Genomic DNA, 72,089 nt, shown 5'->3' on the forward strand with positions numbered 1-72,089 from the left:
TGCAGCCTCAGTCAGTTGCCGAAGAAGTCAAATGGGGCAGTTCTGTGCCCTGCACTGCAAGAAGGACCTGGAGGGGCTGGAGGGTGTCCAGGGAAGGGAGCGGAGCTGGGGAAGGGGCTGGAGCCCCAGGAGAGGCTGAGGGAGCTGGGAAGGGGCTCAGCCTGGAGAAAAGGAGGCTCAGGGGGGACCTTGTGGCTCTGCACAGCTCCTGACAGGAGGGGACAGCCGGGGGGTCGGGCTGTGCTCCAGGGAACAGGGACAGGAGCAGAGGGAACGGCCTCAGGCTGGGCCAGGGTGGACATCAGCAGGAATTTCCTCATGGAAAGGGGTTGGACATCAGCAGGAATTTCCTTATGAAAAGGGTGGTCAGGACTTGGAAGGGGCTACCCAGGGAGGTTTGGAGTCCCCAGTCCTGGAAGTGTCCAAGGAAGGCACTCCGTGCTCTGGGCTGGTGACAAGGAGGGGATCAGACACAGCTTGGACTCGATGGTCCTGGAGGTCTTTTCCCACCTCAGTGATTGTGGGATTCTCTGTCAATTAGCAAAGGTACCTGGTTTGACTAACTAAAGGTGCTGTAGGCAGCAGTGCTCTGTCTGCAGTGTGGAGCTGCTTCTGTGGATGCAGCTGCAAGAGGTGGCTGGAATGAAAAAATGACTGCGAATGTAAACCTGATGCTGAAAGCAGCTGTAAAAAATCCTGGTAACAGAGGAACAGTTGTTTTATATCACTATTTTGGAGCCTAGAAGCCCACGGTACATTCCTGGCTGTGGTTCTGCTCACTGTGTGACTTAAACCAGGATAATTATGACTTTTATGTCTTCCAGTTGCTTCAGCAGGGAAATAGAGGGAAGGATATCTTCTGGTGCCTATTTGTCACCACTTCATTTGACCTGTGCAAGCCTAGACAAATTCTGAAATCTTGCAGCTCAACTTCACAGTTAAGGGGAGCTTGGGGATATTTCATTAGGATTAGGCTTTGAATGGCAGCACTATCTTTTAGCTAGGCTAGGCCTGGATCAACCCAGCGTAACTTACTTGGGAGAAAATCCAAGCAATGAATTAATCAGTCAATCCTTGCAAATGCAAACATCAGTTATTTCATGACATTGTATGTATGAGCTTTGCCTTCTCATTTCCTTTGGTTCTCCTGTTGCTGCAATGTGTTGCTGAATCTGGAAGTAAAGCTGATAATATTGACCTCAAATTTTGGATTGGATCCGTGTCTGTGCTGTTGCCTTCCCTTCTATTTGCTATGATTTCCAGCTTGTGTACTGTATGTGTGTTTGGGTGCCCACACTGTGCTTCTGCCATTTGTTTGCAAAATATCTCATCGGTTGAAGCTACTGTGGTGGAAATCATTAATGACCCCAATGCGTGCAATGCCTAATTAGACCTGGAACCCATGCCTTATCTTCTCACAGGCAGCCAAAAAATCTCCAAGGGGCTTGAATCATGATGGTTGTGATGCATTTTGAGAAAACTTCCAAATTCGGTCCATATTAGAGAGTTCCTGCTTTATAAGCAGCTGCTCATTCTTGATTCCCTCCATTTTTGACATTCTTGTAAATTTAAATTCATTTGTTGCACAGGGGTTTGAAAGAACAGCACATTGAACTGTTTGCTCCATTGCTCTGTTACAATGTTTTCCCATAACAAGAGGGCATGAAAACATCCAGCTATGTGCTGGAAAATGGACTAATTATTTTTCTGAGTGGTGAAAGGTCACAGCGACAAAGCAAGGGAAAGACAAGCAAGATCCACATAGTTCTGCATTGGAATTACACCTGGGGGGGGGGGAATTATAGTTATTAATACAGCCTATAGAAGCAATTGTAAAGTTTTTCTAAAACCATGTTGTCAAACAAGAAGTTTAAGACTTACTTTGTGTCAAGACCAGGAAGAACTGCTCACAGAAACAGAGTTATGGGACTAGCAAAGAATAGGAACATTTTATTTTCAAATTCATACAGCAAACTTTGATCATTGTGCAGGAAATACCCCAGACTTGAGAAATCCTGCCACTGACCTCGGAGGTAGAATAAAACTAAGGGAAAAGGGGAAATAACTCACCCATTTTTTAATTAGTATTATGCCAAGACTTTTAAGAGTTTGAATTCCAAACGTGTTCTAAGAAAGGAAAACATTTTCTTTCATTGAACAGCCCTGGGGGTTCACTATTCTTCCCCTAAACCCTCCTTGAGAGGTGTTCTTATTTCTTGTCTCTTGCATGTATGTGTAAAAATACAAAGTCATTTGTAAGGAGTTCACTTAATTCCTCACTCTTAGCTCACATTCGTTACACATTTTGTTTGGCAGAAGGGAAGGGAAGAGTGTTCTCCAGCCAGGGAATGCTGCTGTCCACTGAAAAATGTGTTTGGATGGAGGAGCTCTTTTTCATGGATGGATTGTGGCTTTTGGCAGCAGAGGTGGCAGGAAGCAGTTGCCATAACTACTATACCATTAAAAAAAAAAAAAAAAAAAGGTTTTAAGAAAAGAGCTTTTTTTGAAATGATGGTTTTACTACCAATCCTGGTAGAATCCATCAGTTCAATATGATGGGTGGCAGGATCCTGAATGTGGTCTCCTGAGTGTATGCTCAGGATGTGCTTTTAGGGCTAAATTCAGGCTTTGGCTTGTAAGGTACATAGGAGAGGAAAATACACAGACAGCCAGAGAGCTGAACATAATCTGCCTTGCGTGGGATTTCAGGTTTTGGCTGGAGCCACTCTCTGGTGTTAAATAGCAGAGTGAAAAAAGGGTATGTTTTTCAAAACCTTTAAGGATGGGATTTACAAATTCACTGGAATGATTCAGAAATAAAAGTTACATTTTTAAGTGTAAATCTAATTGTAGACATAATTTAATATTTATCTCTATTCAAGGGATGGATACTACCCAGATAAAAAGCCCAGATATAGTTGATAAACCCTGCAAACAACTGGAGTAGAACCCAGGGATGGTTTATACTGGGTCAAACCCAGCTGAAGGCTTTTCATCCTCAGCATTACACCACACGTTATTGTCACTGGCAAATTACTCTGGCACTATTTGCGTGCTCTTGGAATCCAAAAACATTTCACACTGCTAAAATAACCTCTGTCTGTTGCCATATAGACACCAATGTAGTTTTTGTGGTACTCCAGCTACTTCCCTGCAGTGCTTTGAGCTGTGTCCCAAATGATTTACTCACAGGACCAAGTCAGGTGAATTGGCCTCACAGCCCTGCTCAAGGATTGGCTCCCAGGCAGGATTTATCCCTTCATCCTCACACATTTCTGGGGGCAGCACAGAAATCGTCCCTCAAGGAGCCTTTGCAACCCTTGGTCATGATGCCCCTCCAGCGGGGAGCCTCACCCTGGTGCCAGGCTTTTTCTTTTAACCCTTGGGGTTGATCTTGTTAATCAGGCTGATGCCTGCATCCTGTGTACATCTTCCTGGCCTGAGCAGGTCTACAAAGAAATTTAATTTTCCCTGCTAACGCTTTGCTCTGAAAGGCAGTGTTACATTGAGAGGTACATCAGGAGTGACTGACTCACTCCCACCCCTTCAGGGGCTGTAATGTGTATAGCAGCTACCATTGCTTCCATATAGGAGTAGGAGCCTCCTGGAATATCTAATTAAATAAATGGACTAAGCTTTAAAAAGGCTTAAAATGTTAGACCCGTCTGAGCTGCAGTTTTTTAGTAACAATATCCACGTTCTCATAAAAAATGGGCTATGAATTTTTCAGCTACTGCTTCTAATGGAAATCCACATTTATCCTTCTGGAATAAAATTTTTTTCCTTATCTGTTACATTTAACTTTGTATGAAATTATCTTAAACCATCTGGGCTCCCTTCTTAGTTAATTTTCCCTCCTTGCTGTATCTAATTGAAAATGAAAGTATTTTTTCCTCTGTTGCTGCTCTATTCTCTTATTTTAGCTGTTCTGCTTTATATTTTAAAGCTTAGCCCAAGATATTGAGTTCTGTGAGATCTAAATTAACTCCCTGCGTTTTCCAAAGTTTTTGGACACTGCCTGGTTATGGCTTACATCCAGATTCAAGAGAGAAGAGATACAGTTCATAGATACTGTTCCTTCTTGGAGCTTTCCCCTTCTTTTTCTCTTTTGTAGTTGTAAATGAGAAGTAACTACACCTCCTAATTTCTTTTTTTTTTTTTTTTTCTGATGTGGTTTCTTTCCCCTAATCTACTTGGTATTAGACATCCTCTTTTCCATATTTCTAGAAACCTGACCAGCTCTGAAAGCAAACCAGGTGATGATTTAAATACCCATTATGAATGCAGCCAAAGGAAATGGCTCCGGGGGTAGAAGATATGGGCTCTGGGAAAGAGGAGCTTGAGTCTGGGGCCATACTGGGAAAGCCTTGAGCAGGCTGAGGCAGGCAGAGACCTTCTGTAGGCAAAGCTGTTCCACACCAACATCACAACTTGCCTTAGGTTCTGGCTTCATCTCCACCTGGGCTATTTTGGGGGGAAAAATAGCCAAAAATGCACAACAAACTCATCCCAAAATACAAAATATTCTGATGGAGAGGGAAGCAAAGCATCCTTTGCTTCTTTCTTCTGTTCTTTGAAGGAAAAGTTCTTCATGTAGAATTCTTCAGAGTTTGATTTGATCCTGACAAAGGGGTGGGGTTGTGATGGAGATTTTTTATTCCCTGTGTGAATATAGATGCTGAAGTTTCCACAGCCAGGTCCTGCCGCTTCCCTTCTCCCTTTGAAACCAAGCTGAGGAGCATTACAGCGTGCCTGTGCAGCCAAGTCTGCCTGTGTATTTTGGCATCTGAATGCCAGACTGGTTGGTAATTTCCCCTTAAATCCTTTCATAGCTCAAATTCCTGTCGAAACAACCTCTATCTCTGCTTGGCCATACTTGAGCCCGTCTCGGCTCTGCCGCTCCCATCACCCCTCACAAGCAACGCCATTGCACGTTGCTTTCCTTCCTCCGTGTGCAGCGTGTATTTAAAATGAAATATTGGCCCCAAACCCCCCCTCTGGATGGCTGTCAGATCTTAGCATGCCACATAAATATCAGTGAGAAAACATTCCTCCCAGCCCACACAGAATGCGCCCAGCGCTGTTTGTTCTGGACTAAACCCGGCCTAGCGCAGCGAGGCCTTCGGCAAAGGCCCGCTTCCAGCGGGCAGGGCCCGGCCTCAAATCGACCACTTTAAAGTGCTCTCGGAAAGTTTCCAGTGTAATTTCTGTCCCCCTTTAGTTACAGACCACCTTTAGTAGGTAACTGGGCCTGTTTGTTGGGCAGCTGCCATCTCGGCCCTCGCGTGGGTGGCCTGCTGCCAGCTCTCAACTGTTTCAAGATGTGAGCTCCCTCATGCTCTGGGGCACGACGGGACCGTCCTGGGGATGCCTCGAGAGGCTGCCTGGAACAGAGGCTGGACAGCGTTAAAGGAATAAAGCAGATATTTATTAAAAGGCCTTAAAGGATGCACCTTGGGCAGTAGAAGAGCCTGGTTGTGGCTCTACCCAAGAGGGACCCCAAGTCATGGGTTTTCACACTTTTATAAGTTTTGGTCCATTTCCATATTGGGGTTCATTGTCCAGTTCCAGCTCCAGGTGATGCAGTCCCATCCTTTCAGATTTGCTCTCCTCAATTCTCTGTTTGCACTTTTTGGGCTGAAGCTGCAGCGGTGTCCTTGGTTCTGGGGCTGGAAAAGGATTGTTTTGTCTGACTGAGCTGTGAGGAGAGCTTGCTAACACTTTATATGAAGTTCAGAGTTATATACTAATGCAGTACAGAATCTGGAAAATATGAAGGCTAAAACTTAAGGCATCGCTGGTGCTCACTGTGATGTTCCTCTCTGGTACCTCCATGGCTTTTCAGGGCTGCTTCCCCATGGGCCTCCCTGCTGCATTGCCAGTCAGGTGCAATTTGCACATTTTCCCCCTCCCCAAATGTAGTTTATGTGCACTAATAGGCGAGTATGGCCCTTATGTGGTTACGAGGGCAGAATTCACATCGGCAAACCTCACCAGGGCATTTGGCCTTTGATCATAAGCAAAATGTTCCACAGACATAGGAGGCATCCCACTGAAAGGATGCAGCACCTGCTACCCAGCAGCTTAAAGCTCAGGAGTAAGGGTTCTTCACCCTTCTTTCTCCCACACCTACGTGTTCCAGAATTTCGTCCAACTTCCTTGTCTCACTGTATTTCTTTAGCAACACTTGGAGCAGTCACTACGGTGCCAATGGCCAAAATGGCTGTGTTAATAAGCTCAGCCTTAGATTGCTACAACAAAGCCTTCTTGAGCAGCTGCTTAAGAAAACATCTGTGACTTTTCACTTAGATGTGGGTTTTTTCCCCAGAATAATCAAAGGAAAGCAAAGAGATTGCCGCCCTGGCCCTCCCAAGCATGGAAAAGAGTCTTTTTTCCTTGGCTTTGTTAAATTATTTTTCCCATGCTCTTGCTCTTCAACCCTGTCCTTGGGTCAGCTTAGAATGGTGAGTGGTCTAAGTATGATGGATTTATTGCTTTAAACTTCACAGAGTACTGGAGAATGAGGTAACAGCATAAGCAATGTGGAAAGACTTGTACATTTTTTAGTTTGATTACTGGATGTACTTGGAGGTTTCCAAAATGGATTTTTTTTTTCTTAAAAAAAAAAAAAAAAGGATTGGTTTGAATACTGAAATTGGATCAAATCCATCTTGCATCCCCACCTAAGACTGAGATTTGGATCTACAAGTTGAGAATCTTGAGAATAAAGATCTCCCTCCTCACATGTAATTACAGATAGTTTCTGAGGAGGTGAAATGTCACATGATGAGATGGAAAGTGCATTAAGAGAGAATGAGTTCATCTTCCTGATACAGAACAGTCCCTGCACAGTAATTGGATTATGGCAGCGCTGGACATTTGGGAAAGTCTGTAATGCTGTGTCTGCTCCATTTGATTTGTACACCAATGGATTTCCCTTGCCAGTAATGGCTTTTTCTGAGCTACTGCAAACTCTGAAGTGGGAAATGAAAATTGAATTTTGGGGAGACAGGAGCTGCCATGATCACGGTGACATTGCAGCTTGTTATGCAAAGCTGTGGAGGAGGCACTGATGCATCCCTGTGGTGTAAAGACTTTTATGGAAAGAGCTTGGGCCCCTCTGTAGGTACTGACAGCTCTGTAAAGCTGCACTGCCATTGTTTAACAGCCTAGGAAGAAAAGATGTTCCTGAGCATATATAAACTGTTTCTGTAAATAAAAACCAATTTCATTCACAATTTGTAAAACACAAGAAAGCAAAATCCAAAATTCGTAACAATGGGAGCAATCAATAGATTAGACACACACACGGGGTAAGATTTAGACAGGATGAGTTTGCTTTTACTTTTGGGAATATACTTTTGGAAAGCACCATTTTTGGGAACAAGAAAAGCTCCCAGCGTAGTGTTGTGGAATGTGAAAGGATAAGCGAGAAATCAGCATGGAAAATTAATTATAAGGTTCTATTAGAAAAGTAAATCTTTGTAATAGTGCCTCTGAAGAGCCACACGTCAACTGGAGTATCTGCAGCTCTGTCTCCCCAAAAAACCTCTCACCTTTCTGTGCCACCACCTCAGCATGCAAAGTGCACCAACACCATCCCTTCTGGCAGGTCTTTATTGCTTTGAGATTGCTTTAGATGGATAATAATGAATCTTATAACAAACGCCACCTTCTGCACTTTCCTGCTGTTTCACAACTCCCCAAAACACTTTAGAACTCCACCCCACCACAACTAAAATGCAGTGTGCACATATAGAATATATTGATGTCTTAAATTTATGCTCAAGATCTTTATGCTCATCTGCCTGCAGTGGGGCACAAAGAGCAAACAGAGGCCCCCAGATACACCATATAAACAAATCCTTTGGACCTATGATACAGTTTGTATTTATTACTTTTACTGAAATCACAGAGTCAAGTGTTTTGAGATTACAACTGGTAAATTATACATATATAATGGTTTACAAAACAAAATATTGGCCTTCTGTGTGTCATTGTACAGTGTAGACCTTGCACAGTTCACTTCAAAGGTATTTGTATTTTGTGTAACATATTTTTATGATGTAAACCTGCTGACACAGTGGTGCTCTAAAAATATTAACTCCCTCTGATTAGACAAAGACTAGGATGAAAAGTAGGTTTTGTGACACATCTTGGTTTCTGAAGGGGTACTGGTATTTCAGCCAGGTGACAAAGTGACTTCCCACAATATGCTGACACCAACAGTGCACAAAGAGGCACGGGAAACAAAGAAAACCCAAACTTTGAGCTTTCCCCTTAGTCTTGCCTGCAATACCTTGTTCATTTTCTCTTATCTGATGCTAAGCAGATGACCTGGCAATAGAAGTTAAATTTATTGCTCTACAGAATTATACCCTGTCTCCAACTTACTTAATTCAGCATATTTCCTGTATCTGATGGGATTTTAACAATGCCTGTATGCCTGTCACTATGTTTCATAAGACAACCTATTTGCAGATTTCACAGTTCACATGATAAATTGTGTAAACCAGCTACTATAAATAACGAAAAAACGATGCTGTCACAGTGGTGCAAGTCTGAAGCACCTCCAGCAAAGCCAAATGATGCCATGAAGTAACTCTAAATTTATGTAGGCATTACTAAACCCAGTGTAACTTTTTTTCCCGTGGGAGTGGGAGTTATGGACACCCAAATACTCACATACAAGCACACACACAAAATATGCACCTGCACTCAGCCACGGGTGTCTGAACATGGTCTGTGCCAGGCTGATGTTTGTGCAGAGGATTTTACTGTCCTTACACTGGCTCTGAGCCTCCACAGACAACTTCCAGGGCAAAAGACGCTGTGAGTTTTGTCCTGTGACTCGGAGAGTGCAGAGCAGTGGGGTGGTGTTGGGGTGCTTGGTGTGGTGTGGGGAGGAGCTCTTACACCACTCACCTGTGTTTAGGGCTTTTCAGATTTTATCACTGAAAACTTGTGCTTGTGGTTAATCCTTCTAAGCCCCAAAACCCCTTTTGGGGTGCCAGCTGAGGACCCAATAATCTCTCTTGCATTAAGAGACATTGCTGGTGCATGTAATAAACCAGAAATAGCTGCATTTGCATTGTTCTTCGAAGCAAGAATTAACTAATTAAGTTAATACAAGGGCACCCATAGGAAAAAAGCCCTTGAAAATGTTGAACATGGGAAGTATGAATGCAGTGAGGCACTCTGGCAGCTCTATAAAAATCAAATCACTTCACAAAAAAAGGGAAAAAATTCTCCAAACCACGTTAATTTTTTTTTTTTTCCCCGGAAAGTTCCAGCCTATACCCAGAGAATCCAACTTCGCCTCTTGTTATAGGCTTCACTTCCTCAGTGACAACAGCATGGCATGAGGAGAAACATTCACCTGAACTTACTGCTGAAAGCCCACAATTAATGATAAACCCTGTTCAAAGCCTGTCCTTAAGATCATCAAAGCTCAGCCTTGTATTCCCTGGCATTTTGGATTGAGCCTTGAGAGGAAGCATCACCCACTGGCCATCCATAATTCCTCTAAAGCCCCGTGGCTTGGGCAGTGCCTGGGTGGCAGAAAAGAGCTGGAATTTAGCTCAGGTGGGCACTGGGGAGCAAGGTGACTTCAGCAGTGTGGAACTGTTTGTGTGCAGGCTGTGGTACTGCCCTCGCAGAGCCACTTGTGTCGGTCACTGAACTGACTGCAGAAAAGCTGGAGGTTTGTCCATATCACATTTTTCCCCTCATACTGCACCCTATTCTAGTTCCCTTGAGGTCTGCACTAGCTGAACTGGAAGAAAAGTGGAAGCAAACAGGTATTATTCTCATGGAAACATGCTTTGCTGGGTTTTTTAAAATCTAATTTTGCCCGATGTGGTGCAAAGAGCTGAAATACAATTAAGTAAAACACTTCAAAGCCTTCCAAGTCGGGCTTTTGACTTTTTATAGCCACATATACATATTTATATATGTATATAAACAGTGGTAACATAGAAAAAAACCAGCTTTTTTAATGGTTCAGTCCTCATAAACCAAATCATATGTTTATCAAGCTATTTTACAGAGACACCCAGGAGCTTTCTCTTTAGTGTTGTCACTTAAACATAAGAAGCTGCATGAGAGAAGAGTGCTGGCAGCTCAGGGGAACTTCACTCCCATGGAGAGGACTCCAGTTACTGAAATTCTGCTACAATTTAAGCAAGGGGTAGGATCAGCTTTGGGGGTCAATCACTGAGGCCTCCAGCATGAACTGCACGTGCCTTTGAGACACCAATCTGTTTTCTGAATTCTTCAGGAGCCACTACAGGGCTTTTTTGGCCCGCAGACCTTTGGGACTTGCTTGTTGAGAGCTTCTTGAAGTGTACCAAGGAGCTTGGAGCATGAGGTGTCATCAAACTAAAAAGCTACAACTTCTCGAAGGAAAAGGTGGCATCAGAAAAAGAATATACATCTACACATGTGTGTATACACATACATGCAGAAAGTCTTCTAAATAAAATCATACAGAAAATGACCAGTGCCATATATTATGTAAACTCACAAGGTGTACTTTCAACACAAACCCGAAGCATAAATTAAAAGAGAGCCAGAAAGAGAGACAGAGACGACAGCAAAACATTTTAAATATAGAATTTGCACAATTGGTATTTTGTTAAATAAGAATAAATAAATTCATTACATCCGTTCACATACCAGTTGTAAAAACAATAAATTATTTTATTTTTTTCAGTGCTGTGTTGCTTTTTTTTTTTTTTTTAAACAGTTGTTATTAATCCACAAGATTATTCCCTCTTCCCCTTGTGATAAAACTGTTTCCACAGGAGGGCAGCTGAACTTAATTTCTCGTACACAGTCAAACCAAAGATGCCAGGCTTTTTCCTAATGAGAATATCCTACTTGCAAAGCAGATGCTGTAAACCCCACTGATGCTCTGGGCTCCAAATTCACCTAAGGGAGCGTGTCTCAGAGTGAATTTAACACTGAGATGGTTCCTGGCTGTGCCAAGAGCACAATTCCAGGTTTCCATCCCCTTGGTGCATTTCATGAATCCAGCTGTGCAACACTGGGCAGAAATGTAAACAATGATGTCACAGTGTGAGTGACACGGGATTCAGCTGAGAGCAGACCTTGCACCAATTCTTCACTCATCAGGTACGTGGGACAGCCTTGCCACAGGCAAGGTTTGGAACTGCACTCTGATTTGGGAACACCTGAAAAAGCAAGTGTTGGCTTACCCTCTACCTGACATTTTTCAGGTCCTGCCTTGGTCTGTCCCCTTTCCCTCCTCACATCTTTGCCATGTGAATTTGCTTCGTTGCTACACTGGTGAAAATCACTGCAGTGGTTTGTTCTCGGATTTATTTCTAAGTAAACTCTTTCATTTTTAGAAGATATTCGTGATCTAAAGAAGCTCTGAATTTATACCCGCATATGGCATGCCTAGATAGCATCCAAAAGCTTTACTCAGCCTGCTGAATATACAATAAATTATTACCATGATGCAAACACAAATACTTGCACGTTCTGTCTCCACAATGACAGAACACAAACACCACTTAATGCAGCAGCTGTATGCTGAGACAAATGTTGTCTATGCTGAGACACATGCAATCTCCTGATATTTTTTCCTCTCACGATGGTTTCTATCTGTTATGGATGTTTTGGAGAGGTCCTAGGACATGTGTAATACACATATAAGCATCAAAATTAGATTACTTGGAAGGAAAAATAAGGCATTTCGAAGTGATCTTATTTTAACAGGCAGAGGAGGCATAAATGTTTACTTTCCATCACTGTGCAAATCATCTGAGCCTTGATACCAGTTCTTACAATTGGGATCAAGAATAAATGGGGAGTATTCCTCAAGATGCACAGTTTTGCACAGGATCTTCTCCTGAACAGAAGGCCACACCATTTTTGAAAGCTGATTAATAACATTTGCTGGCAATCCATTTAACAGAGGAGGAGGCCCTGCCCTTGGTACTGTTTATTTAAAACAGGGTAAAAAACCAGATCCTTCTCCAGATTTCACAGTTGGAGATGTAGCAACTCTACGCTGTTTTGAAATCATCACATGATTTTTGAGAGTTCACACAAACATGCCACAGTTGCAAAAACATGTTTGTGTCAGCCTGGAGTCAGACCTGCCCTTCTTGCTCCACACTCCAGCGAGTTTTCCCTGCTGATTTCATGCCTGGGATTTTCAGAAGAGCCTGAGGTGTTTCAGTGCTCAAGTACCACTGACTTAGAGCTGAGGCTTGTCTGAAAATCCTCCTGCAGTCTCCTGCTCTCCTGTGTGGATGAACAAAGGAGTAAAAGATGGGGTCTATTTCATCAGTGGGTTTTTTTACCCTTTATTTTGGCACCTGTTATCTTAGGGTCTAATTCAAAGCCTATTATTAAAGAGATATTAAAGAGAGCAATTTTACCAGGGCTGCTCTCAGGCCTCCACCTGCACAAGGTGAAATGCCCAGCCTCAGTCACAGAACTTCCACAAGACAATAACAGGATTCAGGAATTGCTGCCAAGGAAAACTGTTACCAGCTACTGCCTGTGCTGTGGAAACAGTCTTATTGATATTGGACAAGTCCTCCACATCCTGATGTGGTTTGACTTCCTAGTGACCCCTCTTCCTCCCAAATGTGGTAGATATACAAAATATGAATGCCTTCTAGAGCTTTAAAAAAAAACCCCAAAACACACACAAAACAATTAAAAATAAAAAGACAAATAGTTACAAACTTTTGCTGGTAAGATGAATACCAGAGTTAGACACGATGGACATAACAGTGATAAAATATTAACTGCTTGCTGTGTTTTTTTGACCTTGAGAGCCTCTTGAAAAGATGTAGGTACATTACACATTGTTAAATTCAAGGCAGAAGCCATAGAGAAAACACCAGAGAAAGCAGCTGAACACAGCCTCAGAATATCTGAGTTAGAAAACACTTGATTACCTCACCTGTAAGTTTTGGTTCTCTAACTAGTTTTCTACAAAGCACAGGATGCCTTTGTTTCATGGAGAGGAGCAGCTCGAGCAGCTCTTGCTCGGTGACAACAAGGAGCCCAGGCTGTGACACAGCTGGAACAGGCAGGTTTACAAGCACAGCGTACACAAACCCCTCCTGCAGCCAGCTCCTCCTCGGGTGCATGCCTGACACACACACACGAGGAGGAGCTGCTGATGCTCCTGCTGTTGGGGGAATGGGGGCTTCCCTGCTCTGCAAGGCTCCTCCTGAGAATTCTGGGGTGGAAACACAGGATTTGTCAGACATTAATGATACACTGTCAGGAAATTCCTACCGCGAAAACGTATTTCCTTTTGTCAAAACCAAAAGGTATCACTTTTTAAAACCAGCAGCAAGCTCTTCATTTTCCAGTAAAACATCTGTGGCCCTTTACGAAGGATGGACCAAGTCCACAAGGGCTGCAGATATACTTTGGTCAATCATTTTGCTTATGTAATTTGTCTTTTGATTTCTTTAATAGAAGGAAGTGATATAAAGTGATATACCAACTGAAACATATTTACAAAACAGTATAAAATAAGCTACTGTGGGATCATGGGGACATGTGACGTTTCCTAAGGACATAACTGTAGCAGAGGTAGGTGAAAAAGGGGAGATGATTCTGTAACCTTCAAATATCCCAGGATCCTCCATTCACTAGTTTTTTCTTCTTTTGCATTATTTTATTTTACGTTTTTGCAGACACAGAGGGCTTATAACAACTTTAACGCTTACTTTCTTTGACGTATTAAGACCACCCTACCGTTATTTAAAGCAGTGCACATCTTCATTTGGTCCAAACAGGCAGATTCTGCCCATAATTAGAGACTGAACACAAGTACTTTGAAGCCTTTGCTTCTGTCTGTGTGGGCAGACCTGCCACCAGCACGCCAACAGCGGCTTACTCAAACCTCTCCGAAAGCAGCTCCCCGCCACCGGTTAGCACTTCTTCAGCAAGCACTGTTTGAACGCTGAGGGTCTCTGGGAGAGCAGACATCCCTTGGCCAGTTTCCCGTGCCCGTCCTTGCACTGCACAGTCCTGGTGTGCCAGCCCGTGTCGCACGTTCGAGAGCAGGAGAGCCACGGCCCCGTCACCCAGCGGGGCTGCGCGGCCGGCGCCGTCACTTTGCCGCCGCCGCCGGGGACGGCGTTCGCCAGCTGGCCCTGTTTCTTTGGCACGAAGAAGCTGTAGCGCACGTCCACGGGCTGCGTGGGGTCGGTGGCCAGGATCTGCACGATCAGGATCTCCTTGGTGGCCGAGTGGCCCATGGCGTGCAGGAAGTCGTCCTTGTGGCTCCAGCCGCTGTAGTTCATGACGGTGCCGTTGATGTCGATGATGGTTTCCGAGGTGGAGATCATGTACTTGCCGTTGACCAGGTACTCCCCGTTCTTCTTCTTCAGGGCCAGGTAGGCCGTGAACCTGCTCTGGTCCTTGCTCTTGAACTGCCGCACCTTGATGTGGGTCGCCCCTTCCGGGATCTTCACCACGTCCGTGTAGCCCTTGCTGGAGGAAGGGAAAGAAGGAAGAGTGTCACTGCAATGCCTCACAAAGTCACTGGCATGACACAGAATCACAGGACCCAGCAGGCTGGAACAGATCTTTCAGTCCAACCTATGGACAACAACAACTTGCTTCATTTCAGTTCAGCCCACCTGGATTTTCCCTAAGATTAATTAAACCAGGTTCCGCTCTTGGCCTGCTGTGCCGTTCTTCATGTTCCCCAAGCAGTTTCTACTGCACTTCTTGCAGATTGCTTAATCTTTAGCTTTAGGGACAGTTTGACGTGGGTCAGATACCAGAGGAATGAAAAATAACAGATAGCTTATAGATTTCAGCAAAGGGTGGGAGATATGAAATACGATGCACGCGCTGCCTGCCAAGGAAAAGATAATGAGATATGCATTGGTTACAGCTGTTTCTTGCTGTCTTTGCTATAATGATGATTAAGGAAAGCATGAGCAGAGGAACAGCTGGGTAGAGGTACCTTGGGAACATTTAAAAATAGTCTTGATCACCGAGAAAAAATTTGTTTACTTTGAAATTTATAAAGCCAAAGATTAATCGTCAAGTGCCTAATAAGAGGGGCACCCAAAGGCTTCATGTGTGCCACTAGTTATGAACTATCTTAACTGGGATTTAGAAAAAGAGATTGAACTCTTTTACCAAAAGTGACAAGCATTCAAAACCTGCAAGCGTGCTGGAATTTATCACTATCTCAAGTATGTTATTTTAACTTTACTGATATATAGAAAACAATTTAAAAGCTTTACATAGCTGCAAGCTACCAGCTGGACACTGGAGATGTGTTTTCATTCCTAAACCTGTGACAAAGCCATCCTCAAAGCACCTCATATCTGAATGGCTTAATGAGAAAATACATGAAAAATACATAAAAGTGATGGCGTCTCCTTTGGGATTGTTTAAAGAACAGACTGCTAATTTTGAGAATTTTTGGCTGCACAAGTAGAGACTGCACATATTACAAATGAAACATTTGTGCTGATCCCCTGCTATTTCCAGCAGTTATGGGACAATGACTTAAGACTCCATTGACTTAGCACCTCCATAAAGCTGGAGCAATGTGGTGTGAATCCCAGGCTGGGGACTCTGCTCTACAGCACTGCACAAATATTTTTACATGAGAGTTGCCAGAATAACTCAGTTCAAACATGTCATTAAAGTTACAAAATCATTTGTTCAAAACCTACAAGCAGTCCTGGAAAATTCAAATTGTCTGCACGAAGAGCTGTAATGCTCCATGTGCACAGAGAAGCATGTGCAGATTAATTCCCCTCTTTCCCAACTTCTGATAATTTGGCTTTACAGCTTTTTAAACAAAAACCCTAGGAAGCAGATTTCCCAGGAGATTCTGTTTTGCCTGCTTTAAAAGAAAAAAAAAAAAAAAGCACAAACAAATGTTGTCATGGCAATTGTCTGCAATGGGAAGTATTAGTTTTGCCTTGTACATTTAAATTGCTCTGTACAGATTGTTGAAGTTTATAGTGGACAGCAACAAGGGAGCTGCCATTTTTCAGTGGAGGAAAGATGATTTTCCTACCAGCACTGCCCTTTCAAACAAAACTGTACAAACAGTTTACAGACAATTAAGATTTCACTATTTTAATCAGGGGTTTATTTTAACGTCAATTACTCCCAGAGAAGAATTGCCCCAAACAATTTTTCCAGTAAAAATAAATCAGCAGTCCCAAGTCCAATCAAAATCATATTAGAACATAAATTTACCCTCTGGCCAGTCTCATGACACTTAAAGGCATGATTTGAGGAGTAAGATGGTAACTTCACGGGGATAATTATAATAAATCTCTCCATTTCCAAGTGTATCTATGGTACAAATCTGGCCTCCCTGAAATTCATGGAGCCCCTCTAACATTTTTTCCTGGAGCTTGATTATTGCCAAATCACATGAAATACATCTCCCACTGTCAACTTCACTCAGACATTCCCAGACATCCCAGTATTTACAAATTGGAAAAGATTCGGTTTATGTAATTACTAATTTGGTTGGAAAGCAACTCTTTTTGGCAGAGGTGTTTTGGCATCATTAGGTGAGCAATCATTGGTTTACCAAGAAGAAGATTAGTTATGTTTATTTTTAAAATAAATTCACTCTCCAAGCCATTTTTGACTGCTATTAATCAGTCTGTTGAAATGTATAGAAATAAAAGATCATTTCAGGAGTCAGATTTCAACTTCTGGTAGCTTTCAACATGCTATGTAAGAATTTGGAAGTTATAAAATCAAGTTCATATATAAAAGATGCTTAACACAGTCACTGATTCTGAGTAAAAACTGTCAACTAAAAGTTTCTATGTGTAAATCAGTCCTTTGAGATCTTGGTATCTGTATAAATGATGAATAAAAATCCCAATTTTTCTGTGATCTTAAGAATTGAAGAGGGAAAAAAATTAGTTGACAGAAAGGACTTAGTTGAGGTTGGCCTATCAGTACTGCTCCCAGTGTGGTGAGGGAAAACCATGGCAGGAGTTAATTTATTTTACTTGTATTAAGTTTTATTACAGTTAGAATGTGAACTCTGAGAGAAAAATGGCTCATGGATAAATGCTATAAATATTTTGACTTTAAAAAATCCATCTGGAGATTGATATTATGCCAGTGGACATGAAGGGATATGAAAAGATATAGTCATGAGTAAGCTTATGGCATTTCTGATATCTCATCTATTTATCTGAACTCCACACCTACTCAGCAGTGGGAAAAGGCAATTTTTGGTATAATCTCTCTCAGCTGTTAAGGAAGGTGTTTACAGCTGTCTGCTCCTTTGCACTTCTAATACAAGGAATGTTTGTCACAAGATCAGGTGGGAAGTCCTCAGTGCCACTCAAACAGATGAGATGAAAAAGCACTCTCAGGGTGTAACTTGCTACTGCAGCAACAAGTGGGAAATGCGAAATTTCAGACAGATGCAGATAATTCTGATCCCAACAACTTTCTGATTCACCTCTCTCTTCCTTTTCCTCTGTCCTCTAGGAACCACAATCCATCTGATGCAGCAAGGTTTGCAAATGGCATGACTTGCTATTCCTGTTGGTGCTCACCTGCTTCACTGGCACTTTGTGTCAGAAATGAGCTGGGTGCAATGTTTTGCCAGTTGATGCTTTGCCAATTTCAGGGTAATGCTAGGAGCCAGCTGTGCACATCTGGAAACTGCAATAAGCTACAGGCAGTGTGTTTTTTCCCCCATGTGAAAGCAAATTGCATTTAGAGACAGAAAGCAAGCAGAGTAACTATTTACACAACAAGGTGCACTTTGCTGTTGAGATCAGTACCTCTTTTTGGTGAAGGTTCCCATGACTTTCGTGCAGCTGGAGTTGTCTCCTCCACACACCCCACACTTGTCATACTGGAGCTTGGACCCGATGATGCCATCGCAGCCCGTTCGGATGCACTTCCCTCGCACGCAGACTGAGTTGCTGTAGGGTCGACACTCCGTGCCATCAGTGACCTGGGCAAGCAAATAAAACTTGGTTCAGACTGCCACAGAGATTTGTGGGTTTGGATCCACCTGGCAAAACCCAGTTCCTTATTTAAGTCACCAACTCGGAGCAGGTCGCCTCCCCTGACAGATCACACTGAGCTTCTCTAAAATTGATGGTAAAAAAGAAGATGAAATGTAGCGAAAGGACAAAAGCAAGGACAGCTAACTTTCAGTTTGGATTGCATCTGATAGAACAAATTGACCACAAGTCATGTCTGTACCACTAACTATCCTATACTAATTGGTTCTTTAGGAATTACTTTGGACTCCTTAAACATAGCTCAGGGTTAGACTTACTCTTTTCTCCTCATACTCTTTTTCCTCCAGAAAACCCCATAATGACAGAAAACTCCAGGCAGAAAGCCCTTTAGCCACTACTGAAAACAACCTAGTAGAGAGAGGCCCATAATTTTCATGCATTCACATACTGAGATATGGAAAAACTTATCTCATTTTCTGGCCCTAAGGTACAACCACTGGATCAAAACCTTATATCTGATCACAGTTAAATATTTGCATCACATGATTCTTTTCCCTGGTTGCAGGGAAAGATTTCTAAAATATGGGACACTTCTAAGCTGACTGAAATCCTGACTGGAGCTGCCATTACCTTCTGAGAAAATACCACATAATAACCGGTTCCTTTGGCTCGGCAGGTGAGCTTGCAGACGTCTCCAGGCAGTACTCCAGCATACTTGGGGACCCATTCCACAAAAGTCTTGACCCCCTTTGCATCAGACTGATAGCCATTCCTTGCTTCACACTGCTCTTGTCGGAAGGATTTGGCTGTGGAATTATTCACATCATTAGTGGCTATTTCAGACCACGCTGCAAATATCATTATGTCCATCTATTATTCCAATTTCTTTCCTACATCATTTTTAAGTTATGTCACACCACTTCTTTACTTAGAACTGGCCTTCCAATCCCTCTACTGTTTTAGCTTGGAAATCTCCCAATGGCATAACAAGCACTAAAGGCCTAAAGTTTGCATGATGTTTCATTTTAGAGGACTGAATTTTTTCACTTTCTCTAAGGCATCCAGGGCGAGGTGTGGGTGAGGAATTAGGATATTGTACTAACGCTGAACGTCCTGCCTTGATAAATACAACCTGGGGAGGCCACAGTGAGCCTTTGCTGTGTGGTTTCCGGGCAGATAATCAGTGTTCAGTGCCTGTGGAGGGAGGGAGGGAGGGCTGGAGCAGGAGGGCACTCACCGCTGGCGGGGCAGGGGGTGACGTTGCAGGAGCGGTAGATGGCCCGCTTGCCCGTGCAGTATCTCCCGTTGTTCCTGGGGGCTGGGTTGTTGCAGTGGCGATAGGCAAACTGAACTCCCCCTCCGCAGGTACGGGAGCACTGTCCCCAGGGGCCCCAGGATCCCCAGTTGCCATGGCTTGAAGCCTGAAAAATACATGGAACGGCAGGAGGTGAGTTCGTCATCCAAGCATCAATGGAGCTGTTACCTCAAAGTCACCGCTGATGTTTTCCTCAGGTGAAGGCAATTCCTTCAGTTGGCTATTCAGGGATAACAGGTCTTAGGTACCTTCCTTCTCCCAGCAAAGTTAATTTCTATCTTTTATCTGCACGCTGATGATGTCTCATTTGCACTGTGGGTGCAAAGCCAACGCTGGGCCTTGCTCCACCTTCAGCCTCTTCACAGAACACACCCACAGTTTCATGGGCTGCTCTCTTAATTTTTGCTATTCCTACCAAAAAGGCCCCTTAAACTTGCTGCAAGGGGTTCAACTCCCAGAATATACCCCTACTGCTAATCTGAGATTAATTAAATCCAGATATTGTGATGTGTAGGTATTGCCTGGAATTACTGGCAAGAGATGGAGTTGTCAGCTCTACACTGTCTATAGTATTCCAATATCATGTAGAAGCATAGAAATCCATATAAAAGGGTACAGAAATCCATTTAAAAATGCTGTTAGAAAGGCTGTATCTTGATTTGAATGGCTCCCATAGTTTGGAAATATTTTCACAAAGCTCTGCAAGTCCACATCTCTTCTGTGGGTGCAACAGAAGGGGCTACTGTCTACCCAGAGAATTTAGAAGTATCTGAACTGTGCAGCTGACAGCTCTCATGGGGCTGGGGATTCTTCAGATATATAAAGTACACGGGTTCTTTGTCACTGGAAGCACAAATTTTTCTGATCCAGAAGTTATATTCTGGATTAATTTCATCTGTCCTTTTCTTCATTAGAATGAGGGCCTTGGGGCCTTTCAGATGAGAGCTGTAAGTTAAATGTGGAGATGAGATTTATCTTGCTTTCCGTGCCAGGTCAGAAAGCCATGTCCTGTTAAGTGCCACTTACTGAATGGGAAAATCGCTTTGTCTAGTTTTCCAGGAATGAAGGCTTTCCTTAAGGAAGAAAATACACTTCCTGAACCTCACCAACAACACCCCAATTATGAGCTAAAAAACCAAGGCAGCTTTCCATCTGACTCCCACAAAAACCAGCCCCGCTCCGAGGGATCACCTTTTCCAATCCCCGTGGGGTAACTTACCGAGTAGTACTTCTTCTTGGTTTTGTCCACGCATTTCCCTTGGAGGCAGATCCTCCCTTTGCCACAGGGGGTTCCCTCCACGGCGGGCAGCTTCTTGGTGAGGCAGACCATCTGTCCCTGGCGCACCACGGCGCACCAGAGGCGCGAGCACACGTCCATGCCGGGGCACACCGTGTACTCGGCGCCGAACGCCAGCTTGCACTGCCGGATGGCGTCGTACGTCTGCCCCGGCAGCTCCTCGGGGCCCACCATGTGCTTCCTGGGCTGGTCCAGCAGGCAGTTCCCTACAAGAGCAAGACAAGGGGTTGTTCGCTCGGGTTTTTGCTGTTCTTTTCCCGGCGGCGCCGCGAAGTCGTTCGGGCGACAGCGAGCCTCCTTCGAGGGATGGTGATGTGAAGATTCTGGTGGCATCAGGTTTTCACAAGGTCAGACTGCTGCCACTGTGTTCTGACCCTGCTGCTGAGCTGCCTATTCCCAGCCTGAGGTGTAAATGAGTTTACCCAGTTTACCCTCTTGGCCTTTCAATCCTTTACACAAGACTAGGAACACATTCCATGCTATTTATCCGTTTGTGATTTAAGCAGCGAGCTGGACTCATGTAAGCAAGACTCAAAGCGAGCACAGTTGTAATTTGAGTTTTAAATCTGGATGTCAGAAATAGTAAAGCTTCTAAAGGGATGCCAGAAAAATCAAAAAGCACAGACTTGTAGCCAATGAGGCCAAAAAACCCAAACAAAACAGATCGAAAAATCAAAATTTCTACCAGGCTAAAGGAAAAATAGCAAAATTATTAGTATCAAAACTAATGTTGCCACTGAAGCTGGACTGCACTTTTCTTCTAAGGAGTGATACTTGGCTGCTTATGGAGCCAGTCTGAAAAGGATTATCCATTTTATACAAAAACTCATAAATAACAGGAAGAAAAAACTGCATGAATGTAAAGATTTGTATTTGTGTTTTAAGGTCTGCAGTGGTCAAGATTTGTCTGGCACACTCTAAAAATGAGAATTCAAATTTATGTTCTAGGTATCTTCTGATAGCTGGGTTTTTTCACTATTGAAAACCTCACTTGTTGACATGCAGAACTATTTATTCAGTGTAACCTCTTTTACACTTCATGAAAGGGATATGTGGTCTGGGCAAGCTTCACTCATCCTCGGCCAAAATAACTCACCACAATTTACCTCAATTTGGAACCCACACCAGTGCTCTTCACTTGCATCATGGCTGAAAAAAGCCTATCTATAAAACCCTCACTATTTACACAAAATGGAATAGAATTTCAAGCAATGGCAGGGAGTTTAAGCAAACCAAATACCCCATTTCTCAATAGCTTGAGTCTTCCTTCCAAAACACACACTTACTGCAACTTCTGCTCTGCTAAAGACTAATGCCAATTAGCCCAAAATTCCTTCTGTGTGATGACTTGCAACCAAAAACTGTCTTGTTAAACCTGTTCCATTTGCTGACCCTGATTTACCCTAGTCTTGTATTTCATCTGGATCATGCTGAATTTTTAATGCAGACAAGGTGTGCCAGTGCTAGCTGTCATGAGATAAATTAAAAATGCCCTGGGTTGTTGTAGTGTAAAATATTAGAGATGTGATGAGGAGCAAGGTTTTCCCTGGAGCTTCTGGACATACTTTGCATATATTTGGGCAAAAATACACTTTGTAAAAGTAAACAGCAGTGGAAATCCTCTTGTGAGAAGGGAGGAAGCCACTGAAATGTGAGGGCAGTGATGGGAAGGCTGTAGCATGTCAATATTCAGTATTATACACTGCTTTTGTACCTATGCCTAAGTTTATCAAATTCCCAAGCAGAGTTGTTTTTCAGTATTTTAAAACACCATAATAACACTTCATTTCAACTGGAAATACAAATTTAGAGAAAAAGGAAAGAAAAGTCTCACCCTTGCATAAACTCATCTGTCAATCATTTCAGTTTCACAAGCTCACATAGCAAATATAGCTTTTCTTCCCCTCCAGAACACAGGAGAATGAGATCCAAACTTCTCCTTAACTGAGAGAAGTTGTGCAATCCCTACAAAGCCAGGTGCTCCAGAGGATCTCACAGGATAAATTCAAAACTGAAGATAGGGAAGGCCCCTAAGGATTTCCCACAGGAAAAAAAAAAGTCTTTCCATGGGTAGACTGTAGCAGTGTCTGTGTTTGGACAGGGTGCAGTGAATTGCAGGTGTTTTTACCACCAGCTGGTCCAGCCTCCTGCTTGGAGGGCAGAGAGGGCTTCAATTCTGCATTACATTTCAACATCCAGAGCATATACATACTGCTATTCCCTTTTTTTTTCTTTTTAATGGTCCTGGGCACTAAAGAACATCTTTGTGCCCTGGAATAGAGCAACATTGTTGGCTGTTGACAGTGCTAATTAAGCCATCTCATTATCTCTCTCAATGCCATGTGTAATATATCTTGGGGGAAAAAATAAAAAGAAGGCGGAACAAGATCTGTGCAGGAAGCAGATAAGCAGGATATAAATTAATTAAAATACAAACAGTCCTTGTTCCAGGTTGCACAGAGCACTGGGACTGAACACACCAAGTCCCAAGCAACCATCCCACAGCCTGGTGGTTGGCATGACAATAAAGGCAATTAGTACCTATGGAAAGGCTTTGCTAAAAGCAGATGGATAAATGTCACTCTCCTCTGGACAAGAACCGAGCCTTTTCTTCCTAAATGTCAAACTGTCGTCTGGGGTCATCTTGTGAGCATTAAAAAAATGGTGATACCATGACAGAGCTGTTTATTGTTCTGAGAGCAGGCCCCAGGAGACAGGGAAGCAGCACCTTCATCCTCCTCAGCCCCCTGGCTGACCTTGGAGGAGACATTTCCATTGGGATTTACTCAGCTGAGTCTCAAAATCTCAAAATTCATGCAATGCTGGTGTCTGCAGTGCACTCAGCTGTCAGGTGTTCCACTGCTGAGCAAAATCAGTTTATGGTGTCATTCAGCACCATTCTGCCCCCAGTGCTGCTGAGGCCATTGATTGTCAGATCAAGTTTTCATATTGAAGTCAAATTATTGACTTCCACTTCAACTTAATGGAAGTTTGTATTCTGTTAGGACAGATCTGTGATTAAAAAAAAACAACTGGGAAATTATAAATTTCTATAGAAGACTTTTACTTAGAAAAGGTCTCTGAATGGCTGATCCATCAAGAAAAGATTCCTTAAATATGCATTTGAACTCACACCAACAGCATTAGCAATACAATTAATTCCCAGAGGACTACAGACCTACATGATGAGAGTTCAAATTTGCTATGAATAACTTCATCATATCAATAACTCTTGAAGACCACACACCTAAATGATAGCTACTCATGAACTGAGGAGAAACCAGTTCCTTACACTCTCTGAGAGGTCATTCATGGGTGGTGGGAGAGTTACCTCAGTAACTCAAAAGGGAAAATTCTCTTCATTTGTGGAAATTAATTTGCTAATATTAAATCAATGCCAGAGCAATATGGACCATAAAACAGGATAGTACTGATTAATGGATCTAATAAAATTGAGAGAAAAAATTAAGTCAGTCAGAGAAAAATATTTCAGGGAGCACTGAAATCAGCCAACAAAATATTTAAAAGCAAATCTTTACATTCAGCAGACACACCATACATTTACCCATAAGCATTTTGGTTACCATAACAACTTGATCCATTCCCTCAATTATGTCATTTTTATCTCAGCATTTTGGAATTTGAGTGGTTTGTTTAATAACTCCAGTTGCTTTGGGAGCACAGTGAAGACTTTAAAATTCATTACAGAGTGAAGCTGAAGACTATGCTTTTTCATTTCTACTTTTGGAAAACAAAATTTTTGTCCTTATTCCCCGAGGAGTAAACGTCATATTTAGCAAATAAGCTGCCATAAAATGTTCTCATTAAAAAGAGAGATTGACAGTAAGCAGTACCATGTAGCTGCCACGGTGTGAGTGATAACACGTACCATGGCCATCATCAAAGAACTCTGTGATAGTTGCTGAAGTGCACTTGGACCAGGGTTTTGAAGCATCAATGCTGGTCAGAATGGAGGACATCAGGCGCTTGTCTTCCATGGAGCCAAAGTTCTCCTCACAGAACTTGGAGTCGTCATGGGAAAGCCCGAGCAAGTGCCCTGTGGAAATGAAACAAATTAATTAAATTATATGACTATCCAGAGTTTACCAGCTGGAGCTCACAATCGTGTGAGGGAAGGGAGCTGTACTCATTTATATTTATCAACAATTGACTTCTTACTGTTTCTCCAATTCACCTTCAGCAAGAAAAACTTTGTGAAAATGCTCTGCAACTGTCTAGAAAGGTGCTACATCTTTTTAAACAGCTAAAAATAAAAGTATTTAAGATGCAACTAAACAAAGGGTAGAAGAATGAATGGGAATAAAGCAGCAGAGAGCTGAACTTAATGCTCCAAATGTTCAGCTTCAGCCAAAAGTTGATTAATAAGATATGCAGGGCTAAACCAAGAGTGCTTTAACAATAAGGACAAAGCCACTGCAAGAAAAAAAAGCCTGATGCCCTGAAAGGGACACATTCTGCAAGACTTGGCCTTTTCTTTTTTCAGGTAAGTAAAGCCATTTTTGTTTGGCAATACTTCCTATATAAGGACAGATAAAGCTGTTTTTGTGCCGCACTGAGACACTGAATATCAGGAGGTACATGTCAAGTTTCAATCTGATACTGCACTACACACAAAGACTTGCTCTGAAGAGATGACAACAGCTTTGTTTCATTCCAGACGAATGCTGGTGTTGAGCAAAACAATTCCCTGCTAAGATTATTATTTCAAACTGACAGATTCCTCTGACAGAGTAACCAAATAATCAGTGCACCACTTCTAACCTACAGAGCAAATTCTCTAAAAGTGTCTGAGCATTTAATACACTGTATATGTAAGACTGCTCACAGTTGTAGAAATTACCTCACTGCAGAATGTTTGTGAAATAAGGCAATGAGGGTGTCTCAGTGGAAAAGGACTTTAATTTTTAAGTCTTTACCTTGGAACTAAACAGCCCTAGGTGAATAAAAAAAGCTGGAGCATTGATCCAAAGAGTTTGGCTGAGTAACATCCCATGGCATTCAGCACTGGTTCAGCGTGGGATATCAGTGATAGCTGGGTGCACAGCAGCAGCTCCAGGATGTAATTTTTCAGAGTGCTCAGCACTTTACAGCATCATTCAGAACTCTCCAGAGCTCTGTGACATGGAGCTTTCAGTCCTGCAGGGCAGAACTGCACTTTGTCACAGCCTCTGGTACCACTCTATCAATTAGGTCTTTTTCTGACCTGGAGATGGGAAACTGAGAGGTGTTTTAAAAACTTTTACTCCATTTTCAGTCTCATGAGAAGGGTGAGACAATACAGATGTTATAATAAACACCATTACAATCAGAAGTGAACTATTTCCTCATTACAAAACACTATGAGTGTTTCTTGGCCTATCAGTTTTTGTCACACCATGCTGTAAATGCCTTAAAGCCAATTATCTAAAATTACCCCTCGTGGGTCCTACTACAGTGCATCTTTCATAGTTCTGTTTCTCTAAAGTATCTAGTCTCACTTGTAAGGCCACCCTTTGAAACTTGTTTGTAGTTCCATTTCCATCTTCTATCAGAAGGCAGTTTCCATCATCTGTCAGACTTTAAAAATTCTCTACAAGTTCATTTCCCACACCACTCTGCAGCACTTCACCCATCTAAGATGCAGTTTTGTTCTCCAGACAAATCCCTTTATTGAAGAACTGCACTTCACTCTTCAGAACTGTTCATTTTCTGCTCAGGACAGCCCATGGAAGTTCATAATTAAACAATACAGAGCACATATTCACAGCCTGTTAATGCTCCTGCAGCTTGGGCTGCTCTTGAGTTTCTCTTTCTTTTTTTCTCTTTCATAGAGACAAATAAAAAAATATCCTTTGGATATGAGGAAGCTTGCAGGTAAATGTCAAGCTCCTCACTTTGAGCAGAGACATTGAGGATTTCTTTAGAACACTGCTGCAATTTAGCCTCCCTCCTCAGAAAAAGGCTGGACAGCCTCTGTGGAGAATTTCAGAGTAAATAAATAAAATTAAATGCTTCTCAGGCCACTATTCAGCACAGAACATTTCATCCCAAATACTTTGGCAAAAGCAGAGGAATCTGAAACAGGGTCATCTCCTGGAAAGTGTCAGGCTAATGGATTCACCTTCAATGAGAGAGCAGGGTAACTTCTCTGCTTTACAGTGATAAATGGGGTGAGCTGAGGACACACCTCATTAGCAGCATCTACTTTGTCATATTAAATCAGGCCATTGTTCCACTGCCTGACAAAAACCAAGTCACTTACTTGGCAGACTTCAGCCTCTTGGAGGAGAAGCTTCCCAGAGTATTTGTGAGTCTCCCTTGTTATGTTTAAAATTTTCAAAAATAATTGAAAAAACCCATCATGATAAGGAAAGAAGCAGTAAGTAGTGAATAATTTCCAAAATACATAATTCTGATTGTCAGTGTCTGGGCTTCTAAATTAGCCCCCAGTGATGTTAATGAGGATAATAGCATTAAATATATGGATTTTAGCTCTCCATACTGATGAATTTTGTATGCACATCTCCTGGGGTGACAAACACATTCACAAACACTGTGAATGCAACTCTCGAAGGATTTAATGGAGTTAAAATTCCTAATTCTTACCACAATCTAAATTTCTCCCTGTTCTAACTTTGCCTTTTAAGGTACTCTGACCAGACTCAGAAGTGACTAAAGCATATGACAAACTCCCAATGATGCTGCAATCTGCTTTCGCATTTCATTAAAAAGAATCAAAATTCAAAATATCACAGGGCTGTGTAATCTCTAAATACTGCCTGGCTACGTTTTGCTCTTTTTGGCACAGAAATGAGAACAGCAAAGTCTTTTTAACACCTGTACCCTTCATTCTTTTGCATCCAAAAATTAAGGGAGGGACACTTCCCTTCCTACTTCAAGAAGTCTCTCCTCACCTCCACACGCATGAAACCCTGCTGATGTTATTACAAGACATGAGGGTGGTTTCTGGCATTTTCTGGTGGGGTTCTTCCCTTCCAAATTGGAAAGGCTGATCCTTCAAGTGACCCTGCATGGAAGCAGAGCTCTGGAGAAAGCTCTGGACAGAAGAGAAGACTCGAGGAATACAGATCTTACACAGAAGGCTTTTGAAAACAAAGCCAATTTTAGCCCCACCCCATTTTGTACGAGTACGAACGTCAAACTGGGCTATTGAAGGAAAAGAAAAGGCTCCCAGCAGCTGTGTAAAATGATGACTGATTGAGAATGGGTTTGTAGATTATCTGCTGTTTTCTACTTAATGAAGCATCTTACTGGTGCTGACAGTTCCCACTGAGTGAAAATGACATAATACAATTTCACCAGCAGGATGGTGTTTGGTTAAGTTATGCTGTAGGAATGCACGAAATGGTGAAGGAAACAGATGGAGGGGAGGCAGGGTTTGCCCTCTTGTAGCCAAGGAGGAGGTGGCCTGCTTGTAAATTCATCTCCAACTCCAAAAAGACCCAAATGGAGTGGCACCCTCTCCTCACAGCTTTCCCTGCTGAAGGCCAACACCTGCAATGGGTTCAAAAATGATCCCTACACCTTGCAGCAATGGGAGGTATATCCCTAATACAAGGTGGGAATACTTCAGAGAAATTATGCCAAGTCAGTTAAAACCTTGATCCTCTCTAAGGATCAGGACACAAGAGCCCTGCAGGGAAAGCAGGAGTGCAGCAGAGCTGTGCTGGATGTGTGGTGAAGCAGCTCTCTTACTCTCAGGAACACTGGGAAGCAAACCACAATCACAGAATATCCTGAGCTGGAAGGAACACACAAGGATGATCCAAGTCCAGCTCCTGGCCCTGCTGGACAGCCCCAAGAATCCCACCCTGTGTATGAGAGCACTGTTCAAACACTTCTTGGAGTCTGGATATTTCTGGTTTTTCTTAATATACAGTTCCAGGCTATCTGCAGAGGTTCTCTGAGTGAACGTGAACAGCACACAAAATTACTGTCATACATTTCCCACTGGCATTTCAAGCATTAGAAACAAAGCAGAAAATACCCACAACATAGAGCAAGCCGACTCCAGGCTTTGCTAAAGCACACACCAAGGTGGGTCTCCTGGACAAGACCTTGGACAGCATGCCAAAGAGCTGCTCTTGCACTCCCTCTGACCACAGGGGACATGCAAGGTGACACAGCAGGCTGAAAGTGCTGCAGGCACTGTGATTTGTTTTCTCAGAGGAGCCCAGCTCGGATGGAGCACGTGTTTGCCAGTGAGGTCATGCCTTTCACCTCCTTTCCAGCTGGGACAACTGGGGAGCAAAAGAAGGTCAAGAGATTTGTCCCAGGTTCCCCCGTGAGTCAGTGGCTCTCGTGGGATCGGGGTTCAGGAAGCTCCTGGCTCGACATTCCTTGGGCTAATAATCACTTGTGCATCAGCCTCCTGCTCTCCCTTGGCTAAACAAAGATTGCACGTGGGAACTGTGTCAAAATAAAACCACTTCTTCTGGCATGGGCTGTTTTTCTAACTCCTGTGAGTTTCTGACTCCTTCTGAAGAACTTCATGCTGCTATCACTCAGGAATCCTCTTGAAGTCATGATGGACCTAAGCAATAACAATTAACAAAGCTGGTGGTTTTTTAATAAACAGTAGTGATTTGAATTACACAAGCTTACAAAAAAGTTGCATAGAATATAAAACTAGCCATTCCTTTTTTTTTATTCTTGACTTTTACTTCCAGTTTTTTTTTCTTTGACTGCTATCAGCCACTTATGAAAGAAAAAGGATTAAAAAAAAAAATCACTCTCTCTTTTAAATCTCCAGCCCAGAGGCAGTTTTTAATATTTCTGGCTTAGAAGAGTTCTTCAGACTCAATGAAACAATAGTCTGGAGTGCAGCTTCTTCTCAGGAGCAGACATTAAAAAAAAAAAATCCAATCAGACATTTACCCACCAGTGCTGCAGACTTTACACAAAACAAACCTGTGCTGAGCTGGCTTGTTGTAACAGACTTGTGGGAGATCACAGTCACATCAGCCCTGTCAGACAGGCAATTCCCAGGCAAGGTTCTGCCCAGGCAATCAGAGACCACTGTGTCCACACAGAATTAAATAATCTTTAAAAAGATGTGGCCTTGGAGGTCCACGCTGCACTAATTAATGGGGCATGTAGAAGAGAAATATTCATTTGAATGAAGAAGCAGGAGATGGTGACACACCTATTTCACACCTGTTCAACTCAGAGGAGTTTGGAAAGGACACAATTCACAGCAGCTCGTGGTAAATGAATGAACTCTGTGGGAATGTAAAAATCGCATTGTCTGCTGCACCAGAAGTCTGCCCCCCACAAAAATTACATTATTGGATTGGTATTATCTCCCTGCCAAGGAGGAAAGCAATCCCTGCTTTACCCTGCAAGGCTGGAGGCCAGGCTGAACACTGAACTTCTTTTTGGATCATAAAATCAGAGATCACTCAGGTTGGTTGGAAAAAACCATTGAGCACAACCATAAACCTAACGCTGCCAAATCCACCACTAAACCACGTCCATAACATATTTTTTGATAATGACTGCTGTGAAATATTAGGCAAAACACAGAATTTTACAGTTTGCTTTAAGCACCATGTCTGCTGCAGGTGGAGCAATGATGTATTTTATATAACATTACAAGGTAATAAAAATATTGCTGGGCAAGCCAAGAATTTTTATTCAAAATTTTAACCAGCAACCTTTTAGACAGCTGATGTTTGCTTTTTGTGGCATCAGCTTAATTTTCTGCCCCACCTTCAGCTTCTTTGTCTGCCCACCTTTCCTCTTAATCAAATGTTCATGAAGGCTTAATTTGAGAGCTTTTGCAAGCAGAAATTAAGATAGAACTTTGAAAAAAAAAGGTTCAAAGAGGAGGAATCAAGCAATTTTCCTGATGTATGTCAGCAGAGAAGACTTGGATGAGTGTACTCTCTGGTTTTTTTTGTTGTTTTAAGAAAGCAAATCTGCCTAATTACGATTACCTGGATATTTGCCTAAACTTCATCTGTCACGAAGGAAACCTAATATGAGAGTCACAACCTCCACTGTTTTTCTCATGTGGCTGTGAGACTCTGTGCCCTTGGCAATGCATCCCCCTTGAAATGAAAGGCTCCAGGAGATTTGTAGCTGTCAGGTCTGAAGCCTGTCTTTATCTGCTTTATCTTGACAGCCTGGAAATCAAAGGGCTGCGTGTTCAGCAGAACATGGCAAAGGCAAGATTGCTGTCTTTGGTTACTTTTGAGTGTACACAAAATGAGCACATGCGGCAAAACAAGGAGTGGGAGGATTTTTTGACTCTTCTACGGACATCAAAAGACCCCTTTAAGTATCACACACGTTGTTCTCAGTTTCATTTGTTACTGAAGGAGTCAGAAGCAGAGTTTGCTGTAAGTTGGACAGGGTATTCCTTCCTCATGGCCTGCAGCTCAAACACAGCTCAAGCTCTGAATGAACTGCTCCAACCCACTCAGAGCTCATGGCATCCTGATGTATTTCAGTGGAGAGATGCCAGGAGCAATACCTCACTTCTAAAATGCCTTTTTTACAGAAAATTATGCTCTCTAATACATTCTGCTGGCAGCGCTCATGATACTTTTGTCCTCAGTGGTGACAGAGGCCACAGAAAGACACCATGCTGGAAAAGATTTGGTATCAAACTTGTTACTTAAAATATGAAGAAAATTCTTGGCTGTGAGGGCAGTGAGGCCCAGGCACAGAAAAGCTGTGGCTGCCCCGTCCCTGCAAGTGTCCAAAGCCAGCCTGAAGCAACCTGGAATAGCAGAAGGTGTCCCTGCCCACAGCAGGGGGTGGAACTGGACCATTCTAAGGCCCCTTCCAACCCAAACCATTCCATGATTTTTGAGCTGTAGTTTCTGTGCAGTCCCCTGGTTTCAGGCATTACACAGCCCAGCTGTGGAGGATGTTGTGATAACTCCTCATAACCACAGAAGATGATGCTGAGCAGAGACCTTGAAGGGGCATCCTGTGCATCCCTCTGCCCTGGGGCAGGATCAGCATCCCCTGAGCCACAGCTGCTTCAGCCAGATGGCTCCTGTGACCCCCCAGAATCAGAGCCTCCCCAGGCACTTCACTCCTGCCCTCAACTCTCCTGCCCAGATGATTTTGGCTAATGCTTAAAGCAAATCTCCCCTGCTGCAATTTCAGGCCATTACCCCTTGTGCTGTCCCAGGTGGACGTGGGGAGTGATTTATTATGCAAATTTTTGCAGCAATTTTTAAAATGTATTTGAAGGCTGCTTTTATCCCACCCTTTGGCCTTGCCTCCCCAAAAGTCACATGTGAAAGATAAAAGGCAACTAATGAACAAAGGTTTAATTAGTTCCACGCAGCAATGCTAAAGCTATAGCCTAAAAATAAAATACTTGGAAAGAACATCAGTAAACCATATTACTCAGGAGGACAGAAGGAGTAACTGCATGCCAGAGTGTTTGTGTAACAGAGGAGTAGGAACATTGCAAAAGGTCAAATGAACATTATCACTGAGAAAAAAAGGCTGTATTCCCTCTTTTTAAAAGAGTAAGTTTCTTAAGATTGATGGAAAGAACAAAGATAAATATAATTTAAAATGTTAGAGCCACGTAACTCCCACAGAGCTGAACTGGAGCTTTGCCTGCTTGAAGGCTGAAGGAAGGCTGCTTTTGTACTTAAGGACCAGATCAAAACTCAGGAGACTCTAGATCAAAAATCAGGTTTAATTCTTGGCTTTCCCTGGGATTCCCTTTGTGATTTGGGGAAATTTCCTATTGACAAAACAAGCAGTAGCTCCTCTTAGATCCCCGTGAACTCTCCTCGTTTTGCTTTTGTAGATGGCAAACTGTTTAGGGTGGTGGTATGGTTGTGCCAAAGCACAGTGGGACTTCAGCACAAACTTCTGACCATGACTACACCTCAAAACACAGCACCAGGCTGCAAAACATGGAAACATCCCATCACAGAATATGTCAAATGTAATTCCAACTGATTAATTTGCCTGCTGCTGATGCTGGATCATGCTGATCTTCACTTGTTTATAATTCAGCAATGCCAAAGTAACAAATCTCTGATCCAAAGGTCCAGAGTATTAGAGGGCAAATCTGATTGTTTTTGCTTCCTGATGGTCATTTGAATAAGGGACACATGGAGAAGCAATGTAGTGCTGCCCTATGAAAAACATTAAATAAATGTTGAGATTATGAGCAATCTCAGGTTCTTTACTGCTCTCCTCCACATGTCCCCAAGAGGCAGGGAAGTGCATGAAGCAACGAAACATCATTTTTTTTTCACAGACAACAGGCTGCTGATAACAAAAGCTTGGAGAATTCCTACATACTGTGCCTAAACTCAGTTCTGCAGAGCTGTGGAGGTGTAGTTGAAGGAGCCGCTAGAAGTAAAAAAAAAAAAGCATCCATATGCCACAACATGGTGATGATTTCAGGCAAGAATCCAGGGGTTATTTTTGGGAAAATGAAGCTACTGCTGTCCCAACTGACAGCAGCATGCCCCCTGCTAGAAAATAACCAGATATGGATTTACTGACGGCGGCTGGATGTCTTGGCAGGCTGTGATTTCAAAATAACATTGATGGTATTAGCACCACTCCCCTGTATTCTGAAGAAAAACTGGATTACCAATTCAAAGTTACAAGGTTTCTTCCCAGTTTTTTGTTACATTGTCCTCTTTTTTTTCCCATTTGACATTGGAGACAAGGTATTACTGATTTTTCCTACATACAAGTAGGACAAGATTTAGGTCCTACCTTATGAAACTTTATATAAAGATTTCCACCTTTTATTGCCAGCTAATCATTTATACCAAGAATTTGCATCTATTCCTTCCTGTGCTCTCCTTTACAGGCCTGTGGAGGTTTTGCCTGTTGCTGCTCATTCGTTCTCTCCCCCTCAAAAACCACTGGCCAAAATCCACCTATTTTATCTGGAAGAAATAAAGCAAACATCTCCCACGTGATGTGGCAGAAACCCTGGCAAGAGAAGCAGCAGGTTTGCTCTGCAGCAAACTTTTTGGCTTCCAACCTGAGCCAATCCAACCTGAGCCCCCGGGCTGTGCATCCTCCTGTCGGGTTGAGCTGCAGTTCAATTTACTTTGGTTGCCTTCCAGAGAAAGAATCTGAGTCTGGAAAATGCTCTTGGATCCTTCGGGGGGGCAAGAAAGAGCATTCAGAGCCCCTGGAAGTCACAGTGAGGACACTCTGAGGATCAAGTCCTTGCAAAGATGCTGCATCTGCTCCCCGTGCACAAAAACCACTGAGAGTGACTCTGCTTCAGCCAGTGGCTCACCTTGACCTTCCAAGTGAAAGAAAATAACATTTCAGGCTCACAGCATCCCCTCTGACTGAGGAACTGAGCCACTGTAAAATTAAAGCTACACCCTGCCCACAGGACAGGGGGAACTTGGAGATTTCTGCATTGCAGGAAGAAATCTGGTCTCCAAATAAAATACAGCAAGGTTTTCCCCAAAGTGCTTAACTAAAGGGTATCCATGCCACACTTTTATTTTTCATCCTTTTTTGACCTTTGATTTAAGTACTCAAGCAATTTTAGCTGTGTTTTCTTCTCAGCTTCTCCCACTTCAGGCCACACACACAAAGATCATTCTGTGACTTGACACCCCTCCTTTCTTAAAAACTTCTGGTGAAGAGGAAAAAAAAAGAGGATGTTATTTTAAACAGCCTCAAACTAGAGGTTTTATGTCCATTAGGGTTCTTATTTATTCATTTCAATTCATGCCTTTTTTACATTGAAAATTATAGTTTTTAGAGATTCCTGTAAATGCTTAGGTATGTAAATGGCCTTTCTCCAAAATGTGCTTCTAGATCACTAAAAATAATTCACTTTTGCTTATATTTTCTCTGTATGGAACTCAAGGTAACAATGTGAACGTTTGCTGCTCATCCCTATCCTTACTGATCTGTGTTCTTTCATTTTTAATCTACCTAAAAATCTATTTATTGCTGATAAAATGGCAGGAAAGGCAACGCTCTCCTCTTCACACACCAGAACCACCAGCAAGAGGGCTCCTCACCCAACCCTATCCATGACCCTCACTAGAGACACCACTTCTGGGTGCAAGGGACACGAGCAGTGTCCCCAGCACTGGGGCTGTGAATGACAGGCCAAGTTTGCCATTTAACCCATCCCAGATTTGTGATGGCTCACTCACAACATCCACATCCCACGTGAATTTGTCTTTCTACACTGCTGTAGCTCTCTCTAAATGCACTGAATAAGTGAAGCCAGAGGACTTTTTCTTTTGTTGTGATATTATCGCTTACTAAAATAAAATTTCTGCTTTGGGGACTCATCCTGCCACAGTATTTCGTGTTTCATGCAACGCCTGATGCCTCCTCCAGCCACCACTGATGCAATTCCTTTGCAGAGCTATAAGAGGAGCAAGGTTAGGATCACTTGTCACTGAAGAGCCAGGTCATTTTCCATCCTTGGTGACCTCTGTTTCCTCAGCCATATGTACAAGGCACTCAGATCTCAGGCTCTACCTGCAAGCTCCTTGAAAATGGAACCACTGCAATGATACTCCCAAAGCAAACTTTACTTTGGTTTGGCACAAGGTGCAAGGCAATTCAGCAGCTGGCTCTCTGTGAAAGCTCTCCTTTCCTTGTTATTTCCTTCCAAAACTATTTTTTTTTTTAAGAAAAAAAAAAAATAACATTCTTCACTTTCAAACTGCTGTTCACTCCCCAAGGTGAACAGCCCTTATAGCAAACGTATTTCCAGTGAACACAGTTCACAAAACATCAGTAAATTAAACATTGTCAAGATGGCAGCATCTCTCTTGAAGGGTTATATCATGACAGAAGTAATATCCCAGAAGACAAACCTTCTTCTGTCATTAATTCTATCTTAAACCTTTCTGAAAGGTACATGCAAAGCTCCTTACTTAACTGCTGTCCACTGAGGTGGAAACTGAAACAAAGCTAAACAGGTTTTGTGACCAAACCTTTATCACCTAAATAATAACATTTCACTTATTACAGGATTTAAAATGAATTTCTGTACGCTTACAAAGACACTGGAATTATGTTGGGTTTTTGCCACAAAAGCTTTCCTCTGCAGGGAACAGAAGGAAAAAAGCTTCCTAACAACAGCGCATGCAACAAGTTGAAAAACGCGACTTATTTTCCGACAGATAAGTGCATGAAAATGACAACAGATGGGCCAAAAGCTTCCTCAGGAGGGCCATGCATTGACATCTCTGGGCAGTAGCAGCAGCTTTTGAATTTTCACTTCAACTGCTGCTCAGAAAGGCCACTGTCAGGGAGGAAACACCTACTGTGCGCCTTCCCCTGCCTTCTGATCCCTTATTAGTTAACCCTGAAGTGCATATGTACACAGCCCTAATCCCCAGGCGGGGCTCCGGGCCGGGGGAAATCTGGAATTAATTGCGGGGTATTTTGGTTCCTAATGCAGCTGTTGGGAGTGTTTGGCTTGGCAGGGGAACAGAAAAGGCACTGCATACCAATTTCGTGAGCCACCGTAAAGGCTGCGTGGAGGCCGTCGTCTTCAATCACCGCGCAGCTGCGCTCGGGGGAGCAGATGGTCCCAACGTCTGCCATTCCCAGGGTATCACAGGAATGATGCCCACATAAATCCTGCCCAGGAAAAGGAAAAGAAAAGAAAAAAGAAATGGTTACAATGAGTTTTTACACCCAGCGGTAACGACCGGTTAAAGGCGCCTTTGCCAACGGCAGGTCCCGGATGAAAATATCAGTGCGAAGTTCCAGGTAAAAAAGTTAAAAGCACAGGAAGGCAATCCCTGGTAAGGTCAGTGGGAGTATTTCCATGGACTTTAATGGGTTTTGGATACGTTCTGCAGCTAATTGTTGTTAGTTGTTGCAGCTAATTGTTGTTAGTTAAATTTGTATTTCTGCTATGCTCACACTTGCATTGAGGTAGGCACTGAAAATATGCTGTGGAAGCATTTCCTCATTGACAATAAAACCAGAAAATTCTCCTTATTTACAGAAGGTAACCAAGGCCCAGAGAAAGCTTCAGCTTCCTGATCACTACTCAAACCAGAGATCACCTTTCTTTTCTGAAACCAATCCTATACTCCCACTTAACTGAAATGAGATTGCTACACGTGAAACCTCATTCCACATCTGCCAAGCAGTACAATTACTAGTGTCTTACCCAATAATATACCACGTATTTAGCAATTCTCAGAGATTGCTGGGAGTCAGTGATATGAGAGAGTGCAAAATCCCAACAACTTAACCACTTCTCCCACATGTAGATATGGGGTGTGTCCGAAAACCATGCAGGTAGCATCAAGTTTTATCTTTCAGCTTTGGTCAGGCATTGTGGTTTTATCACCAGCAGCAATTTCTCCATGCTGCTGTTGAAGCAGAGGGAAGAATAACAGTGTGCATGTGCATATATACACATTTTTTGGAAGAGGAGAAGTAGGGGCCATGCTATTTGGAACACTTCAACATTTCGCTGTGGTTGAATGAAATTGTCACTTTCAAGGCATGACAAATGTTATTATCAAAATGATCAAAGAGCACTTTTTCCCCTTCGTTTTCAAGATTCTCTTCTTCCCTTCAGATCTGTTTCTACAAGGACTTCCTTTCATGAAGCCTTTCATAATTAATCCACCTGAATAACAGACACCTTCTAGGAGGCTTCAGAGCAGCAGTGTTCACTGATTATGACAGGTTAGGCAAACCTGGAAAAGCACAGGATTCAAAACCTACTGAAGTCAAAGAAAACCACACCTAGTGCCCAGATACTGTGACAGACCATCTCTTTACAAACACACAAACAAACAAACAAACAAACAAAAAAAAAAAAAAAAAAAAAAACTGCCTCCCCCCACATGGACACAGGCAGGCACTGTGAGCACTGGGATGATTCACCTCAACCGCGGCTCCTGGGGAAATAGCAGGGAATGAGGGAACTGGAGGAGTTGGAGCACAAATCCTGTGAGGAGCAGCTGAGAGAGATGGGAAAGGGGCTCAGCCTGGAGAAAAGGAGGCTCGAGGGGCCCTTCTAGCTCTGCACAACTCCTGATGCAGGAGGGGACAGCTGGGGGGATCTGGCTGTTCTCCCAGGGAACAGGGACAGGAGGAGAGGGCACAGCCTTAATCTGCACCAGGGGAGATTTCGGATGGACATTAGGAAAAAAAATCTTCCCAGAAAGGGTGACTGGGCATTGGAAAGAGCTGCCCAGGGAGGTGTTGGAGTCCCCATCCCTGGAGGTGTCTAAGGAAAGACTGGATGTGGCACTCAGTGCCATGGTCTAGCACAAGGGGGTTGGACTCAGTGATCTCAGAGGTCATTTCCAACACGATTGACCCTGTCATTCTGTGATGGAGCAATATGACCTGAACCCACACAAGCAGCTGAACTGAAATTCTTACACAAGTACCAAAAAGCACATAAATCAGACAGAAAGCAGCTTACTGGAGGAGGGCTAGACAGGTTGAGAGTGCCAAAATAGTATAAACTGCATTAATTCAGGCTTTGTCTCTGCATGCAGATTCTATGTCACTCAGTCTTTTCTGGTGTTTGGGTGGCATCATTACACAGGTACTGACATCAGTGCTGCTCCCAGCGTGGCACAATGGTTCAGCACCCAGATGCCTCATGCCACTCAGGATTTACTCCCATTTGCACACAAGAAGCAGCTACACTGGGAATCTACACCAGCAGCCAAAGCCAGACTTCACAATGATTCACCACGTTTGATGACATAAATGTAACTAAAAAAAAAAATATAATTTTTCCAAGCAGGCAATCTTGTTAACTTCCACAGAGCTAATTCTGACGGGATGTGTGGAGCATGGAATATTAGGGCAGAGATGTCAGCATAATCTCACCTCAGCATTTCAAAATCTGCGCTCAGGATTGCGTTACCATGTCCTCGCAGGGCTGGTCCTAGAAAATCCCACAGCAGGAGGGATTTGCAATCTGCTGCTGTGCCAGGTCACCTAGCCCCTCCAACTCCCCACGGACAGCTGGCAAACAGGTGTCCTCAGGTGACGTGGGACCAGCCATCCCCAGAAAGCAGAAGAGAGCCCACCCTGGGGTCAGAAAGTGTTGGGCAGTGCTCCAGCAAAGCCCTGGGCACTCAGCAGCCCCGTGGCCACCTCCCTGTGGCCCCCAGCAGCCGGTGTGGGGGTCCTGCAGCCGCCGCCAAATCCCAGCTGGGAAGCAGCAGAGGGGCTTGTAAAGGATTCTGGAAACAAGGACAAGAAATATTTTCTGGCACCAGCTTCTCTGTCAGAAGCTGTTATGGGGATGTCTGTGCGTTGCCCATCTGCTGCTAGAGCAGGGCATGCCATGGCTGTGCTTTGGGCAGAGCATGGATTGAGCATCCTGGTTTTCCCTGCCAATTCCAGCCCTCAGTGGCTGCCTGAGGATGTTCATATGCAGCTAAGGCTGGCATTATCAATAATCATTTAGGTAAATTACTGAGGCCTCCTCTATGTTGTCATTGTCTCATTCACTTCTTTACTTCTCCTGCCTCTGCATGATTTGAACTGGAATGTATTTCTGTTCCTATATATTCCTATTTTATATACTAAAAACAGAACTGCAGCTTATCAAGTGGCATCTCTGAGACAAATATTCTGAAAAGTTTGCTTTTGGGTCAGTTCACCAATACCAGCTTCCAAACAGTTTGACTTGCAAGTGATGTTACTGAAAACCATGCCTGCTTAGCCATCAAACACTGGCTATGGATTATTCATTACCAGAATCAATAGCTACATTTGTTTTTTGCTTTCCTGGGCAGTCCTGGAAAGCAGTCTACTACTTTCATGAAGTAAACTTTCTGGGAGTACAGTAGGAGGTTTTATTTCCCTGGAAAATATTTTAACTTTTTGTTAAAAACAGGCTTCTCAATGTAATGATGCAATCTTAAAAAATCTGTGTGGGTAGCCTCAACTTTTCATACTCCAGCTAAAGCACGAGGAAGGAGGGGACTCGTGATGCATAAAATCAGTTTCCAATGATTATTTCACTCTGGGTTTTTTTGCCTCTACTAGAAAGTTAATCAGCTACTCAGATCTGGATGCTCATCTGCCTTGAAACAGTGGCAGAAGAGTTAAAGAATGTTTTTTTATATTTCTAAAGAAGGAAAGCAGCCTGGCCCTTGATCTGCTTTACAGTAGTTTCAAAACAGAAGAATGACATGGAAATGCATTTGCTATGCAGGAGGCAAGAGATGTTAAGACTTAAGCTTTGGCAAAGGAATGGCTTGGTAAAACTAAGCTGTACATCACAAGTCTAGTAGTTAATTAGACAGCTCATTAGAGGCCAAGTTTTCTTGGCATCCTAAATCCATCAGGAGCAGCTGGCTGGCTGCCAGGTATACATGGCCTTGTTGTGAAGGGAGGGAACTGTCACCGTGTCCTGCCTGCAGCAGGGAGCTCATTTCACCTGAAATGTGTTCCATAGTAGGTTTCGAACCAATAAACTGTTTAGTGAAAGCTGGTATTAGCTCAGAGGCCACTGACCAGATCCAAAACACAATGTGAGCGCCAACATGGACGCTTTGGTGGGATTTAATGGCAAAAGAACATGTCCTCAGGTCTTCTGAGTTATCTACCCCTCACAGGGCTGGCAGTTTGGGATCCTGCGGGCCCCGAGGCGCCACAGTTCCAGAGTCTGGAACAGCAGGGCACTTTGCTTACTGGGGTTCAGATGTTTCATTCAGATGTTTCAGGTGTTTCTCCACCTTTGGCCCTGAGCGAAGCTGAGCCTACAGAGCTTCTCGGATCGGAATGAGAGGAACGCACAGGATGAGGCTTTGTAGCAGGTCAAGCTGCACACATCACCTTCTTGCAAAGCACAGCTAAAACCTTTACAGCTCTGCTCACTTGTTCTTCTGGTCCTTTTGCAGCAGCTCCTGAGTTCAAGCCTTTTCCCAGTGAGAACATGATCCAGCTACAAATTCCTTCCAGGGACGAGGCCAGCTAGAAGCATCTTTTTTAGGAGAGCACCTTATGGTCTATACCAGGCTCCTTCCAAGCACACAGGGAGCTGTGGCTCCTCCTGGAGCAGCCCCTGAGCCCAAGGTTTCCCTAGCCCAGGCTGCAGCTGAAGTACAGTGAGTGAAGGGACCCAATTTTTGGTCCCAGTTGCTCATCCTCCTTCTTTCCCACTGAACAGCCTGTGGTAAATCACAGGAACAGCTCCTCTCCGTGCTTGAGGAACCCAGACCACCTTGCTCCAGGCTTCAGGTCACGACTGCCCTCGTTCTCACCATATGAATTACTCACTAAGCAGTGACAGACCTTTGGTCAGAGGGGTGGAAAATTTCCTTAACACCTGGAACAGCTTACGACCTCCTGGTTAAGCAGCTCTCCTGGGAGGTGGGCGATGCAGACCTAAAATCCCTGCAGCAGAGGAAGGAATTAAGCACGGCTTTCCGACTTCCTGCAGCAGCGTTCCCACCGCAGGCCGGGCAGCAGGGTGGGGTCAGGTGGTGCCAGGAACACACACATCCACCCTCCCATCAGCTCCTCTGCAAAGTGGGTGCACTTCCACTGATGTCACAGCAGCCTGGAATGGCACACGTGGTTTCAAATGTCATCATCACACGGGCAGAAAGGATGCGGGGCGAGGAAAGGCTCGCTGGGTTACTGCTCTGACCTCCCCAGCCCACGTTCTGAGAGGGTGGCCAGAGCCTGGTTACCTTCTGAAAAAAACCACAACGGTGATACCTGCCAAAACAAAACCCAAATGCATTTCCCCAGCAGTTTAGCTTAAAAATTGAGGTGATTTGCTTTTGGGGTTCATATAATAAATATGAGCCTGGGGCTTGAGCATTAAAAAAAAAAAACAACAAAAACCCACAGCAGAGTTATGCAAACCACAGGTTATTTTAAATTACTGACAAAATGCACATAAAGCATTTGGAACCTGCATGGGGAGGAGAAGTTTCAGTTATGAAACTGGTGACTGATGACCGAGTAAAAATGTGTGATTTAACCTGCTTAAGCCACAGTTCCTTTGTGGGGAAACTCCACACCATCTCTCCAGACCAGGGTGAATCAAACTTCTCATCTGTCAGTTATGTCCCACTTTGTTTTCCCTAGGGACATTATTTAAATGTATCTGATGGGCAACAAAGTTGGTGAAAACACTATGAAACTGGTATACACATCACACACCAATTTCTTCAGAGTAATAGTAATTAACAGGGAAATCTATTCTATTGACCATTGGTACAGTGACTTGTTTTACTTCTGGGGGATAATTGTTGGAAGATGATAACAGAGAAAAGAAGAAGAAAAAAAAAAAAAAAAGGCAAAGGACAGAAGAAAGAAGTAGAGCCAAAGAAAGCATGTGCTCCATGCAGTGAAATTATCATCTACAGAGCTGAGATAATACAAAGCTTGCTGTTAAATTTCAACAGCACTGCCAGATGGACAGTTAAACTAAATCAAACACACCAGCCCCATATAATTACCGTGTAGAAAAAGGCAGGACAGTGGCCTTTGGCTCTGGCATGAACCCTCTGCTCGAGCCAGGCATGATGGTACTATCACAGATGATGCTAACAAGCACTTAGGAAAGGATTTTTTTCTTGCTCTTAATGTCTGTATCTACTGTGAGAAACATCTATTTTAATCTTCAGATGATTCAGAACGGGGGGAGGAAAAGAAGAGAGCTGGATTTTGTCCAAATGCATTCAATAGTTCACTTGAAATTTAACTAAGGGCCACTAATGAAATAGACTGGACGGATTCTAGAGGATAATTGCAGAGTAGGCTGGACCTCAGAAAAGGAACAGTGTGAGTTCAACTGCAGTTTGCAAGTCCCATCTAATCTGTTTTGCTATGGTGACAAATAATCTGGCAAGTGTTTTGCTGCACCCATAAAAATCTGAAGATAATCTGCTTCCAGCTCCTGCAAACTGCTCGCTATAAAAAAGGCTGAAGTTAAAAAACTCTAAATTTGCTGTTGACTTCACTGCCACTGAGAACAAGTGATGAAACACCAGATTCTAAATTTGCTGTTGACTGCACTGCCATGGACAACAAGTGATCTAATCTCCAGGGAAAGAGGGCTTTGCAAGCTCTTCCTCCTCCCCACCACACAGCCACTTCTCTGCTTGGGGGAGGAGACTCACCTGGCCACCAGAACTGCATCCTTGCACCACCACATTCCATGGAGGATGCTCCAGGATTCACGTGGCCCAAAGATTTACAGCTGCTGCCAAGGACTCGACCACAAAGCAGTCCAACAGCAGGGGACCCATGTACTCTCTAAGGCTGTTATGGTCAAGCTGCCTTGAGGAAATTTAAGAAATATCAGAAAATTATCATGTTTGCTTGCTGTCAAGTCAGACCTCTGTCATGCTTCATCCTGCTCCTCAAGGGTCAAAGCGACAGATGGCAACCACTGGGAAAATACACTTCTCATTATCAGATTTAAAAAATCACTGTGGAACCCAACTAAATTTATGTAATATTTAGTGACAGATGATTTCTGTGTCCACTTAAGGTTTCTACAATGGCCAGACATGTAACTCTAGTGATCCCTGCATTTACAGAGTAAACAGAGGACCCACTGCAGCAAATGGACCCTTGCCATCACTGATAAGCAACACAAAACCCAAAACCAGCTTTAGGACGTTGCCTGTATCACCCCAAACTGAATTCATGTTCATATTGACTTACTGTGATCTGCAGGATAATTGCTTTAAAGCCCTTAGCCAATTAAATACAGATTATGACCAGAAGTAAGTGGCTGTTTTAACTCAGAATCAGTGAATTTCCTTCTGAATTTTTTTACATAGGAAGTACTTCCTAGTATGAATGATGATGATGATGACAACCATAATTTGAACTTATGTAATATAATGTGAACCACTACTAATTTTAAAAAAAATGAGAGCTGCCAATGCACTCTCAGGCTATCAATGGTTACTAATTTATTTTTAAAGAAGACAACCAAAGAGGATGAAGCAAAACTGCTGAATTCTGTCGGGATTCTTCCTCCATATAGGAACTCAAAGCCCTCTTTTAAGTGTAAAAAAATACCATCCAATCAAATGTCACTCCGAAACAAAGATAATTATTATATTAGGGATTTGTATGGCACCAGCCACGCACAATGCAGATTCTATCTACACAAAGCCAATTCCATACAGCTGACAAACGATCTGCAAATATTATTCTGTTGACAACACGAAGCTCAAGGTGGCCTCAGTTAGTAAACAACGATGGAAAATGTACCTCACACGTTTGCCCAACGCCTGAAACCCAAGGCACTTAGAAAGAGACATCTGGATGTTCAAAAATCAGCATGAGGATATTCAGAGCCCATCAAAACACGCAGCCACGGCTCGGCGTCTTGTAGCTTAGCAACCAACTTCATCCATCCAAAACAGAGTTGTAAAAGTGGTGCTCTCCTGCCAACTGCTGCCACTCTCATTGAAAAGCTAAACTGGAAAAAATCTCTCCTTTAGTTCAAAGCGGGGCTGTTTTCCCCAGGAAACATCTCCACTGCTTTTTCATCCTTTAACCCTTTTCGTGTTTACATTCCACAGGGAGCAAACAGATTCATGTTGACATTTCAAGGGTAAGCATATAAAAATCGTGTGGGCTCACACACACTCTCCCTGCAAAGAACATCATGAACACATGTAGCAAGAAACTCCAGTCTGGTTCTTAATTCAGTCAAACGCTGCCAAACAATGTCCGTGCGCACACAGCAAAGCATTAAAGCAGATTAAGTTGTCCTGAACTGCATCGAGCAGCTAATCCCAGAGTTAAAGCTGTTAAAATGTAAACCAAGGAAACACAAGCCTGCGCTTTTTTTCTCATGAAGCAGCCCTGAGCAGCAGTGCAAGCAACATTTGCATCTTAAGAGTGCAAGGAGACCACAGGAACCGTGGTGATTTATTTATTCTGTGCACTATTATAGCCCAGAGAGGCAATTCTGTGCATTGCTCTTGAGCCTTTGAAAGTGGATTACTGATTAGCAGCACCTTCTTATTCTGGCAGGAGGGTGTCCATGCAAAGAATTACAGCTAAGCATGTGCAAAGCAACTGCACTTTACAGTCACATCCTATCTCAGTCCAAATTAATTTAATAATTGACGTTAATGTTCACTGTCACCATCCTAAGCGTTTCAGAATTGTCATATAGCCCAGGGAAATAAGTGGGAATAGTGGCAGAAAGAAACTCTCTTCAGAGAGAAGGGATGGATTCTGGCCCAGGCTTAATAAGCCACTGGAAAAGATGTTTACAGCAAACCCAAAGACGCTCTGACCCAGTCTAGGTAGCCTGCTTTCATCCAGGTTATAGCGATAAAACAATGAAAGCTTGCAAATTGCACTGATGGGCTTTAAACTGCTAAAAAGGGCTCCTGTTGTACAAGTGATGCCTGACACAGAACCTAATGTTTCAACTATTTACAGCTATAAAAGCAAGCCAGGCGCTTTTTTTCCCCCCTTCTGGAGCAACTCCTTCCACAAACCATCCAAAGCATCCTTTTTGGCAGGCTCCTACGATGTAGCAAAGCCGGAGAACTCAAACGAACGGAAAGTCATGCAGTTATTTTTTTCGTACTTGGGGAAAGGGAAAAAAAAAAAGAAAACACCAAACCCAAACCGCTGAAGGGATATTCTTACAGAACTTCATTGCATAAACTCGGGCCACATGTCTACCAGAGCAATGTCCCTTAACGACCTCTGGCAATGTAATTAATCAACAACCCAGCGTGGAGCAAGCTGGCACGGCTCAGCACGGGCAGATCCAACCCACAGCTGATGGGGGCACCCACTGGGGACAGGACAGGGACTGCAGCCCCTTGCCAGCACCGGGGCCAGCTCACTCAGCTTGGGCAGCCCTGTTTACCTGCGACACCTGAACCACAAGCGCTGCTGGCTCCCAGCGCGGTGCAGCTATCCTCGCTGGAAATAGCGGCCCGAGGTGCTCCACGAGCAACACGTCCGTGCTCTTAAGGTGCTCCTAAGGTGCTCTTAAGGTGCTCTCCACCGCCTTCCCTAGCAGGTTTGTCTGGGGACTAGTTTAGGCTGGGAAGTGCTATCAGCCCTTCCCGACTGGACCACCTCGAAATGTGTTGAACATCTCAGAGGGACGGACAGGACAAAGTCACGTCTGAAGCAAAGGGACGACAGGCTGAGCCCCACGATCACAGCTCCCACCTCTCCACCGGGCTGGGGTCCCAACACTGCTCTGGAGAGCACGGCGGGGGTGACAGCACGGGGCAGGGGACACACACAAGTCTCAAGCCCTCTGCCATTCCCGGCAGTGGGTGCCGCTCCCCGAGATGCTGCACTGCCCGATGGAGCGGGATCCATGAGCGGGGCGGCAATCCCCGGGCAAAGCCAGCAGGGTGGCCAGGGGTCCGGCAGCCCGGCCACGCCAGGCTGGAGGGACACCTGGCTGTCGCCGTCACGGCCATGCCCGCGGCCAGGGCCATGCCTACCTCGCGGGTGAAGAGGATGGCGGCATCGTAGTGCTCCTCGTGGTCATCGTCGAGGCGGTTGTGCTGGTGCTGCCACTTGCAGAAGTTCTTGAGCGTGGTGGCGGCGTTCCTGTTGACCTCCAGCCCCTTCTCCTTGTCGCCCAGCGCCACCACCTTCACCACGGCCAGCCGCACGTGGTTCTCCAGGCTGGCGTGCGCGTACAGCCGGGAGGCGATGGAGGCCAGCGTGAGCAGGTAGTGCTGCAGCCCCTTCCCGTACTTGCGCACCATGGAGGCGTCGGCCACCAGCAGCAGCTCCACCTGCCGGGCCCGGGACACGGAGCGCCGCCGCCGCCGCCGCCGCCCGTCCCCGCCCGCCGGCCTGGCGGGGTCCCGGGTCTCGCAGCTGGTGCGGGCCGGCACCGTCTCGAAGCTGAAGCTCTCCCTGCGGAAGACGTGAGGGGCGCGGGCCGGGCCGTCGCCGTAGATCCGCGCCGCGGCCTCTCCGCGCGCAGCGCGGCGCGCCGGGCGCACGGTGTAGCGGGAGCGGCCCACGGCGAAGAAGCCGTCGAGGCCGCCGCAGAGGTTGAAGACGGCGAGCGAGCGCGGGCTGCCGTCCACCGTGCCGCGGTAGTGGCAGCGCGGCCCGTCGCGCTCCAGGTCGAGCAGGAAGCGCTGTCCCCCGGCGTAGAGCACGTAGCCCGCCCTGCCGCCCCCCGCGTAGGTCGGGTCGAGGCGCCGCACGGCCCCGCGGGGCGGCCCGGGGGCGGGGGGCCGGGCGGGCTCGGCAGGTGCGGGCGGCGGCGGCGCGGCGCGGCCGGCACGGGCGGCCAGCAGCAGCCACAGCAGCGCCGGCAGCATCGTGGCCTCGGAGCGGGGCAGCGGGGCGGCGGGAATGGTAATTGTGGTGGTAATAATAATGATGGTAATAACGGGAGGCGGCCGGCGGAGCGCGGCAGAGGAGGTAGGGGATGGGGAGAAAAGGAGAGGTGCGGGGAAGGGAAAAAAAAAAACAAAAAGGAACGACAACAACAGCAAAAAAAATAAAAATAAGAAAAAAAAAGTTCTCTCTCTAGAAGTCAAGTGTGAGTGCGGGAGAAAAAAATGTCAACAAAAGCCGCTCGCGTGTGAACTTTGTGTTTCTCTGCAGGGAAGAGCCGGGAGCACATGGAAGGGGAAGAGAGAGAGAGAGAGAGGGAGAGAGAGAGGCAAAAAAAAAAAAAAAAAAAATTCCCAAAGCGCTGCTGCCGGGGAGGCAAAGTGAGGAGAGAGGAAAAGGAGGAGAGACGGCTCGGAGCCGGCAAGTAGAGAAGTTTGAGCACTTCCCACTCCTCTTCCACTTCTCCGCTGTAGTCACCGGATCATCACCAGCAGCAGCAGCAGCAGGGGCAGGTCTGCTGCGACTCGGCACTTTCTCGGGCTCCGGTGGGCTCCTGTCCTTCTTGTGCCCTCTTTTGTTTTGAAGAGAAGGAGGAGAAGGGGAGAGAAGAAATTCAGGCACCCCAAACCGCCTCGATCGTCTCCGGTGAGATGGTTAAAAAGAAAAAAAAAAAGAAAAAAAAAAGAGAAAAAAAAAGCCCAAGAAGCGGAAAACGTCCTGGATTTCTGTAAAAGCCCCCTCCCTGTATCTTTCCTGTTGTTGTTGTTGTTATCCCCAGTCTGTCGATGTGAACAAGAGGAGAAGGGAGAGAAATGTGAAGATGAGAGGAGGTGGAACAATGAATTTATAGCGGAATGCCATCCTGCAATGGCAATTTCAACAATTCGTCACTGCAGGCTGCCTCTTAAAGGGAGAGCTTCAAAACCACCACTCCCACACTTCCTTCTCATTTAATCAGACAGAAGGAGAAACTTGAGGGGAGGCGGAAAGGGGGAGGGGGGGGCGGCTTCGGGGGGAGGAGAAAAGCAGCGAGAGTGAGCGGGAGAGAGGGAAGCGGGAGAGGAGAAGAGCCGGAGGAAGCCGGGCCACGGCACAGAGAGATGTTTTTATGTGTGTGTGTGTGAGAAAAACGCGAGGTTGCGGCCGCAGAGCCCGCGGGGCTCGGGATGTGCCCGCGGCCGGAGCCGCGCTTACCTCGCGTCCTGCCGGCGCTGCGGCTCGCAGAGCTCGGGGAGCACGACGAGGAGGAGGAGGAGGAGGAAGAGAGGTCTGTGCCTGGCTCCGGAGCCAGCGGGGGAGCTGCCGCGGCTGTGCCGGGCTGGTGGAGCCCCCGGGTCCCGCCGTGTCCCCGCTCGGCCCCGGCCCCTGCCCCGGGCAGCGCGCACTTCCCGTCTTTGTGTGCAGCCCGCCTGTCACTGGTGCCGCAAGCTGTCACCCGTGGGGACCGTGCTGCCCCAGCCCGGCGGCAGAGCAGGGAATGCCTGCTCTGACCTTCGGGATGCCTTCGGACCCCTAGCTCATCCCCCGCTGTCGCACAGAGCCGCTGGCCCCGTCCCCTCGTCTGCCAGCCCCTGCCTGCGGCTCCGGCAGGGACAGGTGACCGCAGCCACCTCTGCACCGTAGCGATGGGATGGGTGGAGATGGCGAATTCCCTGAGCTGGAACGGCTCTGGGAAGGTGAGAGCAAGGGGTCCCCTGAGGATTCCGGCTGATTTCCCCCTGCTGAGCTGCAGACCCCACTCCGACAAACAAAAGTGCTTTTATTTATATTCCACATTTCCTCTCCACGTCCCAGGACAGTGCCAGGAACAGGTGCTCTCTGGCTGCAGGACTCCGCAGGGATTCAGGTCTCCAACCTCATGGTCACCTGCAAGCAGGAAATAAACCTCTGACCACTCTGGAAGAAAATGATGTGCACAGCTGTAATGCTTGGCAGGGTCAGGATGGGTGGTGGGATGCACAGACCTGCCCCTGTAGCTTCCAGGGACTGCTTTCCAAGTCCACCATTTCTCTAAGGAACAGCTTAACTGAAGGCACAAAAGCTTCAAAAATTAATATTCCCGTGTAAATTATTGCATTAGCATGACCCCAAGGTTGTGCTTATGAAATGTTTAACTCACCAAAGTTTTGCAAGTGTTCATTCTTTTTCTGCTTTTCCAGAAAATGGTGATGCCTGCAAACTACAGTTCACTTCTCAACCTCCTGGTATTTCTTTTTCTACATATCAGTGTTCTATCATCCCCAAAAATTCTTCACTAGAGTCAGTAAGTTTCAAAATTAATAAGAGGTATGTATTAGGAAGGTCACATTAACTTTTTGGGCACTGGGCCAGGACTATTCAACATTTAAAAATTTAAACATTTCCTCAGTTACTTAAACTCATTATGAAGTTAAAACAGCAGAAAAAAAATTAAAGAGAGAGAGAGAAGACTCTCTTATTTTGATTGAAAAAAGAACCTGTAATTTTCTTGGATGAGTTTTACTTTTCCTTTGAGCCTAATGCATGTCTGCTCAGCACCAACAATATTTTTATTGACTTCACTGGGACCTGATCAAGCCCTGGATTTGCAAATATGTCTGGGTCCAAACTCCCAGATACCCCTGGGAGAGGTGCTAGAGATGAGATCTGGGATAAGGAATGTATTTTGGATAACAACCTCAGCACATCTCATTAAAGAAGTGTTAGTTTGTCAATGAAAAGGGATATGGTGCACAAGAGGCCAGTGTAATGTTCTCCCAGGCTGCAGCCTAATTCCAACTGTCCGGCCATATAACCTTGGAAAAACAGGAATGCTTAGAGAGGCTGGTGATAATTAAATGGTGTGTCCCACTGCTCATCTCTGGAGCTGTCTTTGATTTCCCAAGTGACAGAAGAAGTTGGCTGGGCTGCCCTGTTACACCAAGCAGGGATCCAGGCTTTCCAGGAAGGTACAAATTATTTTGTGCAAATAACCCCACAGATTAGGAAATCTGTCCTGTTTACATCTCTAAGCTGCAATAACTCAGCGCAGCAGTGCAGTAATGGAAAGATGGGTCAGTCATGCCTCGTGCAATGAGAGGGAACATCTTTTAGTCTGAGAGCCTGGAAGTGTAAGGATAAATCACTGGAATGAATCATCTCTTTCCTCGCAGTTTTGCCCTCTTAGCCTCTTTTTACAGTTAGAGCACTGCCTTTAAACAAGAAATCCTGTTAGCATGTCCCAAGCTGTGGATGACACTCAATCCTTGTCAAGCAGTTCTGACCTGGAAATTTCAAGGCTGACCTTTCCCAACTGAGAGATAGAGAGCCACAAATCCTCAATTAGCTTTGAGGCACAACACAAGCCTTGTACACTTTGGATCAAATTCAACCCCGGTGAAAGAAGATGCAATCCTCTGGAGTCTCTGGGAGCTGCTGTCATTAAAGTTGTGTTTCACCCCCTGGGTTTGTCCATGAAACCTTTTAGGATCCTGCAGATTACAGCCTGGGTAGCAGGGGATTCCTGATCCTGTAGTGTTTTATTCACATAAGAAACTTTGCTCTAAGCATTATAAACACTCACCTGAAGGAGCAGCCTGAGAGGTGTGGAGATACTGGGAAAGTTGTTGATGATTTTATCCAGGTGTTCTTCTAGTTTTGTATAAAAAGGACCTGTTTTACATCACCTCCTTTTCAATGCTCTGGCACATTAGAAGGGGTTAGAAAACCATGAATCCAAGGTTTGTATTGGCCCACACCCCCTGACAAGCAGTCAAGACCTAGCAGGGACGTCCCACCCAGCAACACCTGTCTTTCACCATTAATTGAACTCCTCCTTCTTGGAAATTAAAATAATTCTGTTCAGTTTTCATTGTTATGATATTAGGAGTGTGTGGCATTTCTAACTCATTGGGCAGGGAAGACACCAATTACTGTGGGAAGTAACATTTGTTCTGTAAAATTGTAAGAAGGCTGAGTCAAACTCAAGAAATTTTTGCCTGCCCAACATGTTCTAAATACCAAAAATCAGCATTTGATGGACTTGTGATCAACATTGGGCTATAGCTGGGAATGGACCCAGGTTTGGGTAAGGTCCTATTCCAAAATCTACCTGCAGGGACACAATTCTTAACATAGGACAGCTTTGTCCCTCCTGAGCATGTCTCTTGTGTTAACTTCACTGAAAATTTTAATCTGATGATGTACAGAGGGATGGAGCAGCTCTGCTAATAAGGAAAGGCTGAGAAAACTGGGATTGTCCAGCCTGGAGAGAAAAGACTTTGGGGTGCCCTAATGCAGCCTTCCAGCCCCTGAAGGGAACTTAGAGGAAAGATGGAGCAAGATTATTTATAACAGGCTGTAACTACAGCTTCAAATCACAAGTGAGGATGTGTAGATTAGATATTAGGAAAAAAAATTATATTCTGAGAGTGGCAGGGCACTTGAGCAGGTTGCCCAGAGAAACTGTGAGTGCCTCATCCCTGGAAGTGTCCAGGGCCATGGTTTGTTGGTCTTGTCAGAAGTTTTAACAATGCAAACGTGGTGATTACAGTGCTCAAGTCTGCTCTTCTTAAAGCTTCCCTTCAGTGATGCATTAAAACCACTTAAGAAAGTTATTTCTAAATGGCTCACTAGTAAACAAAATACTCATTATATAAGTAATTTTGCAAAGAATTCTTAAAGATTAATATGTTAGGCTGGTCTTCTGGAAAGGACTAAATATTCCAGCATTTGGAATAAGTTATGCAGCCATTAACCCCCACCCTAGGATAGCAACATATGCAACACTGCCCCTTTTTTGGACTGTGTGTCTTTCTGTGGCTTGGATGTCGTGAAAACCCACTCAGATGGAGACCTCCTGGCAGCTGCTTTGAGGGACTTCAGCTTGCTTGTTGACACTGAAATAAATTTGTGGTTGATAAACAGGAAAACGCCCCCATTACTGGTGCATCCTTGCTGCCAGTCTCACCAGGTGGGTTGGCAGCTGAGTGCCCCTGGAGACTGAGGTAACTTCTGCATCCCTGCCCTCTCCCATTTCCACAGCTGGCATTTCCATGGAGTCCAGGACAAAGTTTATTTATTTATTTATATTTAAATTTATTTCTATAAAGTATTTATTTATAGGTCAAGTAACATCTACCTCAGGAAAACAATCAGGAAGTATTTTCACAAGGAAGACACAGGCTGTTGCTCAGTTCCTTGGATGCCAGGTTGTGCCTTTGAGCCCCTCACAAGCCACCCCTGCATTTGTCCACCACCCCTAGCAGTTGTAACTGGCCAGGCTCTTCAGTCTGAACAAAATAATGAACTTAAAGCAGTCATATTTGGTCAGGAATGCAAGTGGTTTTGGTGGGAACACCTGTGGCTTTAAGGCAAAATGTTTTACTTGGTTCCTGATGGTCAATGAGATCTTCAAGGCAGCAAAGGAGACACCTTTGCTTGGGGGTTGTGTTTTTATAACTTTCATGTGCAAGCAGTGCATCAAGGCTATAACAGTGCCAGCAGGCTGAAAATTTTGCATTTAACATCAGCTCCATTTTCTGTCAGGGCTGAGGAGGCAGCCACGAGGGGTGTGGCATTAAATTGGGTTGGGCACTTTTAAAATACTGTATTGTTTTACTGTAACAACACGAGGATGTTGTGAATTTGTGGGTACCGTATCAAATTAAAATAGGAAACAGTCTGAGGCCTGGCTAGAAATCAAATTGTTGAGGTATCATGGAAAAGGAAAGGAGATTTCTGCAAGATTAAACATAAATAAAAATATCATGTAATAAAAGTAGATATCTTACAGTGAGCTGATGGGTCAAAAGAAGCAGTGGGATTGTCCAGTCAGGAGGAGAAGGAGGTGCAAATGACAAATTGTATTTCTTAGATTTTCAGGCATTAACCTGGAGAATAGGCTGGAAATGGACTCACATAAGCCATAACACAAGTGAATATTTGTGACCATTGAACCTACCATGAATTTTATTTAAAAACAGGTGTTGGGTGGAGGCAGTGCTCTGCAGGAAGTATCACATGTTACAGAGTAAGCATCAGACCCTTCTCCTTTTTTATTTTCTGAACAGCAGCAAGATAATCAGAGGAAGGGTAAAATGTTAAACTTTCCATGTAAAAAAAAAAAAATGACACTTGTTATAAAAATACATTTTAAGGGTGCAAGAAGTGCATGTGATGTATTCTACAGCTGTTCCTTCAGAGGAGTAGAAGGCCTGAAAAACTCTCGAGTGTAGTTTATATGAGGAGCAGCAGACATTTAATTAATCTCAGTCTTAGAATTTTACAGCCAATATGTGGTCTCTGAACATCCCTGCTGTAGTTAGCAGAACATCTGTAGTAGAAAAACAGAGCTCAAATAAATCTGCCTTCTCTTGCACCCCTCCAAACCTTAGCACTTTTTGTCATTATTTCTTGAAATATCGTTCCAAAGATGTGTACGTTCAGCTTCTCCCTGTCCTCCCAGCATTTCTTTTGCACATAGCCTGGATATAGATCCTATATTCTGAAATAGCTAGATCTGAAATTCTGGGGCAATTATAATAAAATAAATGCCTCAAATATTTTATTTTTTGAAATTATTTTCTTTTTCAGTCAAGTTCTCAGTTGCTGCACATTGGGATGGTTCCATGTGGGCAAATTGTTAGAGGCATAGCTTTATGAATTTGCACATCTATAAATGATATTCCAGGACTGGAGGTGGAATATCTTTTTCCATGTCATCTGAGGCATAAACCAGAAAATGTACTTCCCTAGACTTCAAAGTGGAAACTGTAAGAGTGATTAAAGAGAAATTTAAAACAAACATTCGCTTGCCAGATCTCACCTGGCATTAACACACACGCTCCACCACTTCAGAGATCCAGTTCTGGTTGCTTTGTGCACGGATTTTTCCATCTCCCTCCTGGTTGCCCCGAAACTGGGGGAAGGACGGACTTTGCAGGTCCTGGGAGGAGGCAGGGAATGCTCTCAGGTGGCACCACTGCCTGGCCCAGAGCTCCTTTTGGCTTGTCCCCACTCCAAAGGGAAAGGTGATAACCCAGAGCTTGCTCTCCTGGCATTAATCCCCAAGCAGGACCGTTTTGGGAGCTCTGGCTCTCCAAGAGGGCTTGGAAGTGCTCCCAGGGTGCTTCTGGCGTGATCCTGCTTTTGGAGGGATTCTGCTGTCACCTCCACTGGCTGTGCTTTGGTTTGCACCAGAGAGGGGTCACAGGGGGTTCCTTTGGGCTGAAACTCAACCAGAAATGTGCTGCCATGGGCACACAGGGAATAGAGAGAGCTGGAGCAAATAAATCCTCCCGAAGGGGCACTGAGTGGGTGCCACGTCCTGAGCCAGCTCTTCCATGTCCAGATCTCCCATCCAGCTGCACTCCTTCCTGGAGCAGCCAGTCCTGCTGCTCCAGAGGAACAGGGTCAGCTGAGCCCTGCACACGGTTCCTTTTCAAAGGTTTTAGACATTGTGCAGGCTGAGATCAATTTGTAAGTCAGGGATGCAGCTTTTGGGATATATTCTCCTGTCTCTAGCAGCGGAGAGCATCCATGTAATGATTAGCACAGGCGTGTTAATGAGCAGCGCACACATTTTAAGGTTTAGCACATATCCTGCAGTACACTCACTTCCCTCAGAAGGGCTGGGAGGTCCTTGTGACATTTAAATGCTATTTTAGTCTTATTTTAAGGGCTTAAATGGGTCTCAAGTGATGCATTAGGCTCAGGCTGGCCTTGGGCGTAAGGGCGCGATTCACCCCAAAAGAGAAGCCCAAACACAAGTCTCATCACAGCTGCAATATTCATTTCTGGAAGGCTCCCAGCAGGTCCTATCCAAGCCACTAGACAGGCAGTTTGAGTTTTTCCTAATGATTACACAGTATCCTGGAGTCACTTGGACAACTTCCACCGAGAATGAAACTCTTTGTATTTAATATCCCCTGAAAATAAAAGTGGTATAAGAGAAGGGCCTCAGTCTTTTTCTTCTTTTATTGCTGCTGTTGAAAAGGTTTAGCCCACAGGGATTGGAGCACTGGGCAAAAATACAAAATATGCAGTACATCCTGTTACACCAAAGCAGGCAGATCCTCTCCCGTAACAACCAGACCAGTACAATGGGAGACTTTGTCTGGTTTTCCTGACCATACAGCCTGCACGGGCTGTCATTAGGGTTTCCATTTCAGGAAGTTAAATGGTGGAAATTGATAAATATCACGACTCCTTTTTCACCATTGTTCCGGGAGGGTGTGTGTTTGAAAGGGATGGGGGAGCTCTATTACCTGATACTGCAGTGGAAGTATTCCTGCAACAGGAAATTATTTCTCTCCTTACTGGACACCCAGAATATCATCAAATATGAATCTTGGAAATCTTCAGCAGCCATGATGCGAAGAAATTCAAAAAGAAATAAATAAATGCAGTGTTTAACAGATATGATATATGGGCAGAGCGCAGAACAGCTTGATCTTGAGTAGATGTGAACAACTGGTCCTTTCAAAATCCATCTATCCTGACCTTCAGCAGGAGAAAAACCTGAGGTCCACTTGACAAAAACACTCTTCTGCTCTACATCACACTACAAAATCTCTTGTGGCCTGAAATGGATTTACAAAGGAGTATAAAAACACCTAGCCCACATTTCAGGGCATCCAAACTTCCCAACCAAACCAAACTTTTGCTCTCCTGCAAATAGTCTGAGTTGCAGGGATTTCATCATAGCCTCAGGGCTGTTTCCCAAATCACCTATTCTCTCTCTTCTCTGCTCTGTTTCCTGCAGTATTTTCAGATTTTTCTTCTCCCAGGGGAACATTTTGCAACGTTCATGTCATGGTCTAGATCATAACCACACCAGGCAACCTTATTTCCGTTCCTGATGTTTACTGGGGTTTATGTGCTCCAGTATGAGCTGACAAATGTGTGTACTCCAGCCCTTGCCAGTGAACAGCACAACTTTCCATGGTTCATAAAAACTCACCCATCCCAGTGCAGCAGAACCATTCTCCTCTGCTCAGAGCTGGAGTTCACCACTTCCCAAACATGGAAACCACATGGCGACATGTTTTAAGGGAAAACATAACCAAGCAATGTCCCACCCATGACCTTTCCCAACAAAAACCTCCCCTTCCCATGCTGGAACTCCATCCAGTACAGCACCTGGTGTCCCACAAGGTGCCAGCTGCTGTTGTGTGAGGAAGATGAGTGTTACCACTATGTTTATGCCATGTGTTCACACCCAAAACGCTCAGATTGACCCACCTGACTCATTAAAACTCGGTATTTTCAGGGAAGAAATGAGAGTTTTTGGAAAGGTGTTCCAATGCTTATTAACCTTAACTGGTAAAAAATGGCACCCATCTGAAATCCTCCTACCTGCAGTGCCCAGACATCACACCTTATTAAACATTTTCCTGCCAGTCTGAAGAGTCTGCTACTTATTTTTTTCCTAGTTAGGCAAATTATAGATAATAGCTCATCACTCTGACCCTTTCTTTGCGAGGCACAGTAAGGACCTTGTGCCTATGCAAAGAACAATTTTTCAATATTTCAGGTCTGTGTTTTGGCCTCCTTCAGCTAATCCAAAATATCTCTAAGCTGGACAAAGCTATTTTTTTACTGCTGCAACTTGGCTTCCATAACTCTGTTGGGCAGAGACCACACCAGGAACTCATTACCTGAGGAACAGCAGCAGCTCGTCCCTTTGCTTTTGCACAGCCCCTGCTTCTCTGGAGAGAATGCTCCCCTTCTAAGGCCATGGTTTGCAGACTTTGTTTCCAGAGGCACTGCTCTGCTCCAGACTTCATCATCAGGATCCTAAATTCTTCATGCCAGTGTCCAGCACATTTTAAAGCTTAGGCTGCCTCCAAAGCTGATTTTATGATTTATGTTACTCTGATTTTATACTTCAGTCACCAGTGTTGTCCCTCAGGGCTCTGCATTGGGACAGATTAGATAAAAGGAAGGAATTCTGCCTGGTGAAGGTGGGAGGCCCTGGCACAGGGTGCCCAGAGGAGCTGTGGCTGCCCCTGGAAGTGTCCAAGGCCTGGAAGTGTCCAAGGCCAGCCTGGATGAAACTCTGAGAAACCTGGGATAGTGAAAGATGTCCCTATCCACAACAGTGGGGTTGGAACTAGATGACCTTTAAGGTCCCTTCCAACCGAGGTCGTTTCATGACTCCGTGATTCTCCGTCTATTTGCAGGCCGCTGATAAAATGATCAAACTGTGTTGTGCCGAGAATTGTGTGTTTTGCTATAGGGGAGGAAAGCCTTGCTTGATGCTGTCTCCTCACAATCACACGTTGAGGTCTCTCAGTTTCCAATCCAGCCAACATTTGCTGCATATTTTCTGCTCCTCAGCAAATCCACATGAACAACCCTGAGCAACCACAGCGTAATGAGGGTGAATAATAGTTCTTGGTTGTACAGTCACTTCCTCCCTATCCCCTGTAAGCTGCAGCCTTTGCCTTCCAGGCCCAGGGCTGCTGTGTAGGACGTGGCTGTAGGGGTCCCTCAGAGTGAAGTCAGCCTTCCTGAGTGCCACTGACAAAGACATGACCTCACTGCAGCCCTGTTTTGGCTGCTTGGACACGTTTCTACTTATAGGGCTCCCTCCTGCACTTCACAGAGACATAAAAACCCCCTGTCCTTTCCTGTTTGCATCTTCTGAAGAGCTCATTTTGGTGAATTTTAATTGCAGGTTTTTTTTTTGGTTTTTTGTCTTACTTAGAACAGTCTGTCTGCAGTTTTGTGTAGATGAGGTCAGAGCAATTTTGCAGTGGAGAGCATTATAGCAGTCTCACATCCTCACTCCCCAGTCAGCAGGATCAGGGAGAGAATTGGAAGAGTAAAAGCTGGAAAACTCATTGGTCAGGATAAAGACAGTTCAGTGGGGAAAGCAAAGGCTCCACAAGCAAAGCAAAACAAGGAATTAATTCACTTTTTCCCATGGGCAGGCGCTCAGCATCCCCAGGAGAGCAGGGATCCCCATCACACCTAACAGTGATTTGAGAACACAAACCCCATCACTCCAAATGTCCCCTTCTTCCTCCTTCTTCCCTACTCTTCATATCCTGAGCAGGATGTCACTGGGATATCCCTTTGGTCAGCTGGGGTCACCTGTCCTGGCTGTGTTCCCTGCACCCCCAACCTCCTCCCCAGGAGCACGAAAAGAGGAAAGGCCTTGGCTCTGTGTGAGCCCTGCTCAGCAATAACAAAACCATCTCTGTATGATCAGACCCAAAACACAGCCCCACATCAGCCACTGGGAAGAAAACTAAATCTGCCTCAGCTGAAACCAGCACAAGGAGAAAACATTTAGTAGGTGAGGAAAATCTGCCAGTGCTCGACAAAAAGCCTCACTGCACATCACTGTGCACAAGCTGTACTTGTCCTTGGAAGCAAATGCTGACTGAGGTGCGATATTTGATTGGTTTTGGTGTTGTTTTTTGATCTGTGTGCTCATTTACAGTGATAAGCAGTAGTCTTGACACAGTGACTGGAATGGGGCACAGGCAGAATTCCAAGACAAAGCCAGCAGATGCCGTGGGTCCGTGAAAGCCACATGAAGTTGGTTTTCTGATGGTTTTCATTATGTTGTGGTGCGAGTGCCCTGCATTCACATGGCTTTACGGATTTTAGCAAGCTCTGCCCTTAGTTTGAGTTTCAGGCTCTTTCTGCAGATTTGAGGGCACTCTGTGTGCATGTAAGGGAGGGATTTTATTTCATTTTTTAATGTTGGAAAGCAAAACACTCTCTTTCTCCTTTACTTGTTGTGCTACCAGGAAAACACTGGGAGACTTATTGGTCAATACCTCTTAGAGTAAAAGTTAGTAATGTTTCCCAGTAATAAATGCTGTGGCAAAGACACGAATTCCTTTCAAGTTCTGAATCAGACTATTTTTTTCCCCTCCAAACCATCCCTCAGATCTGAGGCGCTCTGAAAAGAAGGGTTTTCATACGGAACCCAGAACTCTCTGTATTGTTAATGGGACTGTCAAGGTGCTGTTTTCACAAGATGTGATTCAGAGAGCTCAGCCACCCACACAGGCAACTGCAACCACAAGAGGCAACACTTCAGAGCATCCTATCTGAGAATCCATCTAGAGGACATTTCAGACAGACCTGAGGCTCCTCTGCTCCTGCTTGGAAGTGCCTGGACACCAGCCAGCTCTAATTTAGAAGTCCTGCAGACATGTTAGCTCAGTTCTGTGCTTGAGCTAATATATCAAAGCCCTTGCAATCATCTGCCTGGAGATGATGCCTTGTGGTAAAGCTCAGTCCTCAGGTGATCCGGGGTTTTGTTCCTTGCGTGGATGACAGAGGAATTTTGCCTCAGAATAAAAGCACTCAGGGGAAGAGGGAGTTTTTTGCTTTCTGCCATGCCATACCCGTTGATTAGGCCCGGCAGATTTTTCTGGTTTTAGTGAACTTCTTTGGATCCTGTCGAAGTGAGGAAGGTTTTTAACAACCTCCACCACTCTCTGCCCTGCTTTGCGCCCACTCGGTCCTGGCCAAACCCCAACCCTCAGCCACAGCCTGTAGGACTCCTTTCCTAGTGCACATGCTTTGCAGATTAAAAAAAATAATAAATAACTTGAATCAGAGGAAAAGCAGGCAGAAACCCCCTGCCTGCAGTCCCGTGTCACACCCAAAGCAAAACCGAGGGTTCTTGGCTCTCCATCCCAGCAGACAACAAGTTTGCACCTGAATCCTTTGGAAGCAAAACCTTTTCAGGAAAAAAGGCATCTGGCCCGAAACGTAGCATGGATTCCTTTGTTTAGCTTAGCTGAATCCCACGGTTTTGCGTTTTCATCCCTCAATCCTCCCTAGCAGAGGAACAAATCTCCGGTAATTTGAACACATGCTCGGGTAACTTGTTCCATATTCTCCATATTCCATTTGCATTCAGCGGCTCTGCCACGATTCCCCCGTGCAGAGAAACAGATGGGCAAACAAAACCAAGGACGGCCCTGCCTCGCTGCACCTGAGTTTTGGGTTGGAATCTATGCAAACTTGGGGACTGAAATTCCTGCAAAACATTTTTGGTTGTTTTTTTTGGGTTCCCCCCCCCCCCACTTCTTCAAACAAAATGAAACGTGAAACCACTCCAGATTAGAGCATGTAAATGGATTTGGAGATAAGATAGGCTTTGTTTTGTTTGAGACTCAGAAAGATAACTTTATGTAAAACTCCTTGTTGTTGGCAGCCTACTTTCTTTGCCGGGATATGATTTAAAGTCATCATTTACCAGCTTTTTTCGCAACACTTTGATGGGAGTAGGAGGAAGGTGGTGGTGGGAAGCCTTTCCATGGGAGGTTTGCTGGATAGTTATGAAAATGTTGGATTTAAAGCCCTGTGCAGCAGAACTTCTCTGCTTGTTTTTTTTTTTTCTCTGAAAAATCAGACCCAAGGTTGACCGTGTCTTTTTCATCGTGTTGATACTGTCTGTACCTTTGATAAAAAACACTCAAGAATGAAACCTCTGTTCTGTTAAAGGATGTTCTCCAAAAGGCAGAGTTTTAATCTGAGGCAACTGGTATTTTACTGACTCAGACAGCAATGCTTAATGATTGTTAACAGTATTTAGTGACTGTGAATGTTCAACCTGTATTTGCTTTGATTTCTGTTTTGTCTCTCACTCCCTTCACTAGAGGCTGAAAAACTCCTGAAGAGCTGGGAAATAGTTTTGCAAAACTTCTGCTAAAGAGCTGGGAGATCTTTGTGATGTTGAGTGAGTTTGTTGTGCTCTGCCCTTTCCAGCTTTTCTACCTCCAGCAGCAAGACCGAGATGGAACCTGCTGATTGTTGGAAAGCAGGAGACCAATTGCTGAACAATAACTTCACAAAAATAAATAAATTGCCTTCAGCTTAATGTCTACCGTTGTGATTTCTAGGTTTTTTGTTTGGTTGGTTATTGTTTCCTTCGGTTTTTTTTTTAAGGGCTGGCACTTTTCTAGGTTTTTTAGCATGACAGCAACGAAAGTTCGTCAGTTAAAAATAAATTTGGTACAGATTTGGTACCTAAAAAGGTTCACTGCTGCTTAGATAAATTTCAAAGACTGAAACTCTTGATGAGAGATTTTCTGGAAAACCAGCCAAGTCCCCAAGTTGAAGTCACACAGCAAAGTGGTCCTGAAATATCCAATGCCTCTTGTATATACAGAAAAATTTGGTTTTTGGGCTTATTCTGGATGAGCTGGATATGGCAGATCCTTATCCAAATGCCATAAGCATCCAAACTTGCAGGGAGCTGGAGCACCTACAAATGACCTGCAGGAATTGTGAAAGGGCAGCAAAACCATCCCCACAGGTTCCCACATTTGCATTCCAGAGGAGTGCCTGAGGCCGTCCTGGAAATCCTAAATGCAGTTGAAAGTCTCTGACAAATGGCTGAGGAGTTTTGTAAAACCCCTAAATAATTTAGGAACAGGTTTGGTAATCCCTTGAAATGGCAGGCTTTGGAAAATCCCAGCGATGTGGATTTATCATTACAAATGAGAGACAAGTGTGGCAAATCTGTGAAAATCAGCTATCACATTTTATCTTCTCCCGCATCTCTGCCTCAATTTGTTCCAAATCTTGGAACAAAGGAACACTTTGGTGCCCGAGCCATTCAAGAACAGTTTTCTTGCAGATCAAATGGCATGTCTGAAAGCATCTTGAACCTACAAATATTATTGCTATGATACTGCAAAGGTTCTTTCACGCATTTGATATGAGGACAGTGCTGACAGATCTGCTGCCTCACCTAATACTGGTGTTTGAAGAAGTAAGATTTCACTAAACATTAATCCTACATTACATAATTTTATTTTTATAATTCTGTTTGAAAAGCAAACTTGCCTAGTTTTTCCTTTACTGCTGTTAGTTGTACAAATATTTACTGACTCACCTAAGCCGGGGTTTCCACTCAAACAGTTTTTACCCAGCCGAATGAGGTAATTTAAAAGGTCATTTACAACTAAAAAGAATTCTCACATACATCAAAACATAAGTTTTATTTCTGGTGGAAGGGAGGGTGATTTGCTACCATCAGTCTTGAGCTAGGCTTTATTTCATAATGCAGTAAATGTTGCTACCCATCAAATCCAACCAATTCACATGACATTGGTGTATGATCAGGGTTGTATGATCAGCTGTATGAGGGTTTTCTGTGTTTTGCTGGAGGTGTGGAGTTGTATGCAGGTTCCCAAAGAGTGGGAAAATGCAATTCCCTCAGTCCAGAGATGCTCCAGGGTGCAGCAGTCTCGGGGTGGACCAGGAGCAGCCAGGGAACTGGAGGCACAGGAGGAAGGAGTGAGGGAGGCATTCACTGTGCAGGCTGCCCGAGAGGCCATCAGCACAAGGGACCCCTCTTTGGAAGGATTCTTTCCCCCTTTTCCCTCATTTCAGTTTTGGTTTAAAGAAATAGGATCAAAAGGTAGAATGCCATTAGTCCTAGCTTTGTTAGAAGGAAGCCAGCACTAAATCATGTTTCCTTCTAGGATAAGAATTCTCACATACATCAAAACATAAGTTTTATTTCTGGTGGAAGGGAGGGTGATTTGCTACCATCAGTCTTGAGCTAGGCTTTATTTCATAATGCAGTAAATGTTGCTACCCATCAAATCCAACCAATTCACATGACATTGGTGTATGATCAGGGTTGTATGATCAGCTGTATGAGGGTTTTCTGTGTTTTGCTGGAGGTGTGGAGTTGTATGCAGGTTCCCAAAGAGTGGGAAAATGCAATTCCCTCAGTCCAGAGATGCACGGGGTGCAGCAGTCTCGGTGTGGACCAGGAGCAGCCAGGGAACTGGAGGCACAGGAGGAAGGAGTGAGGGAGGCATTCACTGTGCAGGCTGCCCGAGAGGCCATCAGCACAAGGGACCCCTCTTTGGAAGGATTCTTTCCCCCTTTTCCCTCATTTCAGTTTTGGTTTAAAGAAATAGGATCAAAAGGTAGAATGCCATTAGTCCTAGCTTTGTTAGAAGGAAGCCAGCACTAAATCATGTTTCCTTCTAGGATCTGCTTTCTATTTTGGTGATGTGAAGAATGGGATCTGAATACACATGGGCCCATTATTTATCCTCATCTTCTTTCCTATTTTTCCTCTACGTTTTTTAGTTTAACTGCAGCCCTGATTGTCTGTTTCCAAGGCCTTGACAAATGTGAGCAGCCCACATCCTTAGCAAGGCCAGGAATGCTGCTGTGACATTTTCCAAGCCTACCCCAGGTAGGATATTCCCTGAACTGCAATGGAGTCATCCAGCTGCCCTCAGTGGTTTGGAGCTCAGATCCAAGGTGTGTGGTGGAATGTGCAGGAGAGATCTGGATCAAATTCCTCCTCAGTGTCTGTTTTATAGAGGAAGGAACTGCTTAGTGGGGCTTCCCAGTCCAGGTCTCAGTGCTCAACCATATCATCAGCCAAAAAGGGGAGAGTTATGAAGAGCCCCTGACTGCTGTTTTCAAAAGAAATGCCTTTCTCAGGCCTCTGCACTGGAAGCATCTGTTCTTATTTATGCAATTTTTCATATACAAGAGGCTATCATACATCTTCATTCTGGAGAGATTATTCCTGATTGGAAAAAAAAACAAAAAAAACCAAACAGCAAACAAATCCCAACCCAAACCAACCAAACCTAAAAAGAAAACAAAACCAAACCCAAACCAAACAACATTTGATAGGAAAATACAAATCTCACACCTTGAAAATATCTCCAAAGAAGGTGAGACTGGCTCCTGGGTGTGATGTTTTCACCCGGGCTGGCTCTGCTTCAGCAAAGCACTCAAGTGCATCCATGAGCCTGGATTTTGAGTGGATTTTGTGGAACAGCAGCCAAGCAAACTCATAGTACATCCTGGTGCAGGGAGGAACCTGATTAAAGCTGTTGTAAGAGACCACTGGAGAAAGCCAAGTGCTCTGCACAACAACTTTTATTGATCCCATAAAACTCAGGAACACTCCTCTTAGCCAGCCACCTATTTTTGCCTGCTATTTACAAAAATATGAACCCTGCTATTGGTGTGTTTAAACCCAAAGAGCACTTTTGCAATAAGTCCCAGCATTTAGAGTGCTCCGTGAAAGAAACATCCGTGCTCTCCCCACTTGTGCAGCTACAGAAAACTCCTCTCTGCTTTGGAGCTAGATAAGAGTGATCCATGGTGATGGAGAGAGGATTTGTGCCAGGAGGCACAGATTGAAACATGGAAAGTTTCATCTGAATATGGAGATGAAACATTGGAGACAAACATGGCTTTAGCAGGGAGTGACACAGGATGGTGGAGAGAAAAAGGAGGAGTGGAATGCCACCCACTTAATCCATTATTATTGCCTGTGTACTTCTATTTATTCATGAGTAGCTCAGCTCTGTTTCATTGCTCCTGTTCTGGTTGTCTTGTTCCTTGTCCTGGCAGGTTCCAACTTCAGCTGAAATCAGATCCCAGAGGAAATGAGTTGGGTTTAAGCCTGTGTAGAAGGGTTGCTCAAGCAGGATATCTGTTTATTAAAGCACTGTCTGGCAATTCTCATAGGGTGTCTATAACTTGTAAACCTTTAATACAAAAGGAGATTCAAAATGCAATCAAGAATACAATGGGGTTTGCAAGTTCCTGCAGTTATCCCTCTCCAGTCCTATAATCCATCCTTCTGTGTGACTTGCATGGTTCTGGCCTGATCCTACAACCCTATTCACATGGAAATACAGATATTCACATGAATAACTGTTTCAAATCAATGTATTTTATTCCATGGTATACACATTTCAGAATCAGACCTTCTGAGGAAAAGATGGTATTGTTTGCAGCCGAAAGAGCAAAGTGTTCCTTATGCTCAAATGACCTAATGGGAGATTCAATATTAATTTCTCTCATATGAGGAAAGCATATTTTGTATATTTTTTTTCTAAATGGAGAGGAAAAACCTTAAAAAAAATTTAATTTAGAGGCATAAAACAGAGCCTTGGAGAGGTGTGAAGTCATCGTCTGGTCCATGTCTCTGTAGAGGACTGGCTTGAGAGGAGAAACAATGAGAAAAAAAACTTTGTCTGGTGTTAATTAATTATGTTAACATCAAATACACTTTACTAGTTGGTGATTAGTTCTCACATTTTTAGGAGAAAAGGACAGGTCTGTCACTACATGTTTGATAAAGGATGTCATCAGCACGTGATTTCTTTAAATACATTTCTTTTAAAATACCATTCCATTTCTGAACCAAGGATAATTCCTGTTGACTGGTTATCCCAGTACAGAAAACTTAGAGTGGGTGGGCAATTGTATTTTCATTTATGTTTGATTGCTTCTCCTTATTTTATTAAAAAAGTTAGACTCCCTCATACAGCAATGTTATCAGCTCTTCTAAGCAGATAATTGATGAGCCAGCACAGATTACATTTGGGATGAAATATCCATAAATCTGTAGTATCTAATAACATGGCTTTGTTGAAGAAGTAGTAATTTGGAATTAGTAACCTTAAGCACAAATTTGTCTCTGATACCAATAAAACCCTTTTCCCAAGGAAGAGCTAATTCTGTGGCAATCAGCCTCTCTTCTGAGCCTGGAAAGAAAAACAGAGTCTTACTTCCACTAAAGTGAATACTGAAACACAGGATTTTCACCTTCCCACCAGTGCTGATCCAGACTCTGGAATAAATTAAACCCACAAAATTTTAACTGGGGAGGGCTTGCAGTGTCTGAGGCTGCTTGAAACAACAGATTCTTGGCACCAGACCTTCCTTGAGATGCTCTTTCCATTGTAAAAAGGATTAATAATAACCAAACATGGCTAGTTAATTTCTCCAGAGTCCTTAAAGGGTGGGAACAGTGTGTAGATGAGGTAGAACCCCTCACTAGTGTCAGCATTCAAAACCCTGCTGGGTATTCCTAGCCTTTGAAATGTCTGCTTTTAATTATGCACATTGCCTTTCTGCCAGGGAGCAGGTGGAACAGCTTTCAGCTCAACTGGGAGCCCACATCAGCTCCTCTCAGCAAAGCCTCTTCAAGAGCGCTCTCTTTCTGTGTAAAAAAAGTTCAGGTATGCACAGGAGAATTTTCTCCTTCCAGTTAATTGTACTAGAAGTAAGTGGGAACGTGCACTTCCCCTCTTGCTCTGTTATCTGCCCGCCAGCCAGCTCTGTGGCTGTGCTGTGCTTTGGAGAAAAAACCTTTCTGTCTTTGTATCCAGCCTGGCATGGAACCATAAATTCATAGAATATCTCAAGTTGGAAGGGACCCATCGCAGAGTCCAACTCCCTGCTCCTAAAACTAAACTATATGACTACCAAAAAAAAAAAAATTAAAGGAATGTTAACTGGGAATGTCCTGCAGAAAATGTCACGCTGGTTTTCTTTTTACAGCCACATCTCACAAGGTATTATATATCCAAGGTGTACACACCTGTGTGCTTCACTTTGGGACTGTTCAGCCTGGAGAAGAGAAGCTTGGGAGTGACTTAATTGTGGCCTTGCAGTGCCTGAAGGAGCTACAAGAAGGATGGAGAGAGACAATTTACAAGGAAAGGAGTGACAGGGTGAGGGGGAATGGCTCCAAACTGAAAGAGAGTGGGTTTAGCTGGGATCTTGGGAAGAAATTCCTGCCTGTGAGGGTGGGGAGGCCCTGGCACAGGGTGCCCAGAGTGCTTGGATTCTCCATCCCTGGAATTGTTAAAAGCCAGCTTGGATAGAGCTCGGAGCACCCTGGGATGGTGGAAGGTGTTCCTGCCCAAGGCACAGGGTTAGAACTGGAGGACCTTTAAGGTCCCTTCCAACCCAAACCATTCTGGGGTTCCATGACAGGAATTCAACCAGTGAATTAGTGAGAAATATCAACATCAAGCTTGACCCAGCAGTCATTCTTACCTCTCCCCTATCTTTTTGTCACTCTTTATTCCAAAGGCAAGAAAAACTCCTGGGCAGCTAACGCAGACCTGCTGTTTGTTCTTATTTTTTCTCAACTTCAATTGGATCTGTCAGGGAATCTTTTTCCCCTTTTAAGGCAATTTCTCCCCAGGTTTTCCCTGCGTTGTTTATGGACAGAATGAACACAGCTGCACATGCAGGCATGACTGAAAGTCAGGCATCCAAGCTCCTTTCGACTCTGCATGTGCCAAAGGGCTTTGGTGCACAAGCTGTTTGTTGACAGACATAAGGAGGTGGAGGTTTGAAAATTCTTGCAGATATTGTTACACTGTACCAGGAATATCTGTCAACAATCAGGAGAAATCCTACAGACCCAAGGTCTGCTCCTTGAAAATGACTCACAGGAACTTCACAGAAACTTTGGTTAAAGAAGACACAGCTATTTACGGACTGAAAGGATGTTATATTTTTTAAGTTCTGGTTTGAGAAGCAGCCCTAAATGTAATTGCTTTTCTGAGTAAGTGTAAATGTAGATAAAAATCCAGTCTACTAAAATGAAAACAATTCAATAGCTCCAACCTGCCCTAAGCCTCTCATCCCCTTTTGTTTCATCTAGAACTCTAGGGGATGAGAGAGGAGAGATTGTGAAAAGACAGTATGGGCTTGGCACAGCCACAGCTTTAAAACCTCTTGATATTTGTCTTGAAAATGAAAAGTATAGCTTACTGCCACTCAGTAGCTGGATTTTGCTAGGAAAACTATAATCACCCATCTTACTTTTCTTCTGTTGGCTTCGTTGCCAGGAGGTTCTCCAGTTCAAGGCTTTGGTGTTGCAAGCAGGGCAGGGACAGCTCTCAAGGGCAGGGCTATAAAAGCAGCAGATAATCCACGCCACAGACTCACTTTTCATCTGAGAAGAAACTTTCCCCAAAAGGGACAAGACTTGTGGTGCTAGGAGGTGGTAATTAAGAAGAATGCAGACAGGAACTTATTATCTATGTAACGTAAGCAGGAGAACAGCGAAATTAAGTGGAGGGAGGACTGGTTAAAGTAAGAGTGAAGGAGAGCATTTTCAGTGTCCTGAGGTTATTACATTTCTACCAGAAACCTTTAAAAAAGCAGGTCCCTAATAGACAGCTATTAGCATTTCTCAGATCAAGCGACCAGCTCCTGCACAGAGATGTCACTGTCAGTTTTCATTAGCTGGAGATGCAGGCAAAAAAAATCAAAGTAGGGCTTAAATGGGGTTTAAGATGGGTCTAAGCTCCTTGCAAAGCCTGAGGAACAGCTGGCATGCAATGTAAGCATTGTTCATCCAGCATGGAACAGTCCTAGGTCTTCTCCCCTTACAGGAACTCCCTCCTGAAGAGCCTTTTAATCCTTGTTGTGGCACTGAGCACCAGGAACAGCACAAGAACCATAAAAAACATGCACTGGGCTGTGGAAATACCCATGTGGGACAGCGAAACATTGCAAATAGTAAAAAAAACCCCTCAAAAATGTGGATTAGAATAGTCGGAGTGATCCTAATGCTCTTCAAGGTTCCTTCTGTCTTCAGCACTCCAATGGAATTTCGTGTGTCCCTAAGTCTCCTCCCAAAGCATGTTCCAATGCCATGGTTTTTCAAGTGTACCCATCTCATGCCTTTAATAATTAGAGGAAATAATTGCACATCTTTGATGTGCAAAACCCAGCTGAAAGTAACTATTTGCACTTGAAACAGACCCCAGGAATTCCTCCCCTCTCTCACCCTCTTGTACTGAAATTGTGGCCTGTTAAGAATCATCTAAGAAAAACTCAGGCCACAAATAGTGATAAAATATCTGCTGCTTTCCTTTAATACTATTCTGGTCCTATCAAAGTGCAGCTTAAAATACCTTTTTTTTTTTTTTTTTTTTTTTTCCTTGGTTTAAGTCAGAAGTGCAATGGCATTTGAGCTCTTTTTTCAAAGACTTGTAATTGCCCAGATGATAAAGCTGGGCGCTGTGGCAAAAGGCATAATGGAAGGAATGTGTTTCACTTCTCACCTGTCTTTCCCAAAATGTGCTGGCAGCCAAGGATGATATTTGAGACCCTTTCAAAAGAATGCTTCTCTTCTCTAATAAAAGGAAGCTTTATTCGGATACTCTTTTTAATTCCAAGGTCCGAAAGAGGCCACGCTCTCAACACCCTCAGAAGCTCAGCTGGATTGAAATGGAAATGTTGGAGCCAGCACATGTGTTGCTACTTCTTTTGACTCCATAATTTAAAAAGAAAAAGAAAAAAAAATCATTATTACATCTGCTAAAGGGTTCAGCTTTGCCTGGTCCTCGGCGACCCGAAACTCCCGGAAGGCAAAAAGCCGAGTGCTCGGCCCTTTTTGGGATTCTCCAGATGGTCCCTGCCAAGCACATGACTTCCTGACATCTGCTGAAGCAGCAGTACCTGCAAAGCCATGACACTGCTTGAGGTGCTGGGAGAGTGCTGGAATCCATCCCTTTGCAGATGAACATCACAAATATCCCGATATTTCAAGGAATTCCTGACATCTGCAGACAGGAGAACCTCCTGGTGTTGCAGCACTGGGCAGGAGCAAGCACAGAAATACTAACTAGAGGTAATACAAGCACAGAAATAATAAATCTTTACATTTAAATGGAAGCAGACATGGTGTTTATCTTGCTCAGCTTTACCCTTCAAATTTCCAGTCTCTTGCAAACAAATCTGTTGCCCTTGCAAGAGATTGTTCCAGACCAAAGAATAAGTCCTGAGATTTAATCTGACTTGGAAATTACCTCCCTAAGCTTTTTTTGGGAGAAAAAATGTCACCAAACCATCTAATGTAGGCACCACGCTGTATAAGATAACATTTACATAGGTCACTGAGAAATGTCTCAAGATTTACCAGTGCATCTCTTTGTTTTTGGTTTCCCACACCTCCATCCCTTCAGAAAGTTGTGAGTTTTCACAGAAAACACCCAAACCCTGTGAACATGTGCTTGCCTTCTAAAAAAATAAGAACAACAAAAAGTTCTTAAAAATCCCAAATGCTTTCAGCTGAGAGCTCATTTTTGCATGGTTTCCACAGATTTAAACTGTTTTCTTTATGGCTGACAGCATTTTCCTTTCTTTTCTTTTCTTTTCTCTTCTCTTCTCTTCTCTTCTCTTCTCTTCTCTTTTCTCCTTTTTTTTTCCCCAGAAACCCAGCCTAGTTTAGTTCAACTAAAACCCCCCTATCACCCACAATGTACATGCAGGGAGTGGGAAACCCTTCCCTTACAGAGCCAAGCTAATGTAAAGTAGCCAGAAAGCATTAAAAATGTTTCTTAAAAAGCACTAAAACATATTTGCAGAATTGGCCAAAGAGTTTCTTCTCTGCTGGGGAGTTTAAGCTTTCAATTTAAACCCTTTAATAACAATGTCATGATCACTGTTATTAAAGCCCTGTTATTTTTATTTTAAGCTTGCTACTGGGCCCTTATTACCCTATAAAGCCCTTTCTAAAAGCTGAAACTTTCTAAAACCTAACTAAAATCCTTGTCAAGGGTACATTCCCCTGTGCATTATCTGTTTCCTTCCATGCCTTCATTTCACCTCCACATTTTCTCGAGGCAGTTGTGCTGCACCAGGCATCCCATGGCTGAGAGGGAGCCTTTGCTCTGCTGGGTGCCTTCCAGAGCCTGAGATTTGAATAATTTCTCTTCTTTTACCTCTCTACTTTTGCAAGTCTTTCCTCTCACCAAATCTTCCAGCTCCAAATGTTCTTGTCTTGTTATTCCTTCTTTTTCTCCTCTGGATTTCTTTGCAGTTACCAATGAATTAAAAATATAATGGCACTGTAGATCTCCTTGTGACAGAGAGTGGCCAACGTCAACCACTGTCCTGGGGAAACCAGGTCATACTCCTTCTTCCAGAGCAGTGGATCCCCAAAAAACCACATCAACCTGGACAATGAAACACCTGGAGATGTAGGCACATCACTGCTTTAATTCAAACACCAATTAATGACATTGAAAATGAAAAAAAAAACCCCAAATATTTAGGGGTAGCCGCACCTCTGTGCCACTGGAAATGCTTTGGGGTAGCTGGGATACCTCTGCAGGGCTGGCAGCAGCAGCAAAGGCCCTTTGGGGAATTTGTGTCCTTTTGGATCAGCAGAGAGAGGCCAGGTGGGCTCCCCAGGGTGGTTCAGATGTCCCCAAACACCTGTGTTTTGGCACCTGAAGGGCAGCACTCCCGTTCCACAGGGCTGTTCCTGGTTAAACACACACTGATGCCACTCCTGATAGAGCTCAGCAGATAAGGACCAGTTTTGCAACTTCAGCCTGTAAAGAACTACTCTGAAAAGTGAAAAAAAATCTCACCAAATTTCTAAATATATGCAGCAAACTCACTTCTTCTTTGAAATCATTATATTTTATAAAAATCAACTGACAATCTTGTTCTAATTTCTTGGGTTTGTTTCTAATGTGTTAAGGCATTCTTGCTGTGTTTTCCAGCTTTTCTACAATTCTAAATGCTTGGAAACTCTTCTTTGTTTACTGCTGCTGTTCCAGGACATGCATGGTTTTAGGAGATAGGAGTTTAAAAAATAAAAATTGCAAAACTTCCAATATGAAACATTCAAAAAACCCCACAAATCTCTGCAGCCCTGGAGCTGTCCTGATTAAACCTGACTTTGTACAGCTCAAGACTTAGAAGAAGTGGATGTGTCAGAACATGATTTTCAGGAAAGCTTGCATTTCTTATGGAGGTTTTGTTAAAACTTTATTCCAGGTTTTATTGCCTATAAGTCAAATGCAAATAAATGGAGTGAAAGTGGGTCTAGTAAATAACCACTTGTAATTCTGATTATTTCAGATTATTTCAATTATTATTGAGGAACTGGAAAGTCAGAACAACATAAACTTTTAAGAGCAATTTAAAAAGCTGCAAGTTTTTTTTTTTTTTTTTTCAATGAATCAAAATTAAAAACAGGCTGTATGGAAACTGCCAAGGAGGCCCAGAAAACCCCCTCACTTTATAACTCCTGCCTTGCTGCCAGGGCTTGTATCAAGAAATCTTTTTATCAGACAGGTGGCCCTGACAAAGAAGGGGCATTTGATGGTAATCTAATCTCTGAGAGTGTTTTCAGTTGCAGAGAAGATGAGAATTATTTAAAAAAAAAACCCTTGCAGCAAGAAAATTAAGTAGGGACCAAAAAAAATCTATTTAAAACTAATCATAAACCAAACTAAATAATGAACATAAAATGCTGTGTGAAACTGCACTGGAAACAGTGCTCACTGTTTAAAAAATGAATTCCATTAAAAGGAGTTTCTCAAATTGCCAGCCTGCCTAACTCCAAGGTGAAATAAAGTTCTCAAGATGGCATTGCTTTTGAGGGAAGCATTGTCAGCTTTTCTAGTACAAAAATTACTCCAAATGTGGATTGTGCTGGGGAACA

General features: G+C 44.0%; 1 protein-coding gene across 1 annotated transcript; it reads right to left on the reverse strand.

Annotated features, from left to right (window-relative positions):
- Nucleotides 1-7,874: 7,874 nt before the first annotated feature.
- ADAMTS5 (ADAM metallopeptidase with thrombospondin type 1 motif 5) lies at nt 7,875-47,840 on the reverse strand. Its single transcript, XM_041460443.1, has 8 exons — nt 46,027-47,840; nt 36,070-36,202; nt 24,492-24,659; nt 20,525-20,808; nt 19,228-19,411; nt 18,621-18,796; nt 17,802-17,977; nt 7,875-14,496 (listed from the first exon to the last, which is right to left on the reverse strand). Exons 1-8 carry the CDS (start codon nt 46,864-46,866, stop codon nt 13,932-13,934), a joined length of 2,526 nt encoding a protein of 841 aa, XP_041316377.1. The 5' UTR covers nt 46,867-47,840; the 3' UTR covers nt 7,875-13,931.
- Nucleotides 47,841-72,089: the final 24,249 nt, after the last annotated feature.

Source organism: Pyrgilauda ruficollis, unplaced genomic scaffold (genome assembly GCF_017590135.1).
Source record: "Pyrgilauda ruficollis isolate IOZ18807 unplaced genomic scaffold, ASM1759013v1 scaffold143, whole genome shotgun sequence".
Lineage (NCBI taxonomy): Eukaryota > Metazoa > Chordata > Aves > Passeriformes > Passeridae > Pyrgilauda > Pyrgilauda ruficollis.

Excerpts from the sequence above, each read along its gene's own strand:
- ADAMTS5 (XM_041460443.1), bottom strand. The coding sequence starts at position 46,866 with ATGCTGCCGGCGCTGCTGTGGCTGCTGCTGGCCGCCCGTGCCGGCCGC. Across the intron at positions 24,660-36,069 it reads TACGGTGGCTCACGAAATTG|GGCACTTGCTCGGGCTTTCC; the intron begins GTATGCAGTGCC and ends TCATTTCCACAG. Across the intron at positions 20,809-24,491 it reads GTTCTTTGATGATGGCCATG|GGAACTGCCTGCTGGACCAG; the intron begins GTACGTGTTATC and ends TTGCTCTTGTAG.